Source organism: Arachis hypogaea, chromosome 3, assembly GCF_003086295.3.
Source record: "Arachis hypogaea cultivar Tifrunner chromosome 3, arahy.Tifrunner.gnm2.J5K5, whole genome shotgun sequence".
In the NCBI taxonomy this organism is placed as follows: Eukaryota; Viridiplantae; Streptophyta; class Magnoliopsida; order Fabales; family Fabaceae; genus Arachis; species Arachis hypogaea.
In genome coordinates this window covers 34,172,232-34,244,320 of record NC_092038.1, presented here as the reverse complement: position 1 = coordinate 34,244,320, position 72,089 = coordinate 34,172,232, and the positions used below count along the sequence as shown (strand labels likewise).

The 72,089-nt window shown below is 35.9% G+C and overlaps 3 protein-coding genes and 1 pseudogene across 3 annotated transcripts in view; 3 read left to right on the top strand and 1 right to left on the bottom strand.

Moving 5' to 3' along the window:
* LOC112776058 (uncharacterized) overlaps positions 1-2,431 on the top strand; it is a 3,039-nt gene extending 608 nt beyond the window's left edge. Inside the window, exons 2-4 of the mRNA XM_025820027.2 lie at positions 578-746; positions 990-1,128; positions 1,708-2,431. Coding sequence (XP_025675812.2) covers positions 578-746; positions 990-1,128; positions 1,708-2,431 — 1,032 coding nt within the window. The remainder of the gene's footprint in view (positions 1-577; positions 747-989; positions 1,129-1,707) is intronic.
* Positions 2,432-34,307: 31,876 nt separating this feature from the next.
* Positions 34,308-36,761, top strand: LOC112790222 (uncharacterized; annotated as a pseudogene).
* LOC112790223 (annexin D8) lies at positions 36,322-39,942 on the bottom strand. The gene is made up of 6 exons (XM_025832523.2): positions 39,870-39,942; positions 39,616-39,761; positions 38,279-38,500; positions 37,960-38,172; positions 37,154-37,243; positions 36,322-37,069 (listed from the first exon to the last, which is right to left on the bottom strand). Exons 1-6 carry the CDS (start codon positions 39,940-39,942, stop codon positions 36,863-36,865), a joined length of 951 nt encoding a protein of 316 aa, XP_025688308.2. The 3' UTR covers positions 36,322-36,862.
* A 445-nt stretch (positions 39,943-40,387) lies between these two features.
* LOC112790221 (suppressor of mec-8 and unc-52 protein homolog 2) lies at positions 40,388-45,447 on the top strand. Its single transcript, XM_025832522.3, has 11 exons — positions 40,388-40,735; positions 41,176-41,313; positions 41,461-41,510; positions 41,867-41,981; positions 42,117-42,165; positions 42,328-42,417; positions 43,026-43,094; positions 43,193-43,316; positions 43,780-44,135; positions 44,263-44,646; positions 44,883-45,447. The coding sequence occupies exons 1-11, from the start codon at positions 40,683-40,685 to the stop codon at positions 45,162-45,164; spliced, it is 1,710 nt and encodes a 569-aa protein (XP_025688307.1). The 5' UTR covers positions 40,388-40,682; the 3' UTR covers positions 45,165-45,447.
* Positions 45,448-72,089: the final 26,642 nt, after the last annotated feature.

The following is a 72,089-nucleotide window of genomic DNA, read 5'->3' as shown; positions in this document are numbered from 1 at the left end:
ACTACCCATTACCTTTCATCGATCAAATGCTTGATCGCCTGTCAGGTAAATCGCACTATTGTTTTCTAGATGGTTATATTGGTTATTTTCAGATCCATATTGCTCTAGAAGATCAGAAGAAAACAACTTTTACATGCCCCTTGGAACGTATGCATATAAGAGAATGTCTTTTGACTTGTGTAATGCACTGGCTACATTTCAAAGATGCATAATGAGTATCTTCTCAGATCTTCTTGAGCACTGTATGGGAGTTTTTATGGATGACTTTAGTGTTTATGGTGATTTCTTTGACCTTTGTTTGGATAATCTAGCTAGAGTATTAGAAAAATGTGTTAGTTTAAACCTTGTGCTTAATTTTGAAAAATGTCATTTTATGGTCAAGCAAGGTATTGTTCTAGGCCATGTTGTTTCTAATATTGGTATATCTGTTGATCCTGCAAAGGTAGATGTTATTTCTGGTTTACCTTACCCCTCCTCCGTGAAGGAAGTCCGTTCTTTTCTTGGTCATGCAGGTTTCTACCGGCGTTTTATCTAGGACTTCAGTAAGGTTGCATTACCTTTATCTCATCTACTGCAGAAGGACGTAGAATTTGATTTGAGTGAAGATTGCATGGAGGCATTTGACAAGCTGAAGATTTCCTTGACACAAGCTCCTATTGTAAGAGGGCCTGACTGGAGTAGGCCGTTCGAGATCATGTGCGACGCATCAAATTATGCAATAGGAGCAGCGTTGGCTCAACGCGAAGGTAAGGATCCATACATTATTGCTTATGCTTCTAAAACTCTAGATAGTGCCCAGTTTAATTATACTACCACTGAAAAAGAACTGTTAGCTTTTGTTTTTGCTTTGGATAAATTCAGAGCTTATTTACTTGGAACTAAGGTGGTAGTATATTCAGACCATGCGGCCTTGAAGTATTTGTTAGCTAAGAAAGAGTCCAAACCAAGGTTAATCTGTTGGATATTGTTGTTGCAAGAATTTGATTTAGAGATCAAAGATAGGAGTGGCTCCCAAATTTTAGTGGCAGACCATTTGAGTCGCCTAGAACACATTAAAAGTGACTCCACTCCTATCAATGATGCATTTCCACTTGATAGCTTACAAGCAATATCTGAGGTGGTTCCTTGGTATGCACCCATAGCTAATTATTTGGTTATTCGTACCTTTCCTCCAAATTTTACTAAGCATCAAAAGGACAAGCTTAAAAGCGAGTCCAGGTATTACATATGGGATGACCCATATTTGTGGAGATGTGGTGCTGACCGAATAATTAGAAGATATGTGCCACATTCCGAAATCCAGTCAATTTTAGAGGCTTGCCACTCTTCTAAGAGTGGTGGACACTTTGGTCCCCAAAGGACCACTAGAAAAATCTTGGACTGCGGATTTTGGTGGTCCACTCTTTTTAAGGATGCTAATATTTTCTGTGACTCTTGCCACCAATGCCAGAGGTTTGGAAATATATCCAAGAGGAATGAGATGCCCCAACAACTTATGTTATTTTGTGAAATTTTCGATGTTTGGGGCATTGACTTCATGTGTCCATTTCCAAACTCAAATGGTTTCTTATACATCTTGTGAGCTGTTGATTATGTTTCTAAATGGGTGGAAGCAATTTCTATCCGTACTGATGATGCTAACGTTGTTGTTTCTTTTGTTAGGAATAATATTATTTGTCTCTTTGGATCACCACGAGCAATCGTAAGTGATCAAGGCTCTCACTTTTGTAACAGAAGAATGACAGGTTTACTGAAGAAAGATGGCATCATTCACAAGGTGGCGACGACTTACCATCCTCAAACAAATGGCCAAGCCGAGGTGTCCAATAGAGAGATCAAGCACATACTGGAGAAGGTTGTCAAACCTCATAGAAGGGATTGGAGCACTAGACTTGCAGATGCGCTTTGGGCTTATCAAACAGCTTACAAGACACTCATCGGCATGAGTCCGTTCTGCTTAGTCTACAGAAAGGCTTGTCACCTTCCGGTAGAGGTGGAACAAAAAGCTTATTGGGCTGTGAGAGAATGCAACTTAGGATTGGGAGGAGCCAGAATTGAAAGGAAGTTGCAACTACAGGAATTGGAGTGCCTTCGATTAGAGGCATATGAGAACTCAAGGCTCTACAAGGAAAAGGTGAGGGCGGTGCATGACAAGAACATCAAGAGAAGAGAGTTTAGAGCTGGGGATCAAGTCCTTCTCTACAACTCAAGGCTGAGGTTAATGCCGGGCAAGTTGAGGTCAAGGTGGGATGGACCCTACGTGGTGGAGAAGGTGGAAACGTATGGAGTTGTCCACCTAAGTCACCCCTCAAGCCCCTCCATCTTCAAGGTCAATTGCCACTGTTTGAAGCTGTATCATGGTGTGAAGATGAAGACTAACAAGGAGTTGGAGATTTTCCTCTTGAAAGATCCAGCAAAAGAAGAAGACTGAGCTTATGGACCGTCCAACTTAAGGACGTTAAAGAAAAGTGGTAGGTGGGAGGCAACCCACCATGGTATGATCTTCCCTTTTTATTAGTTCTATTTTACTTATATCAGTGTTAATTTTCAGTTCTATATGGTTACCTTTATTTTGCTTTATATTTTCACATTTGATTAAAAAAAACGTGCATACGACGCATAAGCGTTGATGACGCGCACGCGTCATGTGTAGGTTCGCACTTTTGAAAAATGAACAGAGAGTTACGCTGGAATTGTGCAGGAGGGGTGCCTGGCGCATAGCCCACCCCATGCGTACGCGTGACATCCGCGTACGTGTCACCTGCATTTTTAACAATGCACGCGTATGCGTGGTATACAAATCAGCGTAAATTGGTGATTTGAATAGAGAGTTGTGCAGAAATGATGCTGGAATTGTGCATGTGGCGCGACGAGTGGTCACGTGTACGCATAACCAATGCTTATGCGTCACCTGGATTTTGGCTTACGACGCGTGCGCATCATAAGCGCCACGTCACTTAACTCAGCGCACCGCCCATATTTTCTTTCTTTCCTTCTCCTCTTCTTTCTCTAATCCTAATTCTCCTTCTTTCTCTTCATTATTTATCTCTCTTCCTTCTTACTTCCTTCTTCTTCCCTTCTCTCACCACCACCGGTGGACTACCTCCGGCGACCACCAACGCCGGCAACTACAATTTCCTTTTCTTTTCTTCTTCTCTTACCACTCCTCTTCTCTTACACTTACTCCCAATTACCTTCCTATTTTCATCTTCTTTCTAAGGTTTCTTTTCTTCCTCTCTTCTACTCTTTAACTCTTCTTTTTGTTTTTGTACCTGACTATTTTATTTATTTTTAATTGCTTATTAGCTTTGTTATTTATAATTTCTTTTTTATTCTTTTATCTTGCATTTTTATGTTGGTGTTGGAGCTTTATTTGGGTGATTATTTTGCTATATTCTAGCTTGTTTATGTTATGAGGTGTGCTTTGACAATTGACATTTTATTTTGGCTCTTATATACACTTGGATTGATTACCTTACTCCCTATTTTTAATTTGCACCCTAAGTGTTTGTGAAAAAGCTCTCATGATATTTTGATTTAAATTCTATTTTATTCTTGCACTTTAATGCCTCTTTTTCATAACCCTTGCAATCCATGTGTATTGAGTTTATTATTCATTAATTGTCATCATAAAAGTGCTCATAATTTTGTTACATGTGACTATTAGTATTGATATTGATGCTTGAGCTACTCTTCTCATGCTTGTTACTTGCATGCCTTTATCCCTCTTGAATCTAATTGTTATGATATGCCTTTATGATTTTACTTGATGTCTTACCTGTATGTTGTAGCTACCATGTATTTAAGACATTCTCTTTCCTTTTGGCATTCATTATCACTTAGACTTTCTTACTTCTGGTGTTTAGCTCTCTGTATTTGACAATTCTTCTCTTTCTTCCTTCCTCAGGATGGCCACCAAGAAATAAAAAGAGAAGGCTTATGACAAGTCACCAGTGAAGAGGGAAACTAAAAGAGCACCGGCTAAGACGCAACCCTCCACAAAGGTCAAGCCGCCTACTAAACATGTGAAGAGGACCATCCGAGTGGATGAAGCGGAGAAGGCATTTTCTGCACGGGATTCCGCACGGTTCACTAACCGTTAGTGTAAGCGGATGTTCCCTGTCTTAGCAGAGAGAAACTACAATAATGAGCGCCGGCTCATCCTTCCGACACATTTCGTTGACTTTGTGGTGCCTCGCATTGAAAGGAGACAGTGGGGATTCTTAAGAAGGCAGCCGCGAGAAGCCAATCTATCTTAGGGAGTTGAATTCTACTCCAACTCTCACTCGCCTACCTTACAGTCTGTCTATATTTGCCAAAAGCAAGTCCTTGTCTCCAAAGGTGCCATTCAGAGAGTATTGGATCTTTCACGTAGCCCAGAAGGGTTGGATGCCTATTAAGTGGCCTAGCTTGAGCACCAGACATACCAGTTTGACTGGGACAGCATCCTTGGTGTCATCGCCCTACCTGACAGCAACTGGATTTATGGACAACACCAGACTCGACCCAAGGGCATCTCCGCCCAAGCACTCACCTTAGAGGCTCACGTGTGGGCACAGATTATGCCCCACTACATCTTTTCGAGCACTCATGAGTCCACCTTCACTGCTGACATGGCCGTTCTCATCTGGTGCAATCTCACAGAGCAACCCCTCAACTTGCCACGTCTCATCTGACAGGCTATGGGACGAGTGCAGATCGCGGGCAACCTACCTTTCCCGGCATTGGTTACAGACTTGGTATCTGCAGTTGGAGTCTCCTATCGGGCTGGGGATATGAAGGCCATGATTCCTAGGGATGATGAGTATGTCCCGAATGGGAAGTATATCTGACCTCCAGTACCTTTCGCAAGCCAGACTGAAGGCCCGTCCTTCGACGCCCCTTCCTCTTTCACTCTACCATCATCCACACCACAGGCACCTTCCACCAATTAGTTGCTACTTCAGATCCTTGAGAGGTTGGACCGGCAAGACCGGCGGATTGAGCAAATAGAGCGCCGTAACAAGCGCTGATACAACTACTTGAAGGAGCTGATTGTTAGCACTCACCCACCTCAAGAAGAGACAGATACCCCGAACTCCACTTCGCCTGACAGCATGGAGAGCCATGACGAACCGGACAGTGGAAGTGATGATCCCAACCCCATGTTGCTCATAACTGATGGTACGGAGGGCCGTGCCAATCTTTAAGTGTGGAGAGGTCGGTAACTGACTTCTGAAGGTAACATTTCTCTCTCAACACCAATATTTCATTTTTCTTTTGTTAGATAGGATAACTTGCATGAGTAGTAGTTACTCGCATTTAGGTACAACTTGGTTGAGTGATAAATTCTTTTTCAAGACACTATTTTATAGCATTTCACTAAGTTGAATTAATAATTTTTTTGAACTTGTTTGAAGATACTTAATTTAGAACATGGTTTTAGAGCTCGAACACACAAAAATCAGTGAGATTTTGAGCCTACTTGATTGGTTGTATTTTTATCAAACAATATTTTATTTTGGTGTGTGTTGTTCTCTCTTAAATTGTGATCTATATCTTGCTTGATTCTATATTTTTATGGTTTCATGTATGCATGCACTTATGTGATTGAGGCCTTGTTTCATTTAGCTCACATACCTATATGGCCTTACCCTATCATTCCCCTTGCAAACCAATTTTGAGCCATTTTACCCCATTTATTCTTTATTTTATCACAATCATTAACTCTAAGCATAAAACAGTAAATGTCCCTAATTTGAATCCTTGATTAGCTTAGACTAGTGAGGTGCACATGAATTAAGTGTGGGGAAATTAAATTGGGGAATACATGTTTAGGAAATTAGGTATTTTATATTCTTATATGAAAATGTGAAAACAGTTTGAACACTTGTTTATGCATCTAGCACATTAATCATATGCATTAACTCACTGAAAAAAAAAGAAAAAAATATCAGAAAAAGAAAAGAAAAGGGCAAATAAATAAAAAGGGGATAAAATACCCCAAGTGAAATAATTAATGCATATGATTTGTATTCAAAGGACATTAGGGTGCATGAATTTGTGACAAAAATAATCAATGGGTAGTAGGTATTGCATTGTAATGGCTTGGAAGGTCTTAGGTTAGGTGAGAAGTTTATGTTAATTAAGGATTTGGATTTTAGTCCACTTAACCAAATACATTCCTACCTTGACCCTAACCCCATTACAACCCTTAAAAAGACCTCTTGATATGTGTATTTGTGCATTAAATTGTGTTGATTGGTAGAAGAAAAGCAAGCCTTAGAAAGCAAAATTAATAGAGAACCGAGAGAATCGAACCTTAAACACTTGCGTGATTAGAGTGTATACACTTCCAGTGGTTTGATGCTCGATTCTGTGTTCCTGGCTTTCATGAGCTTTCTTTTTACAAGTTTACTTGTACTTTATTTTGTGATTTGAATTAGTGGAATCCAGTTTGTATTTGTTTTGGAGAATTTGTTTACTTTTAACCAAGTTAGTAGAAGCATCTTAGCATGTAGTTGCATTCATATAGACAGGTTGCATTGCATATGTCTCACTTTTTCTCCGTCACTCTTTTGGTTTCCTTAAGCTTAGCATGAGGACATGCTAATATTTAAGTGTGGGGAGATTGATAAACCACTATTTTATGGTTTATCTTATACTAATTTGAGTGGATTTTATCAATCATTCATACACTTATTCATGTAAATCGCATGTTTTTCATTTCCTTCCTAATTTTGAGTTATGATTGAAAACTTGCTTCCTAAGCCTTAAAATTGTTAATTTTTAATTTTTTCTCTATTACCATTCGATGCCGTGATGTGTTTGTTAAGTATTTTCAGGTTTATAGGACATGAATGGCTTAAAAGATGAAGAGGAACCATGTCAAAGTGGAGGAAACACAAGAAACCAAAGAGATTAAAAGCGAGGAGCGACGTGCACGGACGGCTGACGCGTGCACGTGAAATGGCACATCTTACAGCAACGCGTATGCATGACCGACGCGTACGCGTGACAAGTGCAAAAGCCCAGCGACGCGTACGCGTGACAGAGCGTCATGTACTGCACTTATCAGAACTCGCTGGGGGCAATTTCTGGGCTGATTTAGACCCAGTTTAAAGCCCAAAAACGCATACTAGAGGCAGAGGTGTAGTTGAGACTGGACATACTTTCATTTTTCACTTTAGTTTTGTTTAGTTTTTGAATTCTAGAGAGTGAAACACTACTTCTCCTAGGGTTCTTAGCATTTCTTAGTTTTGCTTTTGGATTGGATTTGGGAGAGCTGCTACTACCTTCTATTGAAGTCATCATCTCTTTAGTTTGCTTTCCCAATAACTCAATTACTCTTTTTATTTAATTGTTTTGTTCTCATATTTGGATATTGTTATTTTGAATTCTATTAATGCAATGAATTATTTTCACATTTGATTATGCTACTTGTTTAATCCCTTTTAATTAATTGTTTATGCCAATTTTAATTTAATTAATTTTCCAAAATTACCATGTCTTTTATTTACTCCTTTTACATGTTTGTGAAAAAGGCATTCATGTTAATGGAGTAGATATTCCAACTTGGCTTTGGAGTTGATTAATTGAAAACCCTTGAGTTGTAATACTCATGTATTAATTGGTAATTGGAAATTGTTGTCTAACTCGTTTTCACTAACTTTAGTCCTTCCCTAGGAAGTGACCAGGACTTGTGAACCAGATATAGTGCTACCTACTTGACTTTCCTTCATTAGTTAGAGGATAACTAAGTGGAAGTAATAAACTTTTACCATTATACCTGAAAAAATCAACAAGGATAGAAACTCCAATTAATTTTCTCCTAGCCAAGGGCTTTTATTTCAAATACATAACATCTCTTGTCATTATTCATTGCTTTAATTTCTGCTTATTTAATTTTTCTGTTCTCAACCTTAAAAATATTTAGAAAATTTCTGATCAATAATTTGCATCATTGTGTTAACTCTTTGGGAAATGACTCGGGATTCTACTCCCGGTTATTTATTCTTAATTGTGACACACTTCTAAATTAATAGTGGGAATTTTGTCGGTTAAGACTGTGCTTACAATGCTATTTTAGAAAATAATTTTTAGAAATTCTTAACTGGCATTTTTCCTCCCATCAGACTCTAGGTAAGATATAGTGATGTTATCTACTTGCTCTGGGTTAGTAATTGTGACACGTGGGTTGATGAAGGGATGATGAATGAGTTTTGAACAAGATATGCTGAGAATGAGCATGATAATGAGAGGTGGGGATGAATGATGATGAATATGTCTATGGTTTCTCTCTTTTTGTAAGAGTGATAGGGCACTTATTCCATCTAATGGTGATAGGGCACATATTCCCTCTAACAGTGACAAGACACGTGTTCCCTCTAATGGTGATAGGGCATTCTTCCTCTAACGGTTAATGGAGGATTAATGTCGATAAGGAATTTTTCAATAAATCGCGTTGCAAGTATAGTTCTAAACTGACATATGACAAACCCCATTTTGACGGTTTATCTTGTATTGATTTTAGGGGATTTTATAACCTTTACCCACATTTATTCAATGAAATAGCATGGTTTTGTATATTCTCCTTTAATTGTGCTTAAGAGTGAAAACATGCTTTTTAGGACTTAAAATAGCTAAATCTAATTCACCTTGATTCCATTAGATGCCTTGATATGTTTGTTAAGTGATTTCAGGTTTAGGAGGCAAAGATTGGATCAAGGGAATGAAGAAAGAAAGCATGAAAAGTTGGAGAACTCATGAAGAAATGAAAGAACCGGAAAGCTGTCAAGCCGACCTCTTCGCACTTAAATGACCATAACTTGAGCTACAGAGGTCCAAATGATGCGGTTCCAGTTGGGTTAGAAAGCTAACATCCGGGGCTTCGAAACGATATAATATTTGCCATAGTTGCTACACGTATGGTGGCGCGCACGCGCAAAGTACGCGCACGCGCCGTTGGTGCACGTGATCACTTCATGCAAACTCGTGGCTAGCGAATTTACAAGCCTTGTGGGCCCAATCCAACTCATTTCTAATGATATTTAAGCCAAGGATTGAAGGGAGAATGAACATACTTTACCATATGTTAGTTACCATTAGTTTAGTTTAGTAGTTAGAATTAGTTTCTAGAGAGAGAAGCTCTCACTTCTCTCTAGAATTAGGATTAGGATTAGGATTAGTTCTTAGATCTAGGTTTTACTCTTTGCTTTCTTCTACTTCTACCTTTCAATTCTTTGTTGTTACATTCATCTCCCTCTATTCTTGTGTTGTAATTTCCTTTATGTTGTTCTTATACTTTGATTGTAGATCCACTTTTGTTCCTTCCTTTCTCTTTCAAATCAATTCAAGGTAAATCATAATAATTGTGTTTCTTTTGATTTGTGTTGTTAATTCCTTTCAATAATTGTTGTTAGATTTTGTTCTTGTTGTTGATTTACTATGTTTTCCTTTTATGCCTTCCAAGTATTTGATGAAATGCTTGGTTGGATTTTAGAGTAGGATTTTATACTCTTGGCTTGGAAAGGTAACTTAGGACCTCTTGAGTTACTAATGTCCAAGTGATTGATGATTGGGAGCCATTGACTCTAGTTCTCACTAATTGAATTAGTGGAGAGTTAGGACTTATGGACTAGGATTGATATAGCTCATTTGACTTTCCTTTACTACTAGTTAGAGGATGATTTAATGAGATTAATCCTTGCCAATTCTCATATTGTGGTTAGTGATTAGGATAGAGATCCTTGACCACCAACCCTTGCCAAGACCTTTTTAGCCATTAGTTTACTTTCTTGCCATTTATCTTTCATGTTTCTTATCCAAAACCCCAAAATAACTCATAACCAATAACAAGACACTTTATTGTAATTCCAAGGGAGAACGACCCGAGGTTTGAATACTTCGGTTTATAAAATTAGGGGTTTGTTACTTGTGACAAACAATCTTTTGTATGAGAGGATTATTGTTGGTTTAGAAACTATACTTTCAACGAGAATTCATTTGTGAAATTCTAAACCGTCAAAAATCCGATCGTCAACATACAATCCTCAGTCAACGTTTAATTTGTTTGTCATAATGCAAACCAATAAAAATTACCGAAGTATTTAAATCTCGGGTCATCTCTCAAAGAAATTGCAGGAAAGTGTACTTATTATTGGTTGTGGGAAAGTATTTTTGGGGGTTTGAATGATGAACAAAGAATGCAAATAACAAGAAAATAAACTAACAACTAAGAAAATCTTAGCAAGAGGTAAGAATTGGAATTCTTATCCTCATTATCATCCTCAATTGTGATGATAAATGTAAATTGCCTTCACTTAGTTAACCTCTAACCAATGAAGAAAAGTCAAGTGCATACAATCAAGTTGAGTTCACAAGTCCTAGTCAACTCATAGTGAAAGACTAGATTTAGTGAAGTTCAAGCTAACCGGCAATTATCTTCAATTACCAATCAACAAGAGATTTTAATAATTCAAGAGTCTCCAAATCACCAACCCAAGCCAAGAACACAAAAATCTAAAACCCAACCAAGCATGTTATCAAACAATTGGAAGGCATAAAATAAATGCATAGAAAATTAACAAGAATATAAAATCTATGTCTACCAAATGTAAGAAAATGATAATAACAACTAAATCAAGCAACAATAAACAAAGAAACGTCAAATTACATTAATGAAAATGGAAATTAACAAAGTGCTCATAAACATAAAAATGACATAAAAGGAAAATTAACCATATAAACTAAAGAGCAAATATGTAGCAACAAGAAAGTAAAAGAAAAACTAAACCAAGGCAAGAATTAAACCCATCCTAAGAGAAATTATCCTATTTCTACCCTAATTCTAGAAAGAAGAGAGAGATTCTCCCTCTAGAAAACCTAACCTAGAACATGCTAAAACCAAATATGACTGCTTGTGTCTTCACTGCTCCATCCCCAGCCTCTTGTCTTCATTTTCGGGCTTGAAACTAAGCTAAAAGCAGACCAAAAATCGTCCCCAGCATATTTTCCTTATTGCAACACGTGACGCTCATCATGCGTACGCATCAGCCACGCGTACGCATCGTTGAACTATGCGCAAGGTCACGCGTACGCGTCAGTCACGTATACGCGTCCTGTGGACTCTGTACTTGGTCATGTTCACACGTCAGCCATGCGTACGCGTCGAGACCAGCTTCTCAAATTCTCAATTCTGTGTTTCTTCTACTTTTGCATGCTTCCTTTCCATCCTCTAAGCCATTCTTGCATTATAAACACTAAAATCACTTAACGCACATATCACGGCATCGAATGGTAATAAAAGCGGATTAAAAATTAGTGATTTTAAGGCCTAGGAAGTATGTTTTCAATCATAGCACAAAATTTGAAAGGAATCTTAAAAATATGCAACTTATATGGATAAGTGAGAGTAAAATTGATAAAATCTACTTGATTCGATCCAAAATAAGCAATAAAATAATGGTTCATCAAATCTCCCCACACTTAAACATTAGTATGTCCTCATGCTAAACTCAAGGGAACCAAAAGAGTGAAGGAAAAGGGTAGGACTTATTACATGCAACCTATCTATATGCAACTCAATGCAAAATGCTTCTACCTACTTGGTTAAAAGTAAATCAATCCCCAAGAACATATATGAACAAGTAGGGTTGAAATAGTATGATGATTAAAGAATTACACTAATTCAAATCACAAAATGAGGTACAAATAGACTTGCAAGAAGAAAGCTCGTGAAAGTCGGGAACAAGAAATTGAGCATCGAACCCTCACCGAAAATGTTTGCACTCTAATCTCTCTAGTGTTTGAGGGTCGATTCTCTCAATTCTCTACTAATCTTGCTTTCCAAGGCTTGCTTTTCTTTTACCAATCAACATATATTCAATGCATGAATACAAATATCAAGAGGTCTTTTCAAGGGTTGTAATGGGGTTAAGGTCAAGGTAGGATTGTATTTGGTCAAGTGGACTGAAATCTGAATCCTTGATTAACCTGAACTTCCCAGCTAACCTAAGACAATCCATGGAATAAAAATGTAAAACTTAATTACCCATTGACTATCTTTTGCCACATATTCGTGCATCCCAAATTTGAGCACAATATATATGCATTGCTATCACCACTTACTTTGGGGCATTTTGTCCCCTTTTTATTGCTTTCTTTTTCTCTTTTTCTTTTTCTTCATTTTATTTTTCTTTTATTTTTGTTTTTTTCTTTTGTTTTTCTTCTTTTTTCTTTTTATTCTTTTTATATATATAGTGGATTATATAAATACGAAAGATCAATGCATATGATTAAGGTATTGAATGCACGAACATGTACTCAAATATCTTTTTCATATTTTCACGAAGATATACAATACCCAATTCCCAAACCAAATGTTACCAAACTCAATTTCCCCATACTTAATTCATGTACACTTTTACTAGTCTAAGCTAACCAAGGATTCAATTAAGGACATTCATTGTTTTCCCCTTAAAGTTAGTGATGTGCTAAAATAAAGAACAAATGGGGTTAAAAAGGATCAACATTGGTTTGCAAAGGATTGATAACAAGGATAAGGCCATTTGGGTATGTGAGCTTAGTGAAACAAAGGCCTCAATCACATAGACGCATTCACATATCAAACAATAGAGATATAGAATTAAGCAAGACAAAGATCACAATCTTAGAGAGAATAACACACACCAGAACAAAATAATTGGTTGATAAGATGCAACCAATCAAATAGGCTCAAAATCTCACTGGGCTTGTGTGTTCTAGCTCTAAAACCATGTTCCAAAATAAATTTCTTCAAGCAAGTTCGACAAAAAAAAATTTATTCAAATTAGTGAAATGTCCTAGAATAGTTTCTTGGAAAAGAAATCATCACTTCGACCAAGTAGTCCTAACAAGAGAGAGTAGTAGAATATGTATAAACTCTAACTATGATGCAGTCCACATGCAATGTAACAACTAACTAACAAAGAAGATTAAGAATTGGTGTTGAAAAAGGAAGTAGTTACCCACGGAAGTCGGTCCTCGACCTCTCCATACTTAAAGATTGTACCGTCCTGGTGCATTCAAAGATAAGCAAGGGGCGGGTACGGAAAGTCGGGCTCCTCCAAGGTGGGTTGTCACAACTGATGAGCTCCTTCAAAGGATTGTGCTGAGGAACTTGTTGTTTGCCCCATTTAGAAGCTTTTTCCTTTCCCTTCTCGGTGGCCAGCCTGAAAGGGAAGAAAAAGACGAAAGATTAAGCCCAAAAACAAAGGTATCAAAGCAAATAAAATATAGGTGGGACTAATGCCAAATAAGAGTGGGGTTCTTAACTACATGGTAGTTACAACATGTAAGTGAGAGAGCAATATAAGCGAATGGCATATCAACGGTGCAAGAATTGCAACAATGAGTAAGAAAAAATGGGTCATGAAAGACAATGTGTGTTCATATCAATGCATAATGAACGCAAGTATCAATAGAGATTAAACATTGACCTAAAAATTTCATCACCCAATCAAAATCAAACAAGTCCAAAAGCACCAAAATGATTCAAGAAATCCTCAACAGTAAGTAGGAAAATTCAACACCAATGTTAAAACAACAAATTTAGAAAATAAGGAAAAAGAACTAACTACAAATAATAGAAATAAATGCAATTAATAACAAAAAAAGTAAACACATGTAACAAGCAGAAAAAAATATAAAGAGGGGGAGGGGAGAAGTAAAATTTTTAGAAGAGGGGGGAAGAGATGGAGAGGAGAAAAGAAGGAATGAGAAGGGAGAAAGAAGGAAAGAAAAAAGAAGAAAGAAGAAAGAAATGGGGGAAGGGAGGCGACGCGTATGCGTCGACCATGTGCACGCGTGAAAAGCAAAATGAGGGGTTGATGCGTACGCGTCAGTCACGCTACGCGTGAAGTAAATAAAAGGAGATCGATGCGTACACATCGGTCACGCGTACGCATAAAGGTGCATCGTGGTCTTCGCATAACATCGGCATGGTTCCATCATAACTCTCTGTTTTTTTTAACCATGCAGCAGCAGCATCAAAATTTGGGCGTCGACGCGCATGCGTAGGTCATACATACGCGTGACAGCCCTTTTTTCTTACATGAAAACAAGGGGAAAGGGGTTAAACACTTTCTAGGCATGTTAATGCAAGAAAAGACTCCACAAAAACACGTAGAAATCAAGACAACAATCAAAAGTTTTAAATTGACTAAAATAACATAAATGAGAACTCTATGAAACAATGTTCATTCAACAAACCTAATCAAACTCAACAGGTTCATATAATAGCTAATCAAACATACTTACACAAAGGGAGAAAAAAATAAGGTAAAAGAAAACACAAACTAGGAAGATCATACCATGGTGGGGTGTCTCCCACCTAACACTTTTATTTATTGTTCTTAAGTTGGATAATTGGGAAGCTCCTTGTCAAGGTGATTTATGCTTGTACTCATCTTTGAACTTCTAAGGGTGCTTGCTCCTCAAATGGTTGTTAGAATCTCTAACCAACTTCACCAAGCTTAGGTGAAGTTCTTCACAGGATATGAGCTCTCGAAATTGGCATTCATGTTGTGATTCAGGATCCTATATCTTATTTTTACACCCATCTTCAAATTGATCCTTGTAATTCCACTTGGGTGGTGAGCAAAATGAACTCTCAATGAGGTACCAAACTCTTCTTCTAGACCCATTTAATGTAGCACTCAATCAATCCTTGCATCTAGCTCTTGAAATATCAACCTTCGTGAGTCTTGATTTGCAATGCCAACTATTAAACATCCTTCTCTTACGCTTCATTCCACAAAGCCTCCTAAGTTGGCCATCCGTTTCAAGCATACCATACTCAAGTGGGATATTAAAGCTAAGAGAGATAAGTTTTACCCACTCAAATGAAGGAGTAGATGGCAACCTAGGTATAGAAGTCTCCAACGATCTTGACATAGCATATTCAACTCCCGTCCAACCTTTCCGAAGGACTTCCACTTTTGAAAAGATTTTTCACCTTCAAGCTTTACCTCATCAAATTCATCCAGCTCTTCTCCATCACTCAAATCATAAACCGGAGGTTGAGAGAAATCTACCTCAACATTGCTTCTAATTTCATCGGGAGAAGGTTCTTCAAACTCAAGGAGTTCACTTGCGGATGCAAATTCATCACTAGGAGGACTTGATTCATGATCATCATCACCAAGGGAACTTGTCTCTTGCTCTATTCCTTCCAATTCTTCATAGGGAACATGCCTTGGAGGTTGCGCACTATCCTCCTCAACATCAATTTCAAGCTTCTTGGAGGAATACTCTACAACTCTAGATTCCATGGAGGTTCAGCATCTTCTAAGTCTTCAACCACTTCTTCCTCTTCAACAATTACAGCTTTCTCCACTTGTTCTAATACAAAGTCACATTCTTCATTTTCCATAAATTTCTAATCTCTTCTTTATGCCACGCTCCTCGTTAGATCCTCCACATGCGGCCATGGGGGTACTTTGAGTGTCCTAGCGTAGGGAGGCTAAATTATTTACTACCTCGGTCAAGGTAGTCATGAGTTCTAGTGTCCTCCCATGAGCTTCACGTTGGTCTTGGTAATGAAGTGAGAGAATCGTCCATTGGGGCTTGGGGTGGATAGGAGGGTTCATTATGTGGGAGAAAGGGTTCATAATAAGAAGGTGGTTCATCTTGATAAGAGCATGGAGATGGTGTATATGGAAGTGGTTTTGGGAGTAATGATATTAGAATGTGGGTCATTCTATAGGTTTTCTTTCATAATGGTCACAAGGATGAGGTAAAGGTGATTGGTTGTATGAGGGGTATGGATCATAAGACGATGCTTGGTAAAATGTGGTTTGTGAGGTAGGTTGAGAGCTATGTTGAGGACTTGGTTCATAGAGGTATGGTGGTGGTTGTTGATAATCATAAGGAAGTCCACCATATCCATTGGATGGGTATGCATCATGGTATGGTTCTTGATCATAGTACATTGGTGGAGGTTGTTGAAGGTTGTCCATAAGCTTGAGGCTCCTCCCACCGTTGATTATTCCATCCTTGATGCATGTTCTCATTGTAATTTTTTTTTTCTACAACATAGTTGTAACCAGACTCGTAGCCAAAAGGATGAGAATTCATAATAGCAATAGAAAATAAAAGAAAAAGCTAACAAAAATAAGCAAACAAAGTTCTAAAACTAACAAAGAAGCAAAAGGCAAACATATTCATAATATATACAGTAACCAATAATAAGGCACACATTTGCAATTCCCCAGTAATAGCGCCAAAAACTTGACAGAAGTTTAATGTCGGTAAAGAATTTCTCAATAAAATTGCGTTGCAAGTATAGTTCTAAACTAACATACGATCCTCAATCAACGTTTAATTTGTTTGTCACAATGCAAACCAATAAAAATAACTAAAATATTTAAACATCGGGTCGTCTCTCAAAGAAATTACAGGAAAGTGTACTTATTATTAGTTGTGGGAAAGTATTTTTGGGGTTTAAATGATAAACAAGGAATGCAAATAACAAGAAAATAAACTAACAACTAAGAAAAGTCTTAGCAAGAGGTAAGAATTAGAATTCCTATCCTCATTATCATCCTCAATTGTGATGGTAAATGTAAATTGCATTCACTTAGTTAACCTCTAAACAATGAAGGAAAGTCAAGTGCATACAATCAACTTGAGTTCACAAGTCCTAGTCAACTCATAGTGAAAGACTAGATTTAGTGAAGTTCAAGTTAACTGGCAATCTTCAGTTACCAATCAACAAGCTATTTTGATAATTCAAGAGTCTCCAAATCACCAACCTAAGCCAAGAACACAAAAATCTATTTTAAATCAAACCAAGCATTTTATCAAACACTTGGAAGGCATAAAATAAATGCATAGAAAATTAACAAGAATATAAAATCTAAGTCTACCAAATGCAAAAAAACGATAATAACAACTAAATCAAGCAACAATAAACAAAAAACATCAAATTGCATTAATGAAAATGGAAATTAAAAAAGTGCTCATAAACATAAAAATGACATAAAAGGAAAATTAACCATATAAACTAAAGAGCAAAGATATAACAACAAGAAAGTAAAAAGAAAACTAAACCAAGATAAGAATTAACCTAATCCTAAGAGAAATTATCCTATTTCTACCCTAATTCTAGAGAGAAGAGATAATTTCTCCTTCTAGAAAACCTAACCTAGAACATGATAAAACCAAATATGACTGCTTGTGTCTTCACTGCTCCATCCCCAGCCTCTTGTCTTCATTTTCGGGCTTGAAACTGGGCCAAAAGCAGCCCAGAAATCGCCCCTAGCGTATTCCCCTTATTGCAGCACGTGACGCTCGTCATGCTACGCATTAGCTACACGTACGCGTCATTGAACTATGCGCAAGGTCATGCATACGCGTCAATCACGCATACGCGTTGGGACCAGCTTCTCAAATCCTCAATTCTTTGTGTTCCTTCCACTTTTGCATGCTTCCTTTCCATCCTCTAAGCAATTCCTGCCTTATAAACCCTGAAATCACTTAACGCACATATCACGGCATCGAATGGTAATAAAAGCGGATTAAAAATGAGTGATTTTAAGGCCTAGGAAGGAAGTTTTCAATCATAGCACAAAATTAGGAAGGAATCTTAAAAATATGCAAATTGTATAGATAAGTGTGAGTAAAGTTGATAAAATCCACTCGATTTGATCCAAAATAAGCCATAAAATTATGGTTCATCAATGGTCAGCCGATATGCTGAGATTTTTGTGCGCAACAGAGAGACGATATCTGGATTTGCTACCGGATATGTCAGGTCTGGCTGCATAACTGACAAATGAGCTCATCGGCCATAGGGTAAACATGCATCATGTGTATTTGTGTGATTTGTTTGAGTATTTCTTATCTTGATTTGCCTAATTGCTTATCTGTACTTAACTACTACTCGTCCTATATGTTGTGCTTGCTATCCATAATTGTGCTTTCCTTGTATGCTTTGTATGTGTGTGCAACTAAGAGATCCTTCATGCTGGCAGAGGTGACGCTGAGGGTTGTTCCACCGGTATTTTAGAGGATTGGAAGAGGCAGAAAGTGAATTGTAGTGATACAGAAAGTCAAGTGTTAGGGTTAGATTCAGGACTTAAGAACCTTAGACAGTTACCAAATTTCTGCTTTAGTTCTTCCTTTAAGTTTAATTCTGAGTGTTAGAGTTCTTGAAATACCTCTGCCTTTCTCAGGACCTTATATGTTATCTATACGGGCACCTTTATCATACTAAGAACCTTCGGTCTCATCCCATACATATATTATTGTTTTTAGATGCAAGGTGCGAAGCACCGCAGTGAGCATTCTGGAGACTCTTGGAAGCGAAGAACTATCTTGGGACTCGGAGTTTTGTATTTTTGTTTATATTTATATATGTAATAGATTCTCCTCCTTGTATCTTGTATGTTTGTCCCTCTTAAAGGTTGACTTTGAGAAACATGTATTTTGTTTTTTGTTTGGGACACTTTTGGTTTATATATATATATATATATATATATATATATATATATAATATATGTTACTCTGGTCAGCCTTTGTTTCGTAAGCCGAGCCTAGAGCTTGTTATTTGTATTTTTGGAAACTCTGATCTTATATATGCATTATCATTTTCCGTTTGACCTTGCCTACCTTTCTACGTTTATCCGATCGTGAGTGATGTGCTTTCTTATTTGTATTTCGTTTAACTTCTTTTCAAGGCTCCTAGATATAACATCCTTGTAATATTTATATGTATTTTATTTTTAAAGGTTGTAGCACCTCGACACCTTTGATTTACGTCCTAGGCGTAAAGATTTGTGTGGTAGGGTGTTACACCACCCTTCTTCTTCTTCCACCTCGTCCTCATCGTCCTCCCCCTCCTCTATTACCACCATGAGCCTGCCCGCATCCCCTTCTTCCATTATCTCTTCTGTCCAATGACTTTTTCTTCTCTTTCAATCCTAATATAGAACACCGATAACAAAAGAGTAATTTCAATCCCAAACATGCTCACAGCAAATAATCCAATGTCTAAGAAGAAAACTGCAACAAATCAACATAAAAATAGCAACCTAATTTACCATAATCATATAAACAGTAACAAATCAACATATTATAATCTAATAAGCAATAATTGAAGGATGGGGAGAGAGGAGGCAGCAGCAACACGAGTCCTTCCGAATGACAGAGGCGAGAGGGAGGCAAGACAGAAGAAGGTGGCAAGATGCGAATCATGAGCACAGATGCGGTGGATCCGATGCAACAACAAAGGCAAGAGGCGTAGCGATAGTGAACCGAGGTGATAGACAGAGAGAGTTGGGAATGGGGTGCTGTTTTAGAAAGTGAGAAACCAAGAGTGAGAGAGCTGTAGAGGGTGGGGTGGGTTTAGGTAGCCTAGAGAGTTTTTGGTTATTTTTAAATGGTTAAGTTATACAGTTGGTCCCTATACTTTCACTAAAATTGTAAATTGGTCCCTATTGTCAAATACGTGCAACTCACATATTTAAATTAGCGAATATGCTAGCGAATATTCTATTAAATCAAACGTTGTTCGAACGGTGGAGACTAAATTACAAAATTTAATTTTGTTTAGGGACCTAATTACAAACTTTTAAAGTGTAGGGACTAATTTACAATTTTAGTAAAAGTAGAGGGATCAGCTGTGTAATTTAACCAAAAAAATAAGAACAATATAAAAAGTAAGGATGCAAGAAGGATATATCCAAATTTGTTTCATTTGCTAAATTCTATTATTTGTGAATTGGCCAGTATTTTTGGTTATCTTCATTTATTCTCTAGTCCTTTAAGATCCGGATTATACTTTCTTCACCTAAGAAAGCTCCATATAAGAATTGATGAATTATGGTGTTTCTTTCATTTATTTTCTGCTATGTTAATTCGTTGAGAATTATTTACATAGGTGTACATAGAAAATAGAGTAAATAGCCATTTCTGATTATGAAAGATTCGAACACTGACAAAACTGACCATGAAAAATTAGAACTAAAGTTATACCCATACAAAATAAGTTTTGTTCGATAAAATTAATCAATCGTTAAATTTTTGTTGATAATTCTATAGATGTCCCTATCTACCCTAAATCAATTCATCCACTTTCTCTCCCTGAGATCCACTCATAGACTCTGCAATTTTTTTCCTGATGCAGCTGCCACCGCATCTACAGCTATCTCTGAATCAACTGCCGCCACCTCTTCATCAAAACTCTTGTTGGCCCCCGCCCTCGACAGACTCAAATGGGAGCGTAATCCCGACAAGTTATTTCACCTCTTCAACGCAAATAGCACCAACCCTATCCTTGTTGAAAATCGCTTCGCTTCAACGACACCAAGACCATAGGCTTCTCAGAGGACGTATGGTAGGCGGCGACGATTATAGGGAGAGAAAGGAGATTAATCGATTTAGAGTAGGGAAGGAATATTTCGAAATTATCAACAAAAATTTAACGATTGTTTATTTTTGTCGAACAAAATTTATCTTATATAGGTATAACTTTAGTTTCAATTTTTCATGATCATTTTTGTCAATATCCAAATCTTTTATGATGAAAAATTGCTATCTACTCTAAAAAGTATTTGTTACTTCTATTGGTAGACAATAATTAGATAATTTTTTCTGTCCTATTCACTTAAAATTTTAAGTAAAATATGTAGTGTTTACATCTCTTTTATAAGTCAAATGTTCCATATATGCATACTATATCTCTTATTATAAGTTGAAGTTGAAGAAATAAAATTTTCATTGTATGAAAAGATATGAGAAATATAGAAACAAAAATAAAAGAGATAACCTACTATAAAATTTTCCTCTTCTTTTTTTTTGGCTATATAAAAACAAAATTAAGGAACTATATAACTTTAAAAGTGAAAAATGCCTTTCCCTTTTTATTATTGATCTTTGAAATTCTCTACCCAAAAATATGCTCCTCTTCTCATAATCTAACACATGATTAATGATGACGATGGCCACCAAGTATATTTATAACTTCAAGTCCACACAATGAGAGGGGCACTTAAATTAAAGTGAAATTTGACATTAAAATCAAATTACCCTTGAATCATCATATCAATTTAGTGTATACACGACAATCGATGATACATAATAGGTAATTAATTTTTTTAAGCTAAGGTCAAGTAATTTTTTAAAATTATTTTATAAATCTAAATTTTAAATTTTAAATTTAAATTTTAAAATTAACAAATATTGACTAATTAAAAGTTAGTTCAGTAGTGTAATATTTTTTTTTTACATTTATCTTGAAATGATTGATGTTTTTTTTTATTCAACACGAACTTGTCATTTTGCAAAAGATGTTTAATTGAATCGTTGGTGGAAAGATTTATACATTCACTCCCTTCACTCCTAAACAGGGTTTAAAGATAAGTAATATATACATATATATATATATATATATATATATATATATATATATATATATATATATATATATATATATATATATAAGCCTAAGTATTTTTATTTTGCACAAAACCTTGCCTCTTATAATTAAAATTTTTAATACTTCAAAGAGTTATCAACTTATCATTTATCATATTAATTTTCTAAATATATTAAGATATTGATTACTAATAAGTCCCACGAAAAATTTCTGGCATTCTCTTAGTTAATTAAAAAATAATCGTGTTATTTATCACCACATTAGTTTTGATTTAAATAGAGAACCAACTTTTTAAACTCAACAATCTGTCAACAAAAAATTCAACCAAAATTATTTTGTGGCAACAAGATTAGAGAGGGAAGCAAAAGAAAGAAAGTAATATTATAATGAAATTGGCATTTCGAATAGTCTGGTATTGGCATTTAGAATTATTAGTTACATAATATGAAATATATTGCTATATTCAATGAAAATTCGGTTTTTTATTTCTGAATTATAACAGACGTATCAAATAATATTATAATGAAGCAATTATCATGAAAATATTCGGTTCTGAATTCAGATTTTATAACAATTTTGAGAGATAAATAAAACGGAAATAAAACAATAAATTATTCAATGTACTAAATATTATATTTATTAAAAGCCGAATTCTACTTATAGTTTATTATTTAGTACCGCGATTCAGACTCAACTAAATATTCAAATCCATGTGAACTTGAAAATTTAATACCTTTTTATATGCTATAGCTCAGATATGATTCGCAACCAACAACTTATAAAATAATAGTCAAATAATGTATGTCTACCAAAGAAAATAATAATATTATTTTGTTTTCTTTTCTTTCAGTATTTATAGGTATACGCTTGCTTTCATATAAGTAGAAACCTCTTCGTGAAATAATTAATCTAAAATATTTTCATAATTTTTTTTAAATATAATTTTAAAAAAGGCAATGTACTTAAATAAATTAAAGGAGAGAAAGCTTTATCTGAATGCAACAATTAGAACTTCCTTACGTGCATGTCCTTTTTATTAGGGATAAGTATGATTTTGGTTCTCAACGTAGGGATCTAAAATTTTTTTCGTCCCTTGCCTTTTTTCCGCAACAAAATGGTCTCAAAGGTTTCAATTTGTTTTAAAATCGTCTCTCGGACGATTTTACCCCTATAGTCGTTAGCTTCCGTTACGACCGTTTTAACAGATATTGATAATGTTAATTAATATAAATAATAATAAAAGGAGTAAATAATGAAATTGAATGAATGTGAAGTGCAGGGGAGGGAGGATGAACGACGAGAGCTACTGCTGAAGGTTGACGGCTAGGGTTCAAGAGACAGCGGCGTCCATGACTGCCCAGAGCTCAAGAGCCTCACGTTTTCATTCAGATGCGAAGGAGTTGCTCTGTGGCCATGGTGAGAGGCCGATTTTGCAAACGTCATTGACGAAGGATAACCCGGGACGAAGATTTTGGGGTTGTGTATACTATGAGGTAACGTGTTCTTCCTATTCTACTATTGTGGGTCTGAAAATTTGGGATTTCTTCATATATTTCTGTTGCTTCTGTCAGGTTCAGGATGGCTGTGATTTCTTCGGATGGGCAGATCCGGAAACTGGAGGTGTTCAGCAAGAGGTTGAATTTGCAAGAAATAGGAGGAAGATAACGAAATTAAAGGCAAGATTGAAGGAGGTGGAGACGAAGCTTTGGTTTGTTGGTGCTCTTTGTATTGTTGGATGGGTGGGGTTTTTGTTCTTATTTCTGCAGAATCAATACAACTTAAAGCAGCCGAATGGAATGCACCTAGGTTATAGATGATTTCGTATGGAATGTTATGTGTGGGTAGAGTTTGAGGGTATTTTGTGGTGTTAAAGTGGTTTAGGTGTGTAGCATGTTTGAAACTGTTTGATTTAATGAAGGAGAGTAGACTTTATTGTTGCCCAAATTATCACCTTCTTTAATGGTGGAGTTGTGTTATTTTATAATGTAAATGTAGTTTTTGAGTAAAGCACAAAATCATTGAATACAAGATCTGAAAATTGAGTAATTAGTAATGGCAAAGATTTCATTTGCAGCCTACTTAAAACATACACAGTTAAACTGTTTGCCTACATATGGTTAGTACCAAAACACAGAGAAGCAACACTTCAAGTGTCCTAAGGCACTTAATTAATACCAAAACACAAAGATGCAATACTTCAAGTGTCCTAAAGCACTTAATACCAAAATACAGTAATCAAACCAATGTAACTAAGGTAATGTTCTTAAGGTAAATATCCAGTACCAAAAGTAAAAACACTGCTTGCAAAACATTAACACATGAGAAAGAAAGCATTTTCAGATGCATATCCTAAAGATTTTTCCACTGCGATGGAGGTAATTTGGCCATCATCCTCAGCTTCTGCAGGGGTACATGAGGTGCACTGCATTGATTGTTGGAAAATTGTCTCTTCCGCACAGATGACTGGCTAAGGGGCTGTTTGTTACTGGTGGAGGTTGCAGTTGATGCAGCCTTGTTCTTGGTCCGGGCTAGGATGTTGGGCTGAGTGGAAACTTTCTTGGGCTGAGGTGCTTCTGTGGTAGGCCGGGCTTGAGGATTTTTGGGCCTTGTGGGGAGTTTTCCTGTGCTGAGATGCTGGCACATTGGTTCTTGATGGTGTGGTATTCTTCTTTCTCCCTCCCTAAACTGTCTGACCAGGTGCTAGCTTTGGTGTCTTCTACTTAGCTCTTTTGGTTGAACTTTGGGCCTACAATCAAAATATATACCATAAAGACAGTTACACACATATCATGTAGTAGTGAAATTAAATAGATGGCAATGATAATGATAAATGAACCCTAGAACTTAATATGACATACCCTCTTCTTTGGCTGGCTGCAGCCGCTCTTCTTGTGTCCTACTCTACCACAGTTGGAGCATCTTTGGACTTGTCCCCTCCATGATATATGAGTCTGGCTTGGCCTGTCTTCATCTGCAGCCCCTCGCTTCCTCTTCTTCACCAGTCTGTGGCTTGGCCTCCTGTATGAAGGTGGGATGACATCATCATATTGAGTCCTCTCCCATAGCTCCGGACCATTTACAGGATGTATGACCTCCTGATAGCACCTCATGTAGGCCTCCTTCTTGTAGCAGTCATCAACATATGACTCCAAATTAAGGCCCTTAAAGGTGATGCAGCTGATGGCATGAGGACAAGGAATCCCACTCATTTGCCATTTCCTGCAAGAACATTCAGCAGCAACCAGATCCACAACATACTTATCTAGACCACACATAACCTCGTACTTGCTAGAAGATGACCAGTATGGCCTCCAGTCCCTAGCTAAGCTTGCCTGTTTCTCTAATTTCTTCCTAATCATTGGCATAATGTTCCCTGGATAATTAAGAACCCTTTCTCTATTTGCAACCCATCTAGTCATCATATAAACCCTAATATCCTCTAACATGGTCACAATCGGTTTCTCTCTTGCTTCTATTAACACAGCATTGAAACTCTCACTCATATTATTAACAAGACTGTCACATTTAGATAGGAAGGTAAACTTGGATCTTGACCAGAACCTTGGTGGAATGGCATTCAGATGTCTGAATGCTCCCTCATTCGCTGCTCGCAAAGATTTTATCTCCTTCTCCCAGCTCTGCCAATGACTTGCTTTAGCACACCTCCACATCTTGTTCTTTAGCTCCAAACCAGGAAACTTCTTCCTGAAATTGCTGTAGAGATGCCTGACACAGAACCTGTTGTCCACCCCTGTAATGACCTCGTCAAAAGCTGGCAATAAGCCCTGTTTACAGTAGGTAAAATTTCGTATGATTAATGTATTTATAAATGTATACATGGATCAAAGTTGCATATGCTGATATATGGTGAATTACCTTTTGCTGATCAGATATAAAAGTGCATTTTGCAAGATTCTGTGGGCCTAAGTCATCAGACAGGTGACGCAGAAACCATACCCAAGAGTCCTTAGTCTCCGCCTCCACAACCGCATATGCAATAGGAAGAATCTGGTCATTTGGGTCTTTTTCGACTGCAGTCAACAGTTGTCCTCCTTGGGGGTTTTCAAGAAGCACCCGTCCAACCCAATGAACCTTCTGCAGTGTTGGAAACTCTTCTTGCAAGCATCAAAGCATACATATAGTCGTTGGAAAACACAATAGTTCATTAGCTCTGCGTTCTGTCTCTCTTGAGCAAAATTAGGTGATCGAATTACCTTCAGAATCACTGTGGAACTAGGGTTTGTTCTTAGTAGTTCATGGCAGTAGTCGTTTATTCGCTTGTATTGCTCCCTAAAGGCGCCTTGTATCTGACTCAAAGCCTCCTATTTTGTCTTAGCTGCCATTGCCTTGGTAACGGTCAGGTTCCATTTTCTTTGAGCCCTTGCAACCAGCTCCTTCACCTTGATCTTTGGGTTTTCTTCAACTTTCTTCTTAAACTGGCTACCCAACCATTTGCTGTGCATAATTCCAACCCGGTGTGTCTGCATGCATGTATGTTGGAGATTCATGCTTCTTAGTTGCCAAGTGGATTCCTCACCGACCTTGGCTGCATATAACCAAAAGGGGCAGCCTTGTTGACAAACAGCCCAGACCCTCACCAAGTCACACTTCTTGAATTTAACGTTCCTAGCTGTGTGAACTGCATAGGCCGCCACTGTGTCCTTGAACTCTTGCCGGGATTCATACAATGTGCCCACCTTCCATTGGTAATTTTCCATGTCCTTTTGAGTCTTGTGCACTGGAAAACTCTGCCCCTCATCCTCAGTAGCATCCTCCCCATCATCAGCACCCGACCCATCTCCTGCAATTACATGGTCCTGCTCCAATTCATCACTGTCAACTGCATCCTCATCATCCAAATCACTAGTCACAACCTTTTTTCCCTTCTCTGCATTACAGTCCTTTGGCTTGGCATTATCTTCACCGAATCCACTTTCATAGTCGTAGACCTCATCACTGTCAGTGAAGTGGATGTCTTCCACACTATTTTCCTCTTCATTAGATGGCAAATATGTTGGGTCATCACTATCTTCACCACTGGTAACATCGTCACTATCTGCCTCATGTCCCTCTTGGCCTAATTCCGCTCCATCGTCCTTATTCTCGCATTCGGCTTCAGCAGCAACCCTAGCTCCATCACTCTTTTGTACATTCCCTTCGAACACCACTAAATCCAGACCACCACCCAAAGGTTCCTCTTCTCACCACCTACCTTTTCTCCCCCCACGTCAAGAAAACCCACCTCCGGGAACCCATCGGCCTCCTCAACCTCATGCACCACAAACAGATCAACAAAGCCTCTCCTCCCAGCTATGGTACACATTTTAATTGCCTATGTGTCCCCTCTCAACAGCTTCAATTGACTCTCAAAATCATCCACAGTTGGGTCTTTGTACCATAACGCGGCGATGGTGGATTTCAGGTATCCAAGCTGTCTCAGTTCCTCGTATGCCTCAAACACACTCCACCGATCGCCGTCAATGTCCTCCACAACTGTAGATTGCCCCTTCAAGTACTTGAGCGCACCATTCTCATATCCAAATGTTCCACCATGGTGCACCCGCATGTTGAAGAGCGCCATCTCCTCCCCGAAAAACCACAGGGAGTTAGACAACCAACTATGAACAATAACAACTACAATCAGTTCAAACCCTAGCCTTCAATACACCATCGCACAATCCACATTAACAAACGAGAAATTACATTCACATAATGCTTACCTCGCCAAGGGCTTTCTGTATGAACGAAGCCAAGTTAACGCAGAATAGTCTTCGCAGGTAGGCCTTGCAAGGGTTTCAAACAATTGTTTCACACAAACGTTTCACTCTGCAATCCTATTCTCAGACAATGCGTTGATTTGGGAAGGAAAAATGATTTCGCGGGATGGAATACTAACCAGCAAGGGCATTTTTGTATTAAAAAATTATTTTTGGGAGCAAAGGACGATTTTAAAACAAACTGGAACCTCTGGGACCATTTTGTTACGAAAAAAAGGCAAGGGACGAAAAAAATTTTGGATCCCTACGTTGGAGACCAAAATCATACTTATCCCTTTTTATTATTATGTAATCCGTGGGAGCTAACCACGGTTTCCTATTTACATGTAAACCGTGGCAGCCAGCCACGATTTATGAAGGAGAAGCTTTGAAGGTAAACCGTGGTAGGTCACCACGGTTTAGGAAGGCAGAAATATGAACAAAAAATTCTATAGCCAGCCACGGTCTATGAAGGTTTTTTCAAACTCATAAACCTTTGTAGGCTGCCACGATTTATGAAGAGAAGAATTCTATATTTTATATATATATATATATATATATATATATATATATATATATATATATATATATATATATATATATATATATATATATATATGAGCGAGATTGAAGCTGCTGAAGAGATCATTATCACAAAATGGCAAGTGAGGAAGAGAGTTTTCTTGTATTAGTGCATTACTCTGGGAAAATTAAAAGAAGCAAAAAATATGGTGTGAAGTTCACTGATAGAGAACCATTGAGTGTATTCATCAGTTCATCAAGCACTTTGTCAGATGTAAAGAACAGCATCTTGCAGAAGCTTGGGGTATTTGGGAGCAAGTGGGTGAAAAAGCTATTCTACAATATTCCCATCGCATTTTTCTCAACCGGTGTTAAGTATGATACGTTTGTGCTAGTGGCTGATGAAGATATTAGGGTTCTGTTTCATTGTGTTAGGAGTTTTTCGGAGGTCAGAATACACGAGTTGTATGCGAAGTTGGAGGTTGGTGTCGATAGTTCTGGGGCATCAGCTCCAGTTCATAGCTCGACTGCCGCAGGCGGTGCGTCTAGTTCGATGCCTGCGGCCGGACCATCTGTTCCGTAGGTCGCATCCTCTTCCTTCGCAGCTGATTTAGATCGAACAGAGGCAGTTGGTTCTGTACTGTTGGAGAATCCCCTTCCTCCAGATGAACAACAGCAGCAACCTCGGGAGAAGAATAAGGCTCCCACACAAACTGTATCGGAGAAGGTAATGTTAGGTTAGACCATAAGAGTAAACATGAACGACTACTTGTAAGAGGAATAACTAAACGACTCACATCGCGGACATGCAATCTATCCAAAGAAATGCGTGCAGACACCATTCTTTGATCCCCTGCATCGTTTCTCGGTAGATGTGTAGCCCACCTACAAGTTTCATTGAAAGCATGTCATAATGAACAACAACACATGAAATTGAACAAGTTATGGACCGAAAATAATAAACTGAACCTAGATGCAAGCGGAAACCCAAACACATCAAAACCACTAGGTCTCAAACTGGGAAACCTCCAGAAAATTCAAGACTGTAGAAGCTGTAATGGACCGGTCAAGTTAACAACGTTTCTGTTTGTCCCACGACAAAGACATCTATACAACCAGGCTAGTGCAGCCGAGCCCCAACTATATCTACCCAAGTCGTCCAGCGATGCCAAATAAGGCAACTAGCGAAGGTGAACCCGGTTTGCGTTCTTGTCCGCAAACAGCTGAGAGGACAACAACATTAGAATATAAGCACGCGCGTATATACGCACGGTCTCTTCACTAGCATCCGTTGGGAGAACCCGAAATCTCTCATGGAACCATGTGTAGCACACTGTCATCTGCTTGACTTTGTTTTGCGGAGGTAACTCCCCAAACAACTCGCGAAACCACACCCATGCGGGTCTCTCGTTCTCCATCAGATTCTCAAAGTCAGGCAGGCACCCACTAACAGGCTCCCCATCGATGGGCAAGCCCAGGTGATAAGCCACATATTGCAAAGTGATAGTGCACTCCCCAAACGGCATGTGAAAGGTGTGGGTCTCAGGACGTCGCCTCTCAATGAATGCGTTAAGTAGAGGCTCATCAACTCAGAACCACTGACTGTTTAGCCTAGCCAAGTGATACAAGCCTGCGGTCTCCAGATACGGTATAATTCGATCGTGTAAAGACATATTCTGCTGTCTCCTGACACCGCTAATAACCCTAGTAGGCTGAAAAATATGGATAAAAAAATCCTCAACATACAACCAATACTAATAATAGCAAATATAATTTAAAAAGATAGTTATACACCCACATTAGTTTTCTATTTTCTCTAATAATAGTGATAAAAATAACAAAGCAATGGCAATAATAATAACGACAATAATATTTACTAAGAAGGATAAGACTAACATTAATATGAATAATAATAACAATAATACTAATAATAACAACAATAACAAAATTAATAATGCCAACATGAATAATAATACTAACAACAATAATAATACTACTAACAATTCCCAATAATAATAATAATAGTAATAACAATAATAATAATACTAACAACTCACATTAATAATAATAATAATAATAACAATAATAATAATAATAATTGTAATAAAGTTGTTTAACTAACCTCTTGGTCGATGTATTCAGCCACATGCGCAACGCCATTTAGCCAATACATGCGAGCTTCGTCTTTCATAGCTCCACCACCCAACTGGTTCAAAATCTCAAGCCTCTCCCTAAACCTCCAAGCTCTCCAAACTCTCTCTCAAACACCCAACTTCACAAAATTTGCTTTACATCAAATGTGATCTGCCATGACTTACAGCGATTTAGTATTTATAGTATCTCATGCATAAACCGTAGTAGTCCACAAGATTTTATGCCCACAATATTTTTTTCATAAACCGTGGTTACTATTAACAGTTTCTAACAACCATTTTTTAAGCATAATCCGTAATAGTCTATCACGATTTACGTTCAATTCTGCATGCATGTAAACTATGCCAGTTTATAACAATTTACGTATAAAATTAAAACTGTAGTTACCCACCACAGTTTATATAAAAACTAAAACAGGATATACACGTAAAGAACTTCCAATTGTTGTATTTAGATAAAGCTTTCCCTTTTTTATTTTATATGAACATTGCCCTTTAAAAAATATCTCAAGTCTAATAGAAATTTAACCAAAACCAACTAATTTTAGCCGTATCAATCATGAATATCAACATATATACTTATTATTCATATATTTGATGTATGTATTGTTATTTGTAGATTTTATTTTTTAAAAGATATTTTATTAATTAATTTAAATAATAAAATGTATATTTTATATCAAATCATATTAAGATTAATACACAATACAGAAAATTAATTGACCGCCCTAAGAGGGCTGAGAGGAATATTTAAGACCAATCATTTGAAAAATGAATTCTTATAATTAGGTTTGTTAAATGGATCAAAGTTGAATTAGGTCCAACATTTTAATCATGTTAGGTTAAATTTTTTTTTTTGGTGACTATCATGTTAGGTTAATTAGTTATACATCGAATATTCATAAGTCTATAAATATAAAGTTTGTCCTTTTTTTTTTTGGACAAGGATATAAAATTTGTCTGTCTTAATGAAAATTCGTTGAGCTAAATAGATGGCTCATTTTTTAGATTTTTTATTTATTTGGTAAAAAAATAATAATTTTATTTGAAAACACAAAATACGTTATATTTTAGGTAAAAAATAATAATAAAATATTACCTGTATGGTGTATTTTATTGGGTTTGGGTTGTTTTTCTTTTAAAAAAATAGTATTTTTAAGAAAAAAAAATTAACAGGCTATCCGATTTTATTAGAGTTAAACGATATGACTTATTTAATTGTTCATGTCTACGTCTCTAATTTTAAAATATAAAACTCGTATATTTTAAGGCACATTAACGGACCAATTTTATGGGTTTTGTCCATTTTAACTGTTCTATCTACAATACTTTATTTCTATAATTATTGATATAATTGATAAAAAATAAATTTTAATTTTACGAAAATAAAAATTTAACTTTATTTATAATTTAAAAGTCACTCCTTGAATAGGTTATTCATAAATTAATTTCTATACAAAAGAATATAAAAATATATTGTGATTTTAATAAGAAAATAATTAATATTCATTAATATCCAAATTACATCTTTTTTTTTTAATAATGTTACACATTTAAATTTTTTTATGAACCAAGTCAAACTAAGTTAAACAATAAGACTTGAAATAATGTTAGTTATAACTGACTTTTTTATTATGTTAATTAGACTTAGACCAATAATTTAGTAAAGTTTAGTTAATAAAAAAATTTGAATGTGTAGTATTTTTTTTTTTGACATATATAATGAATATAAAATCCACCATGATCAAAGTCATCTATTGATGACAACTCCCATTTCTTTCTTCAAAATCATGAACTACAGTTAACCCCACAAAAAAAGAGATCATTAGCAGCTGATCCATATATTATTATTATTATTCCTTGAAATACATATATAATGGCTCTTACTTGTCAATCAATTAATAGGAGAAGGCAACCCCATATATCTGCAAAAGCACCAATTGGACTTTATTTTATTTTTCCTTAGCTTGTCTAGGGAAGTGACTTCATTATTTTGTAAGGAGAGTGAGAATGGAATTCACTAAAGTTCATGGATTTGACAAGACCAAAGCCAATAACTTATCTAGAGCAAAATAAAAGTTGTCTCCATTATGAATTGGAGATATGTGGCTTGAGTTGAAGGTGTTGACGCATAAAATGTCACATTTTAGACACAAGATAGAGTAGCACCTTCACCATATAACCGCTAATCATATAATGCATTTGACATTAACATGCACATGTGTCTATATATTGCAATTGCATGAAGCCATGAAGAATGTTTATGTTTAAATTTCCAATGATAATTTCTTTTGTAAATAGGTTCATGTTATATTATCACAAATATAGAAAAATAAGTAGGTTCTTAGGAATAACCAAAATAATTATTTTGATAGAGCTATATATGGTAATTAATTTGTAAAAGAAAAGTGTATGTTTAATAATTTTTAAAAAGTCAACAAGTGTGTCAATTATATATATATATAATTTTTTAGTTCCTTATATTTCACCTTATGATGATTTCTCAAACTTGGATCCAAACAGTGACATAGCTGAGAAACGACTTATTGGGGTTCTTCATGAATTGCTTTCACTTTTTGTTGAACATTCTGCAGAGAGGAAGAAGCTCTTTTGCCTCAAAAAGTATTTTGGGTTGCCACAGAAAATGCACAGAGCATTTGAGCGGCATCTTCATATGTTTTATCTATCTTTTAGGAACAACACTTATTCAGTTATTCTTAAGGAGTAGTTCAAAACAGGATTTAGATTCAGATAATGTTGATAAAGAGGAGCATGAGATTGTAGCTTGCTCTGCGGAACAGGTTGTATGAAAATTTAAAAATTTATTATGGGAAAAAGAAAAACAGATCAAACGCCACACTGTTTTTTACTGAATGAGAATGAAATGGCCTATTAGCTATTTCAATATGGATTAGTGGCAGATTTAGTTGTATTATTATTATCCTAAGATATTTTCAGTTCCGTATCTATTTATTAGAAAAAATATTATCACTCATGTGATTAGTGTTAAGTGACAATCTGATTAATTATATTTGATTCTTTAGCATTGCACTTTGGGATCTCAAATGTTTTACACAGCATCTCAGTTATTGGTGAGAAAAACCCAATTTGCAGTCAAAGTTACTTTGTCATCACCTTAGAATATTAATGAAGAAAAAAATCCTTGAATATTAGTAGTTTTTCTTTTAATTAAAATGAAATTTTCAACAGCAAATGAAATATAAAATATTCGATTTAGATTCTAAATTTTAAATTTTTACTTGAGAAGATAAAATGTGATGTCTCACTATTAAATAATTTTTCTCATATTTTTTTTTTAAATTTGAATCCTTTAAATTTAAAATTTTCACTTTAGAAGATAAAATAAAATCTCTCATCATTAAATACTTTCTTTTTCATATTTTTTTAGTCCTACTTATGAAATAAATGATAATAGATCATATTTTATTTTTTAAAATAAAATTTAGAATTTAAAAATTTAAATTTATTTTTTTATCTCATTTATAAAATAAATAATGAGATATTACACTTTTCTTTCTAAAGTAAAATTCAAATTCAAAATATTCATGATTTGTCATATCTTTGGACCCGGGCCAAAAACCTAACCCAGACTCAAAGACAGAAGCTCCAAGCCCCAACTACGTTTCCCTCGCCACCTGCGCGTGAGACCTGAAACCACCTTGGTTGAACCATGGTTCCAGGACCCCTTTGAGTACATGTTTCAAAAGTGGTTCGGGTACCGTTTACTCTGCTGCTCAAAAGTCTTGATGAGGGATGATTTAAACTCTGCATTTCCTTTTTTACCCTTTCTTGGCACCCATGTTATTCCACATCAAACAGCGTCCAAATGTCTTCCAAGATAGCTCCTCTGGATTTCACTGCTTGTGTAAGATTCAAACTATCACATTTTCTAACTGAGAGTTTTTTTGCCAAGATAAGAGCCTTTCTGGTCCTGCTAAGACCCTTCCAGTATGATCTCTCAAGACAGCTGCCATAGCACATCCACTCTTATTCTAATTCTATATGTAATATTGTGATGATTTTATTTTTTTTGGACAGGACAGGTAATATTGTGATGATTAAGAGAGAGAAAAGAAGAAGATGAAATAAAATGTGTTTTGGATCTAAAAATCCTAAGAAAAAAAAGGTTGGGCATGTTGGGCTGGTCTGAAAAGCCCAAAATAGCCCAGGTTCACCCTAATTCCCACACCTTCCCTCACTCAATGCCACCTTGTTTGTTTCCGTTCAGCCTTCAAACCCCAAAAACCTCGGTAAAGATGCATGGTTATGAAAATCGGACCCTACCGGTCGGTCGAACCGGTACAACTAGAACCGAAAATACAAGCGGTGCGATCTTCTATCTATAACCGCTCGAAAAAAAATCGCTGAAAAACTATCGAACCGACCAAGAATTGGCCGGTTGGACCGGACTGGAACCGGCCGGTTCGAATAAAACGAATCCAGTGATCCACACGTGATCCAAACCCAAACCCCCCCCCCTTCCCCCGATCATTCATTCATTCATGCACTGGAGAACTCTGAATCAAAGAAGCCCTAGCCGGCTAGCCCTCCATCGTCGCCGCCTAACCCAGGTCCTCAGCGCCGCCGCTGCTTTCTCTTCCCCGTGTCGTTTTCATCTTCGCTGGTACATCGTTTTCATCTTCCTCTTCCCCAGGTGGCTCGGCACGTCGTTTTCATCTTCGCTGTCTTCTCGGCACGGAACCCAGGTTAGTGGCCCTGCTTTCAATTCTTCGCCTCCACTTCTTCCTTTTAATTTCTGAACGTTCGGTCTTCTTCTTCGTTTGAAGTTCTTAAATTGTTCAATTTTTGTTCCATTTTTTTTGTAATGTTTTGTAAATTGTAATGTCAACTGCTGATGGATCTGTCTTGTATTTGCTGGTTCCTGATGGCTGTAAATTTTTTTTTCAAATTTACTGATGGCTCGATGGTTCATTAGTCTGTTGCTTTCAATTCTTTGCGCTGTTACTGATGGCTCGATGGCTCTGTTAGTTGCTGATGGCTCTTAATTTTTTTTGTTCAAATTTATTGATGGCTTTGTTTGTAGTTGCTGGTTTTGCTGGGTGAAGGTTTAGTGTTTTGTGATTATTGGGTAATGTTTTCGTTTAGTGTTCTCTCTTTTCTAGATTTCCCTTCTCCCTGTATTTCTGCATGTTGCTGAATTGGTAATCAATAAATTTTCCTTTTTGCTGTAAATCGGAACTTTACTAGGATTTGTTAAATTTGTTGCTGTAACTTGAATTTGTAGCTTCCCAGTGACAGAATCAGAACAGATTGCTCAGTCAGTGCTTGATTGATTGGCTTTGCTCACTGATTGTATTTGATGATAAATTTTAAATTGATAACTTTTAAATTTTAAATTTGCACTGCCTATGTTACTGATTCACTGTTCTTTCTGTGCTTTTTGTTGTTGTTAATCATTGTGATGAGCTTTGTTAAAATTTGCACTGCCTATATTACTAAGTGTTCCTGTAGTGCTTTTTGTTGTTGTTAATCATTGTGATGAACTTTGTTAAAATTTGCACTGCCTATGTTACTGATTCACGGATTCATCCCTCTCGTCATTATCATTGGCATGAACTCCTAACCAAAACCCCAACTCTCTGGATAAAATTGTAACGAAAGCTGATTGGGACTTTTTCTTCTTCTTAAGGTATGAATCAGAATGATGAGGCCAAGTTGTGAATACACAAGTGTCAACGGACTATAATATATATTGAGTTTGTGACATTAGAAGGGTGTAGTAATAACAATAATGGAGTCATGTTATTTGAATAGTGAGGTTTAACATTTAAACTCTCAGCTTCTCAGCCCTGTTTGATTCTTCATCTCAGGCAATTGAATCGAATCAACCAGGCCTTCCTTTCCTTTTTCTTTTAGTTGATTCTTAATTTTTCTAATATATGTAGCTTTCTGAATCAAGTGGATCAGATTATGTAGTTTTCTTGATTTGGGATATTTTCGGAGACGCATTAGAAGAGCTATTTTATTATTATGTTTGCTATAATAATATTCACATGTTCTGTATGCTTGTGATTGTTTCGGTGTTTACATTTTCTTTCCAAGTCACTTGCTGTGGTTGTTCTTTGAGTTAAGGCTTTGTATGTGTGTGTGAGAATATGTGATAATGTTGAATGCTGTTGCATCTAATAGGATTTCTTGGAGTACCCTCATCTAAAACGGTTTGATGACGGTCCGATTTTCAGAACCTTGTAAAGATGTCACACAGCTTGAGGTCCCTCAGAAGGCTCTTCACTCTCACCCCCAAACCCTCCTCCTCCGTCATCTCCACGTGCCGCCACGTCTCCACGGAGACACGCTCCGAGAAGCTGGAGCGGATTGCCGACAATCTCCTCCTCCTCGACAGGCTTGAGCGCCACGACTTCTCCGGAGGCTCAAATTGGGCCTCGACCGATTCGCTGGCCCAGCCGCGGATCTCGGCCCAGTTGGCCCAGCATCAGGTGCTGGTAGTGCGGGGGCGGATGCTAGTGCGGGAGCCGCGGCGGAGGAGAAGACGGTGTTCGATATAAAGCTGGAGAAATACGACGCCACATCGAAGATAAAGATCATAAAGGAAGTTAGGGCTTTCACCGATTTGGGGCTTAAGGAAGCGAAGGATTTGGTCGAGAAGGTTCCTTGCGTCTTGAAGAAGGGTTTCACTAAGGACGAAGCTGATCCCATTCTCCAGAAGCTCAAAGATTTGGGTGCCACTGTTGTATTGGATTGATTCCCAATTCTTTTTTTTCTTTTTGGTTGTAGAATCATTCATCACTTGCCTCCATAGCTTCATTTTCATTGAAAGGTGATGATAATGTGATTTTTAGTTCTCAAATACAAAAGTTATATGAACATAATAAGGACTTAGAACGATAATGAATAATTTTCACTATAACAGTAAAAGGAAACATAAACCAACCATGGTCTAAGTTTAAGAGAGTTTATTAGTTTATAACTTATTGTTATTATTTTCTGAAACATATCAGAAATTTTTTCTCAATATTAAATCTGTGGTGAATTCAGGTACGGCCTAACAAAGCAAGAAGAAAATTCTTGTAATCTCCATCTGCTGATATGTTGTTAGTTACAAAATCTTCAAGGGTGACATTGTTCCTCTTAAAATAGAGATCCTTTATTTCTTTTAGATCCTCCTCTGCACGGGTGATTATAACTCGGCTAACACCATCATCATCAACTCCCAACTCATTCTTGGCATTGCGTAACACCTAAATAAAAGTCATTGTATCACATCTTAAGTTAAATAAAGGTTATTGAGCCAAAAGTAATTAATTAATGAGTTTAGTAATTACCTTGGCAAAGTATCTTTGGGGGTACTTAATGCAACGAATAGTTGTTCTCAGTGCATCTAAGTATTCATCACTTGGACTGGCTACAAATCCCTACAATTACCAAATGACACACCATTGTCTTAACTTCATAATACAAATTCAAATAATAAGGTTATCCAATCACTCATATATAATAATTTATACTGAACCTCAGCATAGTATTTCGATTTGTTAATGATGTTGATTAATGAAATTGCATTTCCATTATATCCTCATTCTACTCTCATTTGAAGCTTTGTCTATTATAACTAAACTAGATATCATTGATTAATTGTGTGGACTGAAAAATTTAGATATGGAAGAGCCATAGTGTATATAGTATATACCATAAAATAGTTCTCACAGTGTGATTTACACATATATGAAAACATGCAATTCAATGAGGATGAAAGTTTTTGTGGGAGAGGGGTGAAAAGCCTTTTCAGTAGGAGTGAAAATCCCTGTGAATTGCAAGGAGATTTTAATGAATTTAAACATTATAACACACAGAGTAACACTTTTGTGAAAAAGAGTTTATCAAAATTTTCTTCATTTTTTATTCCCATCAAAAAGTTTTTTTCACCTCACCGAAATGCCCTAATCTATAATATTAATATTTCACCTTTCTAGTTCACATTTGTACAATACACCAATATAAGATCCATTTTAAAAAATAATGTAATTTTGTGTCGTTGTCCCCATTGTTTTTGTGTCAAACCCCACATAACCTAAATTATTTTCCTTGTGCTATATTTGAAGAACAGAGTAACAACTAAAGCTAACATTACCTTGGTGATTGTTGAGCCATAAATGTTCCTAAAGGAATTGAAAGTGACACACAGCTGCTTCTTACTTCTTGTGCTTAAGATTCTAATGATTTCATCATTGCTAAAATCCTTCTTTTCAATTATTTGATGAATAATATTTGCTTCTGAAATAGCCACACTCTCATCAATCACATGTCCCTCATACCTGTAAGTGCTTACTATTGCAACCAACAACTGCATGAAAAAATCATAATTGTTAGTGTAAAAAAAGAACACAAAAAGGTGAATGGCTTTAAATATTCATATTCATATTCAAGATAAAGAATAGTAGTTCACATACTCTCCTAATGTCACTAAATGTGTGAGAGGCCACATCTTCTTCAAGAGAGTGTTTGTATAGAAACTGGTATGAACGCTTTATAGCCAAAAGCTCTTCTGAAGTTCTAGTGCAACCAATTTCAATAATTATTTTATAATAATTTGGTGTTGCTTTCTCCAATGCTTCTTTAGCATATGCAGCATCTCTTTCAGCTGGTTCCATTGTCCAATAGCATAAACTTCTCTGCTTACAAACTTTGAACTCAGCTCAAATTACCATATGGTAAATTCTTTTAGTGTGTGTTTGGATTAAAAATTGCAAATGGGAGTTTGTATAACCGGTGTTAAACGTAATTTATGTTTAGTAATTTTGTATCAAAGTAGATTATAGTAAAATAAATATTGTTTGGATTACATTATTCAAAATTACGGTTAAATAAAAATTACTAAAAATAGACATGAATTTATATCATTTAAAATCATATTATTTTAACATTGTTTCACTATTTTTTTTTTTTTGAAAACAACCTAAATTTATATGTTGAAGTTTAGTACTTTTTAAGTCATAATTTTTTTAGTACTCTTCTTTAATACTCTTTTTTTATTTAATTAATTTTTCTACTGAAATCAATAACTTATATTATAAAAAATAATAATAGTAAATAAAATATATATTAATTTAAGAATGCATAGTAAAAATTGTATAAAGTTCTATAAAAAAATATATATCAATAAAAATGATTAAAAAATTTATATGAACAATAAATACTAAAACTTTTATTAAAAATACAATAACATAAATTAATGTTTGCATTTAGAGAAAAAAAAGTTTGCCAAACAAAAAATCCTGATGTTTAAAAAGATTGAATATGCTTCTTGTGTTTTTAATACTAAACCAAACACACCCTTATTTATTATTTGATATAGTTTATTTTTATAATATAACCAAATTATCATAAAAAAAAATTGGATTAGTAATCATTGAAGAATGAGTTAACATTAAGATTATACTAATTTATTTTAGAATTTATATATAGGACACTTAATACCTTTATAAATATTAGTGTATCAATAAGTATGTTTTTTTATGGATCCTCTCTTTTATTTATTAAATGTGCGTATAAGTAATAAAAGTGGAATTAGTTGAGATGGAAAGTAATAATTTACAAAGAAATTTTGGGTTTAAATCTTGAAAATAGTAAAAAAAAAAAAAAACCTATAGATTAAAAATAATAAAAGATATTTTAGATCCTTTACTATCATTATATAGAATATAGATATAGAAGTATAGACATTACCTTTAATTCTGGCAAGAAAATTTAAGGATGATTCCTAGTACAAAGTGTAAGATTGTATTACCTCAAATTTTCCTGAAACTTCACACTTAAGTTGTTGGATAAGATCTTGGTGATAAAGATCTAAATAAGCCTGCCTAAGAAGTTTTCTTTGTGCTTCATTTCGATGTGCTAATATGGATATTAGGGCTCTCTCATCAGTCCCTAATCCTATGTATATTATACAAAATAAAATAAGCATTGTAATAATTATTAGATTTTATATGTATTTTGCAACAATTGATATTTTGAAAGAATAGAATTGCAAAATGATGAAACCTTTGCATGCCCTCTTGATAGTTTCAGCATCTTCAATTGGAGAAGAATCTTTGGGAGCAACAAGAGTAGCCATTTGATTTGTTTCTTATCTTTGTTCAATGCCAAGATTTGTGTGAAATGGTTAAGTTCCCATTTCTTCATTTTATAGGAGAGAAAGCTATAAAGCTGTTTCAGAATATTAAAGTAACATTCTTAATAACCGGACATGTTAAGGTTTTATCCTCTCATTCAATTAAGAAATTAACCGAAGCAAATGTTACTCCAAAAGGAAGTTTTTTTTTAATAAATAATGATAACGGAATTAGTATTAAACAATGTTAATGTAGTGAAACAATGAACCAAGTGCATTATACTATTCTTGATATGCAATTGCAACTTTAAATACCACTTTAAAATTTAACTAAAAAAAATTAAAAATTTAAAAAAATTAAAATTTGAGTATTTTTAAAATTATAAAAATAAAAAATATGAGTAACTTTTGTAATTATAAATAATTGTTAACTGATACATCAACGTTTAATCTTAACGTTAGATAACTCAATTGATAATTTTTCATTTTTATCAAAATTAATCCTCTCAGTTTTTTTTTTGTCGATAACATTTTTATCAGGGTCTAAATCTTTTCATTACTAAATTACTACTGAATCTGTTAGTCTGTCTATAGGAAGGACATAATCGTAATTTAAGTTTGCTCCAAAAAACTTCACGATTCTTTTTGGTTCAGCTTCAAGCGCAAAACCCTAACCACGGAGTTTTCGAACGAATCGGGAATTTCAGCTTGATTTCAACCCCGGACAAAATCACACTACACCAATGACTATGACTGCTTCGAAGAAGAATTACAAAGAGAAACCTATACGTCGCAAGTAAGTCATATCCAATTCATGTTTATCGTAAAAAAGGTCTTTTTTTTGGTGTACCATTGTTTTTACTAGCTCTTCCGTGTTTCTGGGCAACATTTTTGCCAATTCTACATTTGTCTTCATTGATTGGTTAATCTTCAGGTATTAGAATATAAGCTTGAAGAAGGTAACTATGCCTTTCCACCGTTTTGATATTTAGGATGATTAGCCCTTGTATGAATGGATTTCCGACATCAATGAAGCTTATTCAGGAACTTATTTACATTTGTTTATTGCAATGATTGCCAAAGATAAAAGGGGAGAATTTTCACTCGATGAATACCTTTATATTTGTAGTTTGACTTATCTTTATTGAGTAGAGTGAACAAAAAATGGAGGGTTGCTTAAAAGTTTGCGTCGTGTATATGATGTGCATACTTACTCTGATACTGGAAGTTGCACAGGGAAGAGAAACAAGAAGAACCAGAAACACCAAAATATAGAGATCGTGCTAAAGAGCGTAGAGAAGATCAAAATCCTGATTATGAGCCTACAGAGCTGGCATTTCACGCTGTTGCTCCTCCTGGTACTGTAGATTTAAGGTGAGTTTTCTACTGTTTATGTTATATTTGTTATCTAATATCACATCATTCATCTTTTAGTTAACTCGGCCAAAATAAGATGAAAAGAAAAAAAAATATGCTACCTGCCATTGCTTAGTCTACTAACAATCTGGTAATGTTTTGAAGGTCAGCTGATGCACACAAATTATCCATTGAAAAGAGCAAGTACCTTGGAGGTTCGCATTCATACTCTTAAATATGATTGAGTTTTGCCATATTTTTCACAAAGAAATTAGTATGATAGTATGTTTTTGATTGTTTTCTCTAAAGCTTTTGATATCTGGATTGTTACAAGGTTCTTTGGAAGTTGAAATGTAGGATTCCAGTGCCATGTGCATCCATGACCTTTCTTTTTCTGTTGTGTTATTTTTGTTTTTTATTATATCGCCCTAGAATAGAGTTTTTGCCTCCACTATTGCAGACATGACCGTAAAGTCAATATATATGTGAACAATATTTAATGTAACTTTTATTGAATATTGACTTACTTATGCTAAAAACAGAACATGTTGCATTTATTGCTTTTGGGCAGGTGATGTGGAGCACACACATTTGGTCAAAGGTTTGGATTATGCATTGCTGAACAAAGTTAGAAGTGAGATTGACAAGAAGCCAGATTCTGTGGATGATGTTGAGGGGAAACCTAGGTAACTTTAGTCCAGAAGTGTCAGTGATAGTGATCATTTTATTGTAAATCTGTCAATTAAAACATTATTAATTATTATTTGGTTTTATTTTTTAATGAATCTAAGTTTTACTACCTGCTTTTGATTTGCCAACAGAGCATCTAAGGAAGACCAACAAGTCTCAATTCGCACATCAACTGCAAAGGTTCTTTACTTTTGTTGAATATTTACTGACAATATGAACTAAGCTTTTCCCCCTCCTATTTTTATCAGTTTGAATGTGAAGTTTGTGCTCCAATTCATGAATTATTGTTGCTTGCTTCTATTAATATGTTTCAATTCTTTAATTTTTTTTTCCTCCTTTCAGTCAGTTTATCAGTGGATAGTGAAGCCTCAGACCATCATAAAGACAAATGAAATGTTCCTTCCAGGTCGAATGACATTTATTTTTAACATGGTGAGAATTTCCATGTACTTGATAATTGACGTGGTTTTGTTCTTTATGATATGAGACTCATGGTTATTGTAATTCATGCTTTGTTTGTGCAATTATTTGTTTATCATGCTTGGTGTGGCCATTAGCATGTTTGATTGCAAGTACATGCATATTGGGCAATATACAGCTTTCATCTTGTGTATCCTTGCGGTAGTTGCTTATCTCCTAGTGAATAGGTTCTTTAACCTAGTTTAAGTCAGTATACCATGTGGGGACATTCATTAGACTAAGCATCTTGGCTGTGGATATTACATGTCTCTCTCTGCCTCTTTCTGTTTCTACTCATGTCTCTACGACTGTAGGTTGTCCAATGTAGCATCATATGCATGGACAATCAGATATGGAATGTTTGAGACCTTTAGCTAGCTGTTGCATCCTGATTCACTTTAATTACATATTTTGATAATTATAAACAATAATGGGCGAAAGGTTAAATGGGGTAGCTATATTGACACTTTTAGGTTTACAACTCAAATCGATGGAACGGTTAATATGATCCTTTTCCAGCTTATTTGTTACTCTCTAGAATAGAAGCACTTTTCTGACAGATTCCAGCTTTTGTATGTCAGGAGAGTGGATATGCTCATGATATTCCAACGACCTTGCACCGTAGTAAGGCTGATTGTCCAGTACCGGAGGTTTTTTATCTTGCCGATTCCTCTGTGGCACTTTTTCTCTTCATTTTATAGCTTGCCTAGCATGTGTCGCCTCATGTACATGCCCTTATTTTTCACAGGAAATGGTTACAGTTAGCGTTGATGGATCTGTTCTAGATCGGATTGCTAAAATAATGTCATATCTTCGTCTTGGCTCTTCTGGGAAGGTTTTGAAGAAGAAAAAGAAGGAAAAAGATGCAAAAGGTAATAACTGCAATGAGCAGTTCATCTGGAATTTTTGGATGTTATTGTGTAGAGTATATGCTTTATTGTATCAGGTAATGCAATTTTCATAAAATCTTCTCTTGCAGTATGGTTTACTGAAATTTATCTGACTTTGTTCTAATTATTATGTTACAAACATCATATTATGATGCTGTTCTTAAGGTCCTTTTTTTATCTTTGTATTTGCGAACATTTTTGTTTGTTCAATTGATCGTGCTTATACTTGAGTCGATTATATAAGTTGTATTTAACATACATCAATGGTAAGCAGTTTTATATTTTTTACTTTCCTCCTTGTTCATTTTTAATGTCAGAGAAACTTTCAGGGAGATGTTGGAGAGGGAGGCTGCTACCCTATCTTTTATATAGTCATATATTTCTGATAATTTATTGGAAATTTTAATAGTTAATGTACTCTTGGCACCATCCATTTTGAACACAGGAAAGAATTTGGCTGTTGGTAATGGATATGATGAAGAGAATTCATCAAAGGTTGAAGGTGGGAGGGCAAAGAATCAAACTGAAAGAGAGTTCATCCCACCACCACCACCTCCATCGAAGAAAAGTCATGCTAATTCAGGAGAGAAACAAGGCCCAGCTGTTGCTAGAGCAGAAGATGATGACATCTTTGTTGGTGAGGGTGTGGAGTATGACGTACCTGGCAAAGACTTGAGCCAAAGTCCTCTCTCTGAGGACATGGAAGAGTCTCCTAGGAACAAGGACAAACCTTCATATTTTGCTGAACCTACTTATGGTCCTGTGCCACCTGCTGCACTCCCTCAAGCATGGCAAGAATCGGTAAGTTGGTGAATATAACTGGAAATTTCATGTTTAGTACCTTGTCTTCACCCTAATTTTTAGAGAAACATTAGAGTGTGGCTTTTGAGTTGAGTTTCTGCCCTCATTGATCTGACTCTTGTCTCAGAATGAATATGATGTTATGCAAACACAAGCCTTGGCTGGTGGCTACCAAGGAGAGTGGCAGGAGTACCAGTATGCTGAACAGCTGGCTTACCCTGATCAATACCTTCAGCAAGATATGCAGACTTATGATTTGCAAGCGGGTTTAGATATGCCACAAGATCCGCGTTTTATGACACAAGAAGAGAAAGATCGAGGTTTGGGATCAGTATTTAAGCGAGATGATCAGAGACTTCAACAACTGAGGGAGAAAGATGCCCGAGAAAAAGACCCCAATTTCATTTCTGAGAGTTATTCTGAATGTTACCCCGGGTATCAAGAATATAACCGTGAAATAGTGGATAGTGACGATGAAGATGACTTGTCCAAAATGGATATGGGTGGGAGGGTAAGTAATTGCATTCACAGTTACCTTATTTTCTTCTTATTAAACTGGCTGCAATGTTTTTCATTTATTTTCAAGTATATTATATGTTTTCCTAATTTCAGAAAACTATAAATATGAAAACATATAAATAATGATTATACTAATTTTTATTCTCAAGATGACCCTTTGAGAAGAATCATCATGTTGATAACCTGTTTGTATTAAAAGTGATAATAATGAAAATGTGCATTGAACAGGCAAAGGGTCGACTTCATCGTTGGGACTTTGAGACCGAAGAGGAATGGGCCACTTACAATGAGCAGAAGGAAGCAATGCCAAAGGCTGCATTCCAGTTTGGTGTGAAGATGCAAGATGGCCGGAAGACGCGGAAGCAGAACAAGGACCAGAAGCTCAATAACGAACTGCACAAGATCAATAAGATACTTGCCAGAAAGAAGATGGAAAAGGATATGGACGGTGATGGTGGGGGCCCCCACTATGATGATGAGGTACAACCTGGAAAGAAGCTTCGAATATGAACGAGCCTTCCATTTGTAACCAAAGATGATGAGAATAGAGTCATTTCTGGTTTCTTGCTATAGAAATCTTAGTAGTTAATACTTAGTTTGTGTGAGTTTGAGGTTTTGTTATTCTTGTTTGTCGTCCTTTTTTTTCCCCCTCTCTCCAAAGAGCCAAGATAAGTGCCATCTAATGGGACAAGAATCTACAGAGCTGTAAATTGAAACTAGTTCTAGTATTTACGCCTACAAGTTTCTTCGAAGGAGGATGGAAATGAAGAGTACTGATATATGTGGCTGTCCATTCTGTCATCTGAGAAACAATAATCTTTTATTTTTTGGTTATTATACACTACGCACACACCCTTCACTCACACACACTATGGGTTCTTAAACTACATACAGATATGCCATCTATGCTAGGTTTCTGCTGTGAGAAACCATAATCTAATCATCAAACTCTGTTGTTATATTCTATACCCCTAATAATATCCTTGATAAAATTGCTCTGTCCAAACTTTATCTAAGGTCATTTGTAGGCAATTTCTCCTAAGGAGCTAACAAATATGGTCAGCGAAAAGCAAAGCAAAGTTGAGCAAAATATGTCAACCAAAATGTATGTTTGGGAAATATCTAAAAAGCCCAGAGAAGCTGCTTCTGTAAAAAACAAACACGTTTCCTTAGTTAAAAGACTAAAGATAGATTAGAATGAAAATAATAATTTTAAGCTAAAAATAATAGCCTAATAGCAAGAATAATATTGTAAATGTTATCATTATAAGTTAAAGTTGATTATTCTAAAAGTGTAATGATTTTAGTAATGTTACAGAAAATATTAAATGTTAAATAATATGAACAATTGTTTCATATTTATTTTTGTAATTATAGCATTTTTTTTAAATTCTTTAATATATTTTGAAAAAATTAATTTTGATATAATGACAATATAAAGAATTTTGTACGAGCATTTAATTAGATTCATACATTTAGGATGATATTAAGTTTGAAAATTAGTTATTTTTTTGTAATACAATTGGTTGTATATATAAAATTCTTTTATAATGAGAAAGAATAAAAATTAAATTATATTTTAAATACAATAAATTATCTTGAAACCGTTTTTCCAACTAAGGTATCCACACATAAATTGATTATTATATAATAGATTATTTTAAAAAACAATTATAAAAATAAATAATTATTGAAATAAGTTTGATTTCTTACCATTTCTAAACATATCCTAGATTTATTTTAGCTGAAAGGACTAATTCAGAGAAGAGAAAAAAAGCAGAAAAATTGCTGTGACTCATCTAAGGCCATAGATTTATTTAAGGAAAAAACGGATAAAAGTGGTTTAGTGATGAAAAATTTTATTAATATGTATGAGATTTTAAATTTCACTTTTATTATTACTAATGTATCTAAAAAAACATTATGTAAATTTATTTGCAACCAACATATTTTTAATTATTTCTGTAGTCTATGACTCTCCGTATGTAATTTAATTATATGTATATTTATCTATAATAATATATATCTTAACAATATATTTATAATCTATAACAATATATAAAGAGAATAGGAAAATTTAGTGTCCAAATTCTTCTTTCTCATCTTAACTCTATTAATAAAGAATAACTGATATATTCTTTTATTTTAAAAAGATAAAAAAAAGTAAATTATCAATTAATTCTTTTTTTTTCATTCATATTGCGGTTACTCTTTTATTCTATGTATAACTTTTAATAACTTCGTCTTCTTTTTTATTATATTCAATTTTTTCAGGTATTTATCTATTTTTATTAATTTTTTTTATCTCTTTGTATCTTTTTTCATTAATTAAATTAATTATATATTACTTTTATTGTTTTTGTCTCTAAAAAAATTACAAAAAGAAAAAATTCATAATTAACCATGCCAAACATTTTTTTCATTTTTATGATAACTATAAAAAAAGTAGTTATTACCTTTTAATAATTTGTGATAGTATGAAAGATGTTTATTTACACTGGATTAAAGTATAGTAAAAAAAATTAAGAGTAGATACAGTATATATTTTTTGCATTCAAATGATTTACATAAAAAATTAAAAATAGTAATTTTTAAGGAAAAAAAAAAGTATACTTTAAAAGGAATAAAATTTTTTTTAATAGTTTAGTACTTGTTACGGTGGGTAACCGGAGATTAATGGATTGGATGGCGTTCGTTGGCCCAATCGCTTGAGAGAGGAGGTCTTCGAGTGGGTCTGCACCTTGAGGGCCTCCGTCCAACTTGTTCCTATGAGGAGAAGGGGGTGGTACCTGCAAAGACACTCCGATGCCTAAGTTAGCAAGAGTGTGAGCAGGCCTAGAGAGTATTGGGACTTGGAGATACCTGAGGGGTGTCAGTGTATTTATAGTGGTGAACCAATAACCACCGTTGGAGTAGTGCCACCTTTTTAGGGTGTTAACCGTCCCATTATCTTAGGGAGGTTAAGATATTAGGGACAGTTACTCATTTGAATGAGTGTTTATCTGCCAGTTAACCCTCGTGTCCGACTTCTTTAGAGCAAGTCGTGGTGAGAACTGACTTCATAGGACGAAGGTTGGTATTGGGTGAGACTCAATCCGTGGGATTAGGCCTTTTGTTTGGACCTGGGCCTTTACTGTTAGGCCAGGGTATGAACAGGGCCCCTACTTGAGCCCAATTTTCTTTTCAAGATTTGGGTTCGAGTATTCTACTCGGGGTCGTAGCCGACTTGTAGGAGAACCGACGTGATAGTCTGAAACCGACGTGACTTTTCGTAGCCTTTTGGTTCTGACAGTTACGTCTAATCAAGCGTCGTGTCCGTTAGGGATGTGCGTAGGGATTGATGGTCTTGGTAACGGTGCATTCTCATTAATGACTGCCCTGCTTTTACCATTGTGCCCCTAACGTGCTTATAAATACTTTCCCTTTCTTTCATTGTTTCGTTTCTGCGATTTTTCAAATCTCCTCTTCATTGGTTCGTGCTGCACTCTTGTGTTCCGAAGACTTTCGCTTCTTCCAACCTTCATTTTCAGATAAAGATTAGCTTTTTCTTCTTCTGTAACATGCCTTATATTTGCATGCTTTTATTTTGTAGATAAGTAAGTTGGTTTGTAGATTTTTGTTTGGTTCCGTCTCCCCTCCCTTTAGAGACCGTGTTTTTTTATTTTTCTTTTCTTTTTTCCTTGTAGGTTTTTGTCACCTTTTTTAAGAAAAGAAATGGCTTCCGTAGATATCCTTTCCCAGTGGGTCGATGTCACAGTCTTAGGGGAGGAACCCTTGGTCGATACTGAGTTTATCACCCACCTTCGTACTCGCCACAGAATTTGTACTTCTGAGGAGGACGAGCCGAAGTATGAGTTGGTAGTCCCAGGTCCAGAAGACCGGATTTGTTTTGGGAGGGCCGACGAGGCGGCCCCTCATTTTTTCTTTATGTATGAATGTATGATCACCCGTTTGGGTGTTTTTCTTCCTTTTTCGAATTTCGAGATGTCCGTTTTGCACCACTGTCGAGTTGCCCCTACCCAGCTTCACCCCAACTCTTGGAGTTTTTTGAAAATTTATCAATTTATTAGCCAGGCTTTGGAGTTTCCGACCTCTTTGAAGATTTTTTTCTATCTTTTCCATATGACTAAACCCTTCAGTGGGCTAAACAATAAGCAACAGTGGGTGTCTTTCCGAGCCATACAAGGTCGGAGAATTTTCACCCTTTTTGACGAATCCTTCCATGACTTTAAAAATTATTTTTTCAAAGTGCAAGCTGTAGAGGGTCACCATCCCTTTTTTCTGGACGATAATTCTTCTCTCCGCTTTCCTTTATACTGGCTGGAGGCCTCCCCCTGCGAGAAATATGGTCTGGACGACCTGGATGAGGTAGAAGCAGTCATTGTGGGGTTCCTCCGAGAAGCGTGGGGGAGGGCCCCTTATTTAGACACTAAAAAGTTTCTCCAGGGGTCTCCGACCTTTGTCCAGGCACAGCTAGATAGCTTTTATTTGTTTGTTAGATTTCTGACTTGTCTGACTAACTTTTTCGACTCATCTTAATCTATTATCCATTGTTTTTTCAGAGATGGCGAAGACAAACGCTCAGGAGTCTTATCAGAGAGTGCAGGAGGCCAAAGCAAGGTCCCGCGCCAGGACTGGTGGAGCCAAGGCGGTTATCTCTCCTCCTCCTCCTCCTCGGAACGTTGGGACTCCTTCCCAGCCCATTGTGATTTCTCGGAATGCATATGACGAGTTGGAGGACTCTATTGCTGAGGGGGCCGAGGAGGCTTGGAGGATTTTTAAGGAGCAAGTCGGAGTCATCGCTCCTGACTTGGATCTTTCTCCTTTGGATCCTGACAAAGTTGTTATCGACTGTGCCATAGTGGATCCCCTGCTCCTGTGATTGTTTCCGAGTCAGAATTGAAGACTCGGGGACAAAGGATTATTAAGTCTCCTCCTCGCTCGAAGGACGCTTCGGGTTCTTCCCAGGTTCCTCCGACTTCCTCTTCATCTCCTATGGATGCCTCTCTTCCCGGTCCTGGTGGCGCTCCTCCTAACTCTGGTGGTGGTGATTCGTCTACTTCTTTTCCGAAAAAGTAATTTGTTGGCTATTTGGGGGCCCGGCCTGTGGGTCCCCCTTTTTTTAACTCTTTATTTGTTTTTGGTGGTGTTTGAACAATTTACTTTTGGCCTTTTAAGGCTGTAAGCAAAACACTAAAAATACCCTTTTTTAATAAGGGTTTAAGTTAAAAAATAAATACCCTTTTTTTTTGGATAAGGGTTTAAGTTACCTTATGCGTGCATGCTTTTCTGCTTTTGATATTTTAGGAAGTCTTTTCGACCTTTTCCTAAAAACCTTTATTCGACTTGTCTGTTCTTCTGAGCTATTTTCGCTTTAAGAACCTTGGACAGTCTTTTCAATAGTTTTTTGATCTCTTTTTCGCTTATTCCTCTATACTCAACTTTGTGATTTTATTGAGTTTTTATGACTTTAGGTTATTTCTGTGATGTGTTTTTTCTTCTACTCGATTTTTCATTTCGACTTATGGGTCGGAGTGTTTCCGAGTTTCTTACGATCAACTTTTATAACCTCTTTACACCGACTTGTACCTCGTCGTTTTATCCTGACGACCATCTAGGTTGGTTCATGAGATTTTCACGTTTTGTCGAGCTTAAGTCGGCCATTTCGTAGAAAGAAAGAGAAAACAAAAAAGGAATTTATAAGAGATATTTGTAAGATGAAAAAGATCTTTATTAATTGGGGGAGGTACTTTATTGCTACTAAGGGTTTTTGACAATCTATTTCCCTTAACCCCTACTATGATGCCTCGCTAAAAACCCATCTCCAGAAAAAACCCTTTGATTTTGGGAAAAAATCATGAAGTTGGGAAAAGAGTACATCAGGGAGTAGAGTTTGCTTTTAACTGTAGTACCTTTTCATATTACAAGCATGCCACGACCTCGGTAACTCGGTGCCGTTCAGGTCGGTCACTTTATAATAGCCTTTTCCTAAGACCTCATCGATTTTGTATGGTCCCTTCCAATTTGCAGCGAGCTTTCCTTCCCCTGATTTGTTGACTCCAATGTCATTTCTAATCAAGACTAAGTCACTTGGGGTGAATGTTCTTTGAATGACTTTTTTGTTGTATCTTCTAGTCATCCTTTGCTTCAACGCTGCTTCTCTTATCTGGGCTTCCTCTCGGACTTCGGGGAGCAAATCGAGCTCCTCTTTGTGCCCCTGTATGTTCCCGATCTCGTCATGGAGAATTACCCTTGGGCTTTGTTCATTGATTTCTATTGGTATCATGGCTTCTATGCCATAAACTAGTCGGAAGGGTGTTTCTCCAGTGGCGGATTGGGGGGTCGTTCTGTAAGCCCATAGCACTTGTGGGAGCTCTTCAGCTCAGGCTCCTTTTGCATCTTGTAACCTTTTCTTTAGCCTTGCCAGTATGACTTTGTTGGCTGCCTCGGCTTGCCCATTGGCTTGCGGGTGCTCCACCGAGGTGAAATGGTGTTTGATTTTCATACTGGCTACTAGGCTTCTAAAGGTAGAGTCGGTGAACTAGGTTCCATTGTCTGTAGTAATGGAATGAGGTATCCCATATCTCGTGATGATATTTTTGTAGAGGAACCTCCGACTTCTTTGTGCGGTGATGGTGGCCAATGGTTCTGCTTCTATCCACTTTGTGAAGTAATCTATTCCCACGATCAGGTATTTGACTTGTCCTGGCGCTTGGGGAAAAGGACCTAACAAATCCATTCCCCATTTTGCAAAGGGCCATGGAGAAGTGATACTGATGAGCTCCTCTGGGGGAGCCACGTGGAAATTTGCGTGCATCTGACATGGTAGGCACTTTTTCACAAATTCTGTGGCATCTTTCTGCAAGGTTGGCCAGTAGAATCCAGCTCGGATCACTTCCCTGGCTAATGACCTCGCCCCGAGATGGTTTCCGCAGATCCCACTATGGACTTCTTCTAATACCTCGGTGGTTCTTGAGGTCAGTACGCACTTTAACAATGGTGTTGATATCCCCCTTCTGTAGAGAATATTCCTTACCAAAGTGTAGTGTTGTGCTTCCCTCCGGATTTTCTTGGCCTCTTTTTCCTCTTTTGGAAGGATGTCAAATTTTATGTAATCGACCAAAGGGTTCATCCATCCGAGGTTTTATCCGGCTACCTCAAGGACCTCTTGTTTATCTTCTACTTTTACCACGGAGGGTTCCTGGAGAGTTTCTTGGATCAGGCTTCTGTTATTCCCTCCTGGCTTGGTACTTGCTAACTTGGATAGGGCGTCTGCTCTGCTGTTTAGATCCCGAGTTATGTGTTTGACTTCGGTTTCTGCAAAGCGCCCAAGGTGCTCCAGAGTTTTCTCCAAGTACCTCTTCATATTTGGGTCCTTTTCCTGATACCCTTCACTTATCTGGGAGGTCACCACTTGTGAGTCGCTGTATATCATCACCTTTGTAGCACCGACTTCTTCCGCCAGCTTCAATCCAGCAATCAAGGCTTCATACTCTGCCTGATTATTTGAAGCTGGGAATTCAAATTTGAGGGAAACCTCTATCTGGGTCCTCTTTCATCTGCCAATATTATGCCTGCACCGCTTCCTATTTTGTTTGAGGATCCATCTACATAGAGTTCCCATGTAGTTGGCTTTTCCTCTTGATCTCCTGCGTATTCTGCAATGAAGTCGGTGAGGCACTGGGCTTTAATTGCCGTCTGAGTTTCATACCTCAAGTCGAACTCGGAGAGCTCTATTGCCCATTGAACCATTCTCCCTGCAACATCCGTCTTTTGGAGGATTTGCTTCATGGGTTGGTTCGTGCGGACTCTTATTGTGTGAGCTTGAAAGTAAGGCCGTAGCCTTCGTGAGGCTACTACTAAGGAGTAGACAAACTTCTCTAGTTTGTGGTACCTTAGCTCGGGGCCTTGTAGAACTTTACTAATGAAATATACTGGATGTTAGCCGACCTCGTCTTCTCTTATCAGGGCTGATGAGACAGCCTTGTCTGCTACAGATAAGTATAGGATGAGGTCTTTTCCAGCTACGGGTCGGGTCAGAATAGGAGGTTGGCTTAAGAACTTTTTGAACTCCTGGAACGCCTCCTCGCATTCAGGGGTCCATTCGAACTGACATCCCTTTCTCAACAAGGAGAACAGTGAAAGAGATTTTAGTGCTGATCCTGCCAAAAATCTGGAGAGGGCTGCAAGTCGGCCATTCAGCTGCTGGACCTCTCTCAAACAAGTCGGGCTTTTCATTTCCAAGATAGCTCTACATTTATCGGGATTGGCTTCGATCCCTCTTTGTGTTAGCATAAACCCTAGAAATTTCCCTGCTTCCACCGCGAAGGCGCACTTTGCGGGATTTAGTCTCATCCCGTGCAGCCTTATGGTGTCAAAGACTTGTGAAAGGTCTGACAAGAGGTCGACTTCCTTCTTGGTCTTTACCAACATATCGTTGACGTATACTTCCATTAGGCTCCCAAGGTGAGAGGCGAACACCTTATTCATCAACCTTTGATATGTGGCCCCTGCATTTTTCAATCCAAATGGCATGACCACGTAGCAGAAATTAGCTCTGGGTGTGATGAATGATGTCTTCTCCTGGTCTGGCTCATACATTGGGATTTGGTTATACCCCAAGTAGGCGTCCATGAATGATAAGTATTGATACCCCGAGCTGGAGTCTACTAGGGTATCGATGCTTGGTAGGGGATAAGGGTCCTTGGGACAGGCCTTATTTAGGTTGGTATAGTCGACACACATTCTCCATTTGCCATTTTGTTTTTTGACTAGCACTATATTGGCTAGCCATGTTGGGTACTTGACTTCTCTGATGAAGCCAGCTTCCAGGAGCACCTGTACTTGCTCTTCTACTACTAGGGCTCGTTCTGGGCCGAGTTTGCATCTTCTTTGCTGTATAGGTCGGGATCCCGGATAGACCGAGAGCTTATGGGACATGAGCTCAGGGTCTATCCCAGGCATGTCGGAGGCCTTCCAGGCGAAGAGATCGGAGTTATCTCTTAGGAGCTTAGTCAACCCTTGTTTTAGGGTTTCCCCTAGGTTGGTTCCTATGTGAGTATTTTTTCCTTCCTCTTCGCCGACCTGTATCTCCTCGGTTTTTCCTCCCAGTTGTGGTCGCAGCTCTTCTCTAGCCCTTGCGCCACCGAGCTCTATTGTGTTAACTTCTTTGCCTTTTCCTCTCAGGTTTAGGCTTTCATTGTAGCATTTCCTTGCCAACTTTTGATCTCCCCTTACCGTTGCTATCCCCGCTGAAGTCGGGAATTTTATGCAAAGGTGGGGAGTGGATACCACTGCTCTGACTCGATTAAGAGTAGCTCTGCCGATTAAAGCGTTATATGCTGATCCTACATCGATGACTATGAAGTCTATACTCAGAGTCTTTGATTTTTCTCCCTTTCCAAAAGTAGTGTGGAGGGGCAAAAATACCAGTGGCTTTATTGGCGTGTCGCCTAATCCGTATAAGGTGTCGGGGTAGGCTCTTAATTCTTTCTCATCCAACCCTAGTTTGTCAAAAGCGGGCTTGAAAAGGATGTCCGCTGAGCTTCCTTGGTCCACTAGGGTTCTGTGGAGATGGGCATTTGCTAGGATCATAGTTATTACCACTGGATCATCGTGTCCAGGGATTACTCATTGCCCATCTTCTTTTGTGAATGAAATGGTAGGGAGGTCGGATGACTCCTCTCCGACCTGGTAGACTCTTTTGAGATGTCTTTTGCGAGAGGATTTGGTGAGTCCCCCTCCCGCGAACCCCCTGAGATCGTATGGATGTGTCTCTCCGGAGTCTGCGGTGGTGGGTCTCTTCTATCCATATCATCTCGCTTTCTCTTTCCATGACTGTCCGACCTTTCTATGAGATACCTGTCAAGCCGACCTTCTCTAGCCAGCTTTTCTATCACATTTTTAAGGTCGTAGCAGTCGCTTGTGGAGTGACCATATATTTTATGGTACTCACAGTAGTCGCTGCGGCTCCCCCCTTTTTTATTTTTAATGGGTCTAGGGGGCGGCAGCCTTTCAGTATTACAAATCTCTCTGTATACATCCACTATAGAAACTTTCAGAGGAGTATAAGAGTGGTATTTTCTTGGCCTCTCGGGACCGAGTTCTTCCTTTTTCTTGGTTTCCCTCTCCCTCTCTTTTGTTGAGGGAAGGTGCCCAGGTCGCCAACTCAGGTCTCTCAGCTTAGCATTTTCCTCCATATTGATGTACTTTTCAGCTCTTTCCTGTACATCACTTAGAGAGACGGGGTGTCTTTTAGATATGGACTGTGAGAAGGGACCTTCTCTAAGTCCATTGACTAACCCCATTATGACTGTCTTTGTGGGCAGGTTTTGAATCTCTAAACATGCCTTGTTGAACCTTTCCATATAGGCTCGTAAGGATTCTCCGACCTCCTGTTTTATTCCCAGGAGGCTCGGTGCATGTTTTACTTTGTCTTTCTAGATAGAGAAACTCATCAAAAACTTCCTTGAGAGGTCTTCAAAACTGGTGACCGACCTCGGGGGGAGGCTGTCGAACCACTTCATCGCTACTTTCGATAGAGTGGTCGGGAAAGCTTTGCATCGCGTAGCGTCGGAAGCATCAGCTAGGTACATCCGACTTTTGAAATTGCTTAAGTGATGCTTCGGATCCGTGGTTCCATTGTAGAGGTCCATATCGGGGCTTTTGAAGTTCCTCGGAACTTTTGCTCTCATTATGTCCTCACTGAAAGGATCCTCCCCTCCTAGGGGCGGTTCTTCTTGCTCGTCACGGGAGTTCCGACCTTTGAGGGAGGATTCTAACTTTAAGAGTTTTCTTTCTAACTCTTTTCGTCGTTCCATCTCCTCTTTTAGGTTCTTTTCAGTCTCCTTTTGTTGCTCCCGTTCTTGTTCTAACTGTTCCAGGTGACTGTGGACTAATCCCATGAGTTCAGTTGCATGGGAGGGTCCCTCTTTCTCTGATTCGCGCCCTTCTGAAGAGTTCACCTTCGGAATTTTTTACTCTAGAGGTACCTTCCCTGTGTTGATCATTGGTTCCCTGGTGGAGGGTCAAGTCTGCATCATTATTACCTGTGTCCAGATTCTCTTGTTCAGAATCTGACTCCACATGACCCTCTTCGGGGGATCTGTCCGCCATCACTGGTTGATCTCTCGGGTCCCCGGCAACGGCGCCAATGTTACGGTGGGTAACCGGAGATTAATGGATTGGATGGCGTTGGTTGGCCCAATCGCTTGAGAGAGGAGGTCTTCGAGTGGGTCTGCACCTTGGGGGCCTCCGTCCGACTTGTTCGTATGAGGAGAAGGGGGTGGTACCTGCAAAGACACTCCGATGCCTAAGTTAGCAAGAGTGTGAGCAGGCCTAGAGAGTAGTGGGACTTGGAGATACCTGAGGGGTGTCAGTGTATTTATAGTGGTGAACCAATAACCACCGTTGGAGTAGTGCCACCTTTTTAGGGTGTTAACCGTCCCATTATCTTAGGGAGGTTAAGATATGGCTCTTGGAAGTGGTTAGAGAGATTCTAGGGGCAGTTACTCATTTGAATGAGTGTTTATCTGCCAGCTAACCCTCGTGTCCGACTTCTTTAGAGCAAGTCGTGGTGAGAACCGACTTCATAGAACGAAGGTTGGCATTGGGTGAGGCTCAATCCGTGGGATTAGGCCTTTTGTTTGGACCTGGGCCTTTACTGTTGGGCCAGGATATGAACAGTACTCATTATGTACTCTGTGATAAACTGTATTCTCGTAACTAGAATTAGAAGTAGGAGGGTGAATTCGGTTAATAGGATCATATTCAATTTTTTAAAAATGGTAAGAAGCCTGTCTTAAAAACTTCTGAAAAAACTTGCAAACTTCAAACATTTCCAGAAAGGGAGAATTAAGTTAAAAGTTTTGGTTTTTCTAAAGTGGATCTTCCTCATTCACGATTTATTTTTATTTTAAAGAGGTCAAAAAAATTATCAATTAACTCTTTTTTTTTATTTATATTGCGATTATTTTTCTTCACGTATGACTTCTAATTATTTCGTCTTCTTTCTTATTCTATTCTCTTCTTTCAGCTATTTGTCTATTTTTATTAATTTTTTTTATTTCTTCGTATCTTTTTTCATTAATTAAATTAATTATGTATTATTTTTTATCTCTAAAAAATTGTAAAATAAAAAAACCCATAATTAATCACGTTAAACATTTTTTTCATTTTTATAATAACTATAAAAAAAGTGGTTATAACTTTTAACAATTTGTGGTGGTTTTAAAAATTTTTATTTACACTGGATTAAAGCATAGTGAAAAAAAGATTAAGAATGGATGTAGTATATATTTTTTACATTCATGTGGTTTATATAGAAAATTAAAAATGAAGCGATTTTTAAGAAAAAAAAAAAGTATATTTTAGAAGGGATGAGGACAAGAAAAAAAAATAGTCTTAATGGTTTAGTATTTATTACGTATTCTGTGATATACTATACTCTGACTTACAATTCAGTTTCAACTTTTAACAAATATAAATAGAGAACTCATTATATACATATAAGCATTTTTTTAAAATGATATTATAAAATAATAAATTAAATTTTTTATTTATAATATTATTTAATTAATATATATCTAAGTTTTTCTTTCTCATTTTTTTTACTATTTCAACTCTTAGAATTTACAATTGTTTTTTATTCTTCCGTAATTATTTATTTTATACTTATCTTCATATAATATTTTATGTACATGTTGATTCACATCAAATTTTTGAATTTTTTGTTGTTATTTTTAAAGTGCTATTCACTTTTTAGTGTAACTAAAATTAATAATATAATATAAATTGATAAATTATTTTATTTTATTAATTAAAATTATGATATGATTGTTATTATTTTTTCATTCAACTAATTATAATAATACAAAAAATTTTTATTTTTTTGAAATTTTAGAGAATATAAATGCAATGATCTTTGAATTATATAGTTTAGGATTTAAAAATAATTTTTTAAATGCATATTGATTGGAACTAAAAAGAAATATTGTAAAAATATTGTATAAATAATAGAAAATATATTGATCATATTTATTCTAATTTAAATAGCCAAAATAAAATAAAATAAGTAACAAAAAAATATAAAATTTCACCTTTTGTTTTGTGGTACAAAAATAATATATAATAATATAATAAACCGTAAAGTTTTGGTATAAAAGAAACATAAAATTTTTAAGATAAAATACAAAGATGTGATATTTTATGTATTAGATAATTTAAAAAATATTTATTATAAAGGAAGTTAAAAATATTCTGACCTAAAAACACTATTTAATAAAATTAAGAGAGAGAAAGAGAGGGAGGGTATTAAAATTTTTTAATTAGTGAAAGAATCACCACCATTAACCTATTAAATTTGAGTAATATCAAGTAAAAATTAAGAAACAAACCAAAATGATAAATTCAAAAATTTTCTATCTTTCTTTATATAATATTTTACTTTAAGTAATTATTTTTTATGGATAGTATTTAAATGACACATCAAATAGTAAAAAAATTCGCATTAGTTATAAAAACTAATGTCATCCTTATAATATGATCACATTATTTCAAAACATACAAAATAAAATAATAAATTATAGTTTAATTAATGTGCACAATAAAGCAAATGTAAAACTTATATAATAGCAGTCAAATATAAAAAATTAATAATAACCTTTTGTTCTAAAGTATTATATTAAATTGTAACTTAAATTTATAATTATTAGTTAAAAACTTATAATAATATACTATTTTTATTATATTAGTTAAAATTAATATATTTTGATATTATTTTTTAGAATTAGTAACATTAATTTTTGATAATATGAACAAAATTTTTTAATGCTTTATGTCTTAAATTTTTTATTAATAGAACAATAAAATTATTTATATGCACGTCAATAAAAAATTATTATTTTTATACATTTAGATATTTAAAAGAGACAAAAACGAATTCTGTTAATAACACTTTATAGGGGTAGTAAAACGGATCGAAAAGGCAGGCCAGGTTAGAATTTAGAGTTCGCCAAATTAAAAATCCGCCAAATCAGAGATTTTTATTTTTTATTTTTTATTAAATAAAAGAGTGATTACTATTATAAAATTAATAATTATAAAAATTTAAAACACTTTTTTTATTTTTTTGTTTTTATTCTTCTTTTAGTTATTAACTTTATTTATTTTATTTTACAATTTCGTATATATGCTCAAATTATGTGACTTATTTTAAAAATAAAGATGATTTTATTGACAAATATTATTTTGAACAATTTAATTAAAGTTAAAAATTAAAAAAGGATAGTGAAAAAATTATATTATAATTTGACTATTTTTTATTTATATTTAATTTTTTAATTATTATTTTTTGTTAATTTTAATATATTTTATTTAAAAAAAAGAGTCAAAGCGGGTTAGCCTGCCAACCCGCCAATAAACGAGGCGGGCTAGCATTTTGAATCCATCTTAATTGGTGGGACGGATCTGCCCACCTCGTTTATGGGGCGGACCTAGGCGGGGCGGGATGGGACAGTCCACTTTGCCACCCCTAACACTTTAACAACTCATAAAAGTTAATGGATGGCTATAGATCAAAGTGATAGATCAGATTGAAAATTGTGATAATATTACTTCATGATAATTAATTACAGTCGGATGAAGAAAACGTGGGAGGAGAAAAAAAAAAGAAAGGAGAACAATGCAATATAACAGTTGCGCTGAGACAACGACAGATATGTGTATATAAAATAATAGTAGGAGAAATAATAGTGTGTGATACAATGAAGGAATATAATAAAAGTATAAATTAATAATTTGATAAAAGTAATAAAATTAAAGATAATTTAATAAATTGAATATAAAATTTAGAATTATTCATGAAGATAAAGAATGCTTTGAATATAATGTTTTATCTTTGTTTCATAGCTCAAATGACATAGTCTCTCCATTTTTATCTGGAGGTTTTGGATTTAAGTCTTCATCCTAACTGTTGAAAAAAAAACTTATATAATGTTTATAAATAATTACTTTGTAAATGTTTATCTTGATTTTGTTACACATAATAATGATATAATAAAATTTTTTAATATTTTATTTAATTTAAATTTATAAATTTTATATATTTTAAAATTTAAATAATTTATAAATTTTTATATTTATTTTTAAATATTATTTATTTTAAATTTTTAAATTATTTTATCAAATTTATAATTTTAAAAATAAATTTATAAAATTAATTTCTTAAAAATAATAGAAAAGCGACTGGGCTGTTGAGCTGCTAGTATTTATTATATGAATTTTGTTATCTTATCTCCTAGGGACAATTGGTTAAGCATATTAAAAAAAAATATTTTAATATTTTTGATATATTTAATGCATTAAAAATATAAAAAAATATTTTTATAATGAATAATATTAAAATATATTTTTTTATGATATGCTTAATCAATTTTGGATCGGAGAGAGTATGTTTTTTAAACATAATAAAATGCATCATTAAACAACAGTAAAAATTCACGTGTAATTATCTTTATATGAAGTTGTTAATTAAGAACTATTAGATAATTTAACATATTTGACTAAATTATTATCTAACAATCTCAATTAATAACTTTATACTGTACATAAATTTCTATCTTAAATAATACAAAGAGTTTCTAGTATGCCAATATTTTGTTATAGGTAATAGGTCATTTATCATTTTTAACGCTATACAAAATGACAATAAAATAGCATTTGTTTTGAGGTAATGAAACAAAAATTGAGAGACTAAGATTCAATATTATATTTGTTGGTCCAAAGATTGATACTAAAATTTCAGTCTCTAATTCCAAAATTTTAGTATTTTAGTATAGTGAAGACATAAGAAATTAAAATTTTTTAAGATAGAAACTAAAAGTTTAATAATATTTTATATCTAAAATATTCCTATTTTAATTATTTGATTCTAACTTATTTTTTATGTAAATTAAATTAAAAATTCATTCTTATTTTAATTTCTATCTCAAATTTTTTTTTTTTGATAATTACTCTGTCTCTTACTTTATACACACAATACTAAGACGGCTAATGGGGCTCGTTTCTCGGTTGGACTAACTGTGAGCCACGATGATTAAATCATGCATTTGCTTTCCGGCTTAATGGGCAGCTCTTTAAGCAACAATTAATGGGCCGTGTACCATGTATGAAGCGGGCCTAGTAAGTGATTTATTTGTTTGGTTCAATAAAAAAAGTTACGGTAGTACCGGCGAGAGTTTGTGTGGGCTGGGAAGAGAAACTATATGTTGGCAGTTGCCACAACTCACTTCTCAAAATCTTCCCTCATAACATTGCGATGCACGTGCATACCTATCCACATTTTTAACTTAAACACCCTTTCATTCATCCTCCAAATACATTTTTTCCCCCCGGAGAGAATTATCAATTTCTTAGCCCATGCTCCAAACAACGTCACTTCCTATTTCCAGGCGAAAAAAAAGTCACTTCTTATTAAAATTTTACAACACTGCCGCACAATTTTCTTTCTGCATTGTCATGCAAATTATATTAAAAACAAGAGAGTAATCTAAAAAAAATGTATTTATGTATTTTTAATTTGTCTAAAAATACAATATACAAAGGGTATATATAGCTACTAAGAGAATCAAAATAATGAAAATACATAATCATATAATTAATATACAGATACGTTATACAAATATAAATGAACTAATTGATCTAATTTAATTTTAATTATTCTCTTAACATCCCCTCTCAAACTCAAGTGGGAGTTAATAATACCATTTTGAATTTGGATAACAGAGTTCGAAAACGAGTCGGATGATGAGCCTTCGTAAAGATATCAGCAGTCTGATCCAGTGTTCCAATAGCTATGAGACGAACAACATCAATAAGGATACATTGCCAAACAAAGTGACAATTAATCTCAATGTGTTTGGTGCGTTTATGAAACACATCATTATGAGCGATCTGAATAGCACCACGGTTGTCACAAAAAATATTAGTTGGGGATGACTGAGGAGCACCCAAGTCTTCGAAAAGCCAACAAATCGAGATAACTTCAGCAGCGGTGTCAGCGAGAGCACGATATTCAGCTTCTGTGCTTGAGCGAGTAGTGAATGTTTACTTCTTAGCTCTCCAGAAAATGAGAGAGTCGCCAAGAAATAAACAATAACCAGTAGTGGAACAACGATCAGTGGGATCACCAGCCCAATCAGCATCTGAGTATGCTTGAAGCAATGTTCTGAAAACCGGATCGGACCGGCCGGTTCAACCGGGTTAACCGAAAACCGGTCACCTAGCCGGTCTGGTCCTCCAACAAACCGTCCTGCAAAAAACCGGTTGAAAAACCGGTCGAACCGGTGGTTAACCGGCGAACTGGGCCGATTTCTGCAGGTACCGGTTTTCTCTCCTTATAATGAAACGGCGCCTTTTGCTTTTTAAAAAAAAAAGAAAGAAAATAAGAACGCGTGATGAAGGAAATGAGCCCGCCACTTTAGCATACCCTAATTAGTAATTCCTAATCTACTAATCCAGGAAGCCTGCCCCCAAGCCTAGCCTCCACCACCGCCTTGTGCCTCTATTGCCGCCGCGCCGTCCGTCGCACCGACCCCTGTTCGCTCTCAAACTCACCAGTCACAGGCACGCTGTTTCTTCCTCGAGCGTCCGTCGTCTTCCTCTTCCCCTGGAGCTGCCGCATGCCTGCATACGAAGGAGGGACCTGAATCAAAACCGACGCCGGAGCTAGGGCCACTCACCGTCGCGAGTCACTCATCGTCGCGGGTCACTCACCGTCGCGGGTAAGACGGTAAGTTCTGGGTTTCTAGCATTGTTTTCAACTTTATATTTTTTTCTCTGGATTGTTTTCAACTTTTCATTTTTTTTGGCCTTCTGTTCTTCAGACTTCTGTTCAGTTCCTCTGTTCGTCTTTTTTTTAATTTTTTAATTTTGTTTTGAATAAATTTGTTGTATGTTGAATAAATTTGTTGTTTGTTAAATTTGTTGTATGTTGAATTTGTCTGTTCAATTCTGCTATGTTCAATTTTTTGATTTTTTCAATTATGCTCTGTTGAATGCCTGAGGAATAAATTTGTTGTATGTTGAATTTGTATGTTCAATTCTGCTATGTTTAATTTTTTGATTTTTTCAATTATGCTCTGTTGAATGCCTGAAGAATAAATTTGTTGTATGTTATGTTGAATTTGTATGTTCAATTCTGCTATGTTCAATTTTTTATTTTTTCAATTATGCTCTGTTGAATGCATGAATGCTATATGAATTGTATGAACTATGAACTATGAATTGATATTTGGTCTGGATTCTGGGTTGGTGGCATTCTGAATTTAGATGGCACTCTGTCTTCGAGCCATCTCTCTCTTTTCAATTTGTTGTATGTTTAATTTTATAATGCTGAACAGAATTGATATAATTTTGGATTTTGAATTGTTGTAATTTTGAATTTTGCTATAATGGCTGAGGTTTTTATTTTGCTGTAATGGCTGAAACATGAAGTTGGGTTTTAAGGGGGCAGGGGATAGTTTGTTTTGCACATCTTGAGAAAATGTTGCTATTGAAATTGGTCCATAGCTATTTCTAATTAGTAATTTGGCATTAATTGAGTGAGTTTTGTCTAATTTAAGTAATTATTGATATTATTATTGATTGTTGGTGATTGTTGATTGAATATAGATATAGTATTTTATGCCATGATTTCTTTTAGTTATAAATTATAATCTTTGAATTTGAATGTAGAATTTTAATGATGAGATGAGATATAGTTTAGTTAGTAGGTGGGTTATGAAATTTTAAATTTTATTATTATATGAATGATTGAAAAAATTTAGAAGAAATTACCGAATATAGAATTCACATTGTGGAACTAAATATGATGTATTCTTAAATTTATGGTTGTAGTATATTGTATTTTTAATAATTTTATTTTATATTTAACTAAACCGGTTCGACCACGGTTCGACCACGGTTGAACCATTGAACCATTAAACCAGTTACTCGACCGGTTCAATGACCGGTCCGGTTTTTGCAACCTTGGCTTGAAGCGATAAAGATGAATGGGCTGAAAAATAAAAGCCATGGAATAGGGTGCCTTTGATGTAGCGAAGAATGCGAAGAGCTGCCGCATAGTGAGTAGTACGAGGAGCTGTCAAGAACTAAGTAAGAACATGAACCGGATAGGCGATGTCTGGTCGGGTGACAGTTAAGTAGACGAGTCCTCCAACTAGCTGTCGATAAAGAGTAGGATTATCCAAAACAGTGTCATCCATAGGAGTAAATCAAACATTAGGCTCAAGAGGAGTAGCTCAGTGCGACTATCTGTAATTCCAGCTCGAGCAAGAAGATCTGAAACATATTTAGCTTGAGAGAGATAGATGCCATCATCGGTGGGTATGAGTTCTAGACCAAGAAAATAGCTGAGAGAACCAAGATCTTTCATCTCAAAAGTACAGTGAAGGGACGCCTTGAGATCAGATATACCATCAACATCATCTCCAGTAATGATCATGTCATCAACATACAAAAGTAGAAGAACAACTCCACGCTCACTTTTATGAATGAAAAGGGCATTCTTATAAGGGCTATAAGTGAAACCAAGATTGCATATGGTAGTGCTGAACTTGTCAAACCATTCACGAGGAGCTTGCTTAAGTCCATAAAGTGCCTTGCGAAGGAGACAAATCTTACTAGAAGGACAAGGATATCCTGGAGGTGGTTTCATATAGACTTTATTTTTCAAATTCATGTTAAGAAATGCATTCTTCACATCCATCTGATTAAGAGACCATTTTTTAACCGCAGCAATGGCAAGGAGAGCACGAACAGACGTAAGACGAGCGACATGAGCAAAAGTCTCTTCATAATCAATACCATACTCCTGTGTACAACCTTGAGCAACCAATTGTGCCTTATAACGATCAATAGAACCATCAGAGCGAGTCTTAATCTTGTATACCCATCTAATACCCATAACTTCTTGATCAGAAGGAGGATCAACCAAATCTCAAGTGTGTGCTTTTTCAAGTGCTTGAATTTCTTCCTGCATTGCTTGCTACCAATGTGGATTGGTAGAGGCTTCTCGGAATGACCGAGGTTCATGATGATGAAGAATAGTAGAAAAATAGTGATAATCAAGAAGATGAGGAGATGAATTTATTACCCTAGAAGAACGAGTGGAGGAAGGAGGCATGATAGTAGGAGCAGGAGCATCGTCTAGTCTGGAATCATTGGGAGATGGTGAAGATGGAAGAGGAGGGGCCTCGAGAGATGGACTTGAGGTAGACTCTGTAGTATTATCACTAGGAAAGAGATCAACATTTGAGTTAGTAAAAAACGGTGACGGGGTAGAAGGAATGGACTCAAAAGAGGAAAAACTAGAGAACATGTGATGCTCCCAGAAGACAACATAACGAGATATATGAATGCGTCGAGAGATAGGATCCCAATAACGATAACCATTATGTTCAGAACCATAACCAAGAAAACAATACATGCGAGCCCGAGGTTCAAGTTTATTATGTTCATGAGACTGAAGAAGGACAAAACAGACACAACCAAAAACACGGAGAGAACTGTAATCGGAAGAAGTATGATAAAGATGCTCAAAGGGAGTATTGTTACCAAGAACAGAAGAAGGGAGTCTATTGATAACATGAACAGTAGTGAGAACAGCTTCACCCCAAGCACACTCAGGACAGAAAGAGGAATTAAGCATCGCACGTATAGAGTCAAGAATATGACGGTGTTTACGCTCAGCTCTGTCATTTTGTTGAGAGGTAGCAGGACAAGAAAACTCAGACAAAGTACCCTGTTCAGCGAGAAAATTTAAAAGTTTGGAGTCACGATATTCCATAGCATTATCACGTCTGAAGATTTTAATGACCTTTGAAAACTGAGTTCGAATTAGAGTTTCAAAGTTAATATAAATCTGAGACAACTCATGATGATTAGTCATTAAATAAACCCAAGTAAAATGTGAATAATCATCAATAAAGATTACAAAGTATCGAGCCCCTCCCATAAAAGTGGTAGGAGCGGGGCCCCAAACATCAGAATGAATAAAATCAAAAAGAGACCAAGCAGTAGAGGAATTATTATTAAAGAATAAGGCATGTTGTTTTGCAGTGTGACAAGAAATGCTATCAAAAGACTCATTTTGAACTTGACCTAAAACACCGATAGATATAAGAGGACGCAATTTTTCTAAAGAGCTATGGGCAAGACGATGGTGCCACAAGTGAAGAGTAGATGGAGAGGAAATAGCACAAAGATTTGACGTAGAGGGAACATGAAGGTTCTCGAATTCAAACAAACGTTTGACCTTACAACCAGTCCCGATGATCTTTCCCGTCCGACGATCCTGCACACGACAACCAGAAATAAAAAAAGTGACATCAAAACCGAGTTCAAAAAGCTGACCGATAGAGATAAGATTAAAAGTCAATTTTGGAATAAAATAAGTATAAAAAAGATGAATATTGGACTGTGAAATAATCCCTTGATATGTTGCATGCAAGAGGGAATCATTAGCAGTGTTGACAGAAGGTGCATTTGTAGTGGGAGACAACGACGAGAAAAGATGACGCAAAGGAGACATATGATTAAAACAACCATAAACAAAATACCATTTAAAATTACCTGGAGGGGTGGAAAGAGTAGCAGTGGTATTACTAGAAAAAGAGAGAAGTTGCTTAAGAAGAGATTCAATATCTGACGGAGAGACAGAAGGTGTGTTGAGAGATGTGGAAGGGGTGGACTCAGTAGCAGCAGCAGCAGTAGAAGCAGGCACATGTGGAGAGTTGTTGGGACGAGGTTGATACTTGTTCTGATCTGAATGTGGTGGTCTAGTAGGATAGGTAGCAATCAAGTGACCCGAGAGCTTACAATAATGGTAGAACAGTGTCAGGCAATTGAAGCCAATGTGACCCTTTTGTTTGTACTTACAACATTCAATAGAGGGACAGTCAGAGAAGGAATGCTCAGGCCGGTTACAATTTCGACAGATTTTGCTCTTTTTATCAATGGCAGCAAAAACAGTTTCACTCTTAGAACGAAGCAATTCCAAGTGCGTTTCTTTAGACTTAAGACGAGGAAGAGCATCTTCAAGACTAGGCAAGGGATTTTGATGAAGAAGAGAAGACCTGACCGGCTCATAGTCATCAGTAAGTGCCATCAGAAATTGGATGAGACGTGTCCGGTTCCGATAATCCCCATATGCCTTAGCATCAGTGGGATCTTTAAGAACATGCTCACAAGAGGTCAATTGATCCCAAATAATTTCTATATGAGCAAGAAAATAAAAAACTGCTTGGCCACGTTCTTGCTTAAGGCTATGAAGCTCCTTTAGCAATTGGTACTAATGAGACAAATTAGAAATAGTGTAACGCATTGCCAAATGATCCCATACCTTTTTTGCAGTTTTAAAATGCCCAAACTATAAATGAATTCCAGGAGTAGAAGTGTTGCGAAACCAAGTGATAATCTGATGATTTTTACTATCCCAATCTTCCAATTTCTCTGCAAAGTCCTTCTCAGCATCCTCCTTGGATTTGGAGGTCCCATCTTTGCATTTGTCAATCACATTTGGCTTAACAGGACAAACAATATCACCAATCACATATCGCCATAATTTTTGCCCTTTAAGAAATTCTCGCATAGCTTCAACCCAATGAGCATAGTTGGATCCATTAAGGATAACAGGAATAGACTAAAAGAGATCCGATTTTTCCATAGCAACAGAAACAAAGGAAAAAAAGGAGAAGAAACTGCAAATTGAGAATAGAAAACGAGAAAACGGAGGATAAAATCAGAAAGATCTCACCAAAAAATCTTAGAGAGGGTCCCGCTTGTTTTCCACATCAGCGACACGTCAGCGCCTCGATGACACGTGGCTGCATCTGAGAGGAGAGAGAAGACACACTGGCGATGAGGTGGAACACAGGTCAACCAGCGGGGCGGGTCGGGTCGGGTCGTGCGCGGGTTGCTAGCGATGCTTGGACTCGCGACATGTGGAAGCACCAGGATCGTGCGATCGGCACCCAGATCCAACGGTTGCTGAAGCTTCTGAAGAGGAGAAACAATGGAGGTGGGTAGCGAGGTTTCTACGGCGTGTGAGGGCGCATCCGAAGGCTTCAGGCGGCGTTGGAAACCTGACAAAGAAACGAACACTATGATGGCAGCGGTGACGAACCAAAGCATCGGAAACAGATAAAAAAATGAGTGTAAAGAAGCACTGTCGGAAGAGAAAAATAAGGAGGCTATGAGCAAATCTTCATGAAAAAAATGCTAAGCTCTTGATACCATGTTAGAAACAAGAGAGTAATCTGAAGAAAATGTATTTGTGTATTTTCAGTTTGTCTAAAAGTACAATGTATAAGGGGTATATATAGCTGCTAGAAGAATCAAAGTAATAAAGGCACATAATCCTATAATTAATATACAGATACGCTATATAAATACAAATGATACTAATTGATCTAATTTAATTCTAATTATTCTCTTAACATTATGTATCTAACAATAGAGAAGCAAATTATGCTTATATAGAATTATTAACTTTATTTGAATTATTACATCTCTAAAATATACATTTAATATCCTTTTATTAATTATATTAACTAATGAATATACAAATTAGATATTGTACATAGAATATTCATCTACAATTAAAAATATCTTGAATTTAGAGTGTACAATCTTATTATTTTGTAGGAGACGCGATGCTATTCTACTGGAAGTCACATTAAGCACTATTTTACTTTTTGACCTAACTTTTGATGACATCAAGTTGTAAAGGAATGTTTTACCACGATCACTGTGACCATAAAGAGGAAAAAAGAAATCATCCCTCAGATTCATTCATAGACCTTATAACTCTGTTATAAGATTCTTTCTGCTCTATAGTCACCGTGCACAAGGTCGATGATGTTAAGGTCTCTAAGGTTTCTATAGTTACTACCAACAAGGATTGATATTAGAGGATATTCTTACAAACTCATTCCATAAGAATGCATAATATCTTCTTTGTCTGATAATGTAAATTTTTTTGTATTCTCATAAGACAAAATTAAATCTATCACAGTTTAAAAAAAGTTAATTCAATAAATTATCTCTAGCCACAAAATATTCTTTGAAGTTATGAAATACATAAATAAGATAATAAGGTTATACCATTCATGTCAAATGCTTTTGACATCTATATAGAATATCATCTGAAAGTTGCGGCCAACAATTCTCCCAAACAAAGTTAGGTTTTGAAAGAGTATTTGGTACAAGTAAAATTACAAATAGCCTCCTCATAAATGATGCAGATGTCTAAGTACTTGCTTTATTTAAGACATCTATAAATTTTTTATCATCTTGCAACAACCCAAAAGCAAAGTAGGCATCTTTGAAAGTGTCATAAGTTACACAATTTAGGTAGTGTTTGTTTTGAGGTACTGAGATTGAGATTGGGGGACTAAGATTCAGTATCATGTTTGTTGGCTGGAGACTGGAACTAAAATTTCAGTCTCGAGACATAAAATTTTAGTCCCTTTAATACCTCCAAAAAGTGGGGATACAGGGGACTAAAATTTTTAGAAAGGGGGACCGAAATTTAAATAACAATTTTTTCTAAAATACTCTCATTCCAAATTGTTAGTTTCAAGTTTACCCTTTTGCAAAATCAAATTAGGGCTCATCTTCTCAGACCAAACACAAGCATTGAAGATACCCAGCTGGAGTTGCTGCTTCATCGCCGCTGCCAAAACTACCACCTTCTCGACCTTGTGGTAGCCACCGTGAGCCAAGTGAGTTGCCGAGGAGGGAGGGAGAAATATATATATATATATATATATATATATATATATATATATATATATATATATATATATATGCATTGACGAGCTTCCATCGTTGCTGCTGGTGCTGACTGGGGTCGACATCATCGCTGGGTTTGCTCAGGGAGAGCTTAAGAGAGAGAGAGAGCTCGACGAGCATGACAGAGGAGGAAGGAGAAGCTGTTGTTGTCACCGAAAAACGTTAGTGTTCACGTCCCCTTGCTCAACCACCATGTCCTCGCTCTTGTCCCTGAACCTACTTTGTCTATGTTCTATTTGGTTGTTTCTACCTTTGCCACACTTTTGCACACTGGAATCTCTGTCGGTGCTGTTGTGCTACCGTCCTCAACCCTGTTCCAATGCGGTTCTCAGGGTATTCAAGTAATTTATCACATTTTAGTCTCTACTTTTATCTCAAACTTGAGACATAACTCAGTTCTATACACTTTTTCACCAAACACAATATTGAAATTTATTTCAGTCTCTGTCTCCCAATCTCTTTCTTTTAATCCCTGTCTTTCAATCTTATTCTCGCTTCCAAATACTACATTAGTGTCCTTATGTCTTCAAAGCCAATGCAACTTCTTATATCTTCTATTTTCAAAACAAATTATAATTATAATTATGCATAATTGGTTTGTAAAATTAAAAAAACTTATGATAATTTTTTTAAATGATAGTTTCATTTTCACATCATTATTTGTTACTTGATCTACTTTAAAGTAAAAAATAGTATTATTGAATTACTATATTTAGTCCTGTTCTTGATGAGTTTAGCCGGTGTATAGCTCGTCCATTGATGAATGTCTTCAAGCTTCTCGTCGGGATGAGTTATACGTCGGCAAGGAGATAACAAAGGGGTGGATACCTGCAAAAGACACTCCGACGCTCAAGTTAGTAAGTGTTTAAGAGGTATAAGAATAATTCTATGAATATAGAATGTAAGACATGAAATAAAAGTTATCATGTGTTGTATAATTCTATGAATATAGAATGTATATGGAATATATCTAGAATCTCTCTAGAATGTCCGATGTAGATAGAAAATTGGTGCCTTTTATAGGCATAGAGTTGATGAATAGAGTTGATGGTATGATCGTTGATCATTAAGTCAAAATAATGGTCATTAAGTCGGTAATGAAGGTGTCGGTTACAGAATGAATGATAATTAAGGCCGAGTTATAACTTATAATGCACAATAAGACCGAGTTATAAGGTGACGTATCATAGCCCCCAAGCTTTGTCTGCCGATCATATGATCCAGGCTAAACTTAGAAAATAAAATGATTTATAACTCGGTTAAAAGATAAGTGAATAATGATATGGTGAGCCCCCAAGTTTAGTCGGGTTATTATGTCGGCACTTATTCAAAAAATAATTGAGTGATAAGAGTCATTCAATCAAGATAGTTGTGTGGGGGGATACTTTTTCGCTTAAGAACAATTTTAGCATTTGATTGTATATGAACTGAAAAATTCAGAAATAAATATCCATTGATGGAATCGATTGTATGATTCGAGGATATAATGGTTAATTGTCTTGGAAATTTTTTTTGGCCCACAACAACTTATTGATAAATTTTTCGCTCAAAGCAATTAGTTATTGAATATTTACAATTTATAGTGAAGGTCTGACATGAATAAGATAAATTGAGAAAATAAATAGGTATAAAGTCGCAACATATATTGAATAATATATATTGTAAAAGTAAAATAGTCCAAAGCAATATATATATATATATATATATATATATATATATATATATATATATATATATATATATATATATATACCTTGAAAGTTGATAATTGTAGAGAAGAAGACAATATATATGAATGTCATACATGCCAAATGTGAATATCTAAATTTTGTTTTGTAAGACATGCTTTAATTTGATAATAAAGCAATAAGATAACAATTATTGAATTATACATTTAGTATAATATTTCTGGTAGTTATAGTATGACGAATGATATTTCTCGTACAATAATAGTATATTTTGAATGTTTGCATATATTTTTACTTAACTTTTTGTATTAAACAAATAGTAACATAAAAGTTAATAGTATAAAGTGAATAGTGTAACAGTTATATACAATTAATTTTTGATTGAATCCAATTTTAAGATTTGAACTCATCATTACCGTCATTTAATTGTATAAATGAAATCATTAAACAATAAGAATATAATACATAATGAAATAAAAATGCAATTGACATGGTTGTTATATGTCATTATTGTATAGAACATATATTGAGGTTTGAATATAACTAATAAATCAGTAAATATTAGTTATATAAAATATAAATGCAAAAGTATGTTGAATAAAATATATAATTTTACTTGTGTAAATAGAGAACTTTGAAAAAGTAAGCAAAATTGATAAGTGAGTTTGTGCTCGGATTGATTGAAAACCGAGTTTGTTCTCAGATTGATTGAAAGCCGAGTTTGTTTTCGAATTGGTTGATTGATCGATTATGAGATGTGAAATATTATGATACGTAAAAATGAAGCAATTTAAATATATAAAGTACATACTTTTTAAAAAGTTACGATAGATTAAAATTTGATAAGAGGTATTAAATAAAATCTTAAACAAGATTGTTGAGATTGGTTCAAAAA

Excerpts from the sequence above, each read along its gene's own strand:
- LOC112790223 (XM_025832523.2), bottom strand. The coding sequence starts at position 39,942 with ATGGCTACTCTTGTTGCTCCCAAAGATTCTTCTCCAATTGAAGATGCT. Across the intron at positions 38,501-39,615 it reads AAGTTTCAGGAAAATTTGAG|AGAAGTTTATGCTATTGGAC; the intron begins GTAATACAATCT and ends GTTTGTAAGCAG. Across the intron at positions 37,244-37,959 it reads ATGGCTCAACAATCACCAAG|GGATTTGTAGCCAGTCCAAG; the intron begins GTAATGTTAGCT and ends TGGTAATTGTAG.
- LOC112790221 (XM_025832522.3), top strand. The coding sequence starts at position 40,683 with ATGACTATGACTGCTTCGAAGAAGAATTACAAAGAGAAACCTATACGT. Across the intron at positions 41,314-41,460 it reads CCTGGTACTGTAGATTTAAG|GTCAGCTGATGCACACAAAT; the intron begins GTGAGTTTTCTA and ends AATGTTTTGAAG. Across the intron at positions 42,418-43,025 it reads TGACATTTATTTTTAACATG|GAGAGTGGATATGCTCATGA; the intron begins GTGAGAATTTCC and ends TTTGTATGTCAG.